This window comes from Pagrus pagrus, assembly GCF_965226575.1.
Source record: "Pagrus pagrus genome assembly, chromosome: 19".
Classification (NCBI taxonomy): domain Eukaryota; kingdom Metazoa; phylum Chordata; class Actinopteri; order Spariformes; family Sparidae; genus Pagrus; species Pagrus pagrus.
In genome coordinates this window covers 20908294-20965223 of record NC_140203.1, presented here as the reverse complement: position 1 = coordinate 20965223, position 56930 = coordinate 20908294, and the positions used below count along the sequence as shown (strand labels likewise).

At 41.0% G+C, this 56930-nt stretch overlaps 2 protein-coding genes across 2 annotated transcripts; one reads left to right on the top strand and one right to left on the bottom strand.

Moving 5' to 3' along the window:
- Nucleotides 1-12112: 12112 nt before the first annotated feature.
- adra1ab (adrenoceptor alpha 1Ab) lies at nucleotides 12113-27572 on the bottom strand. Its single transcript, XM_084383334.1, has 4 exons — nucleotides 27480-27572; nucleotides 23476-23570; nucleotides 20242-21518; nucleotides 12113-13367 (listed from the first exon to the last, which is right to left on the bottom strand). The coding sequence occupies exons 3-4, from the start codon at nucleotides 21158-21160 to the stop codon at nucleotides 12913-12915; spliced, it is 1374 nt and encodes a 457-aa protein (XP_084239460.1). The 5' UTR covers nucleotides 21161-21518; nucleotides 23476-23570; nucleotides 27480-27572; the 3' UTR covers nucleotides 12113-12912.
- A 17348-nt stretch (nucleotides 27573-44920) lies between these two features.
- tmem230a (transmembrane protein 230a) lies at nucleotides 44921-54699 on the top strand. Its single transcript, XM_084383134.1, has 4 exons — nucleotides 44921-45049; nucleotides 49201-49315; nucleotides 49620-49742; nucleotides 53821-54699. Exons 2-4 carry the CDS (start codon nucleotides 49214-49216, stop codon nucleotides 53959-53961), a joined length of 366 nt encoding a protein of 121 aa, XP_084239260.1. The 5' UTR covers nucleotides 44921-45049; nucleotides 49201-49213; the 3' UTR covers nucleotides 53962-54699.
- The last annotated feature ends 2231 nt before the right edge of the window (nucleotides 54700-56930 follow it).

Genomic DNA, 56930 nt, shown 5'->3' with positions numbered 1-56930 from the left:
GGTGTGTGGGATTATACCCCCTCTGTCTGACTATTAAACATTGTATTGATAGTTAAAGCTTATTCCAGCTTCCCTCTCTTCTTCACTGCTGCTACACTGAAGGCACCATTACAAACTTGGCTCTCGTGAGAGGAATAGTGTAGTGTTCTTGCTTGTCCTTCCAGTCCGTCTGTATCCGTCTTCCTCACTCCTTTTCATTCCTCCCTCTCGCCCCGGCTCATTTGTTGTTTCTGCCTGTTGCCGTGGCGACAGACCCCTCCACTCTCACAGGGTTCTGCTTTTTTGTTTGTCATGGCAACCCGTCCTGACCTGGTGCTATTAGTACAGCTTTGCGCCTGCCTGCACACACACACACACACACACACACACACACACACACACACACACACACACACGCATGCAGACACACGTTTTTATAATTATTCGGTGACAGTGCTGCACCACTTCAACACGATTCTGTGCTGAGTTGCTGGAATCTGGACTCTGTTGCCGCTTGAAAAGAATCTATTAGAGTTGAGAGCACACTACAGACTATAGTCGACACACACACACACACACAGTCTCGAACATCAAACAGCCGTTGCTGTGATGCAGCACCCATGCCTGAGGAATTGACTTGGATATTAAAAAGCAGCTGTCAGCGCTGGCATCCTCGTCCGTGTCCCATGCCTCCTCGATTGACACACACTGAAACACACACACTTATACTCCTTTAATGCTCTGTCAGCTTGGATGCTTTTCTATGCCATATTATGCTAATGATATATGAGTGACATGTATGTACGCAACGTGCTGCAGACTGAGAGGAGCTTCCCTCCGTTCTGAGGTTGTTGAACACCTTCTTGCTCCCGAACCCTTTCGTCCCCCCACCCCACCCTCCTTTCTCTGTAAGCCTTTCCCCTTTGTGAAAGTGAAACTGTGTGATGGTATTTGTCTTGGTGGCTGTGGGGTTTCTGGGATGCTTGCTCACTATGGAAAAGTGTCAAATCCCATGGATGGTGATGTAAAAAAAAACAAACAAAAAAAACAAAACACAAGGACTTCAAAGAATTAAAAAAATGAGAAAAAAAGGAACAAAATGTCTGTTTTTCTTCTTTTTCCCCGACATGTTTTATGTAAGAAGCCGTCTGTGAGTCATTAAATGAAAGGAGGAAACAAGCACGCAGACAAGACAGAAAAATCTGACAGCTACACTTGCAAAGAGTTTTGTAGTAGTTTGTTCTACTGCCTCAAACACAAACTGCCACTTTTTAGAAATAACTTTTTGTGGGGGTTTGGTTTTTGATGCTCGATGATACCAACAAAGAGACAAACAGGATGATGGAATCACACATCACACACTCAGACTGGACCACTTACATGTTGAAGGACATGCTATACAGTGTAGAGTTTAGAGGTGTGCATCATGTACGTGTACAAAAGGACTCTTTGAACACCGAGCCCTCAATCTGAACTGAGTAGTGAGTCATAATTCCTACTGACTGTGACAGTGTTTGCACTTGATCTCCACTTTCTGCCTGAAAACACCGTAGTAAACACAGCTGTGATGTAGTAGTTTTCTTCGTGGATGAAAGCCGACTGAAAGATGACGAAAGCCACAGAAGCAAACATGACAGGATAAGTCTGTATTAGACGGAGTAAGTCGACTCAAAACTCAACTTATGAACAGTACTTACATGGTCTTAAGGTCTTAGTGTGCTTCAAACCAACTAGGTTGATGTGATATCCTGCCTTATGTAGAGACAAACTCTAGTAAGAGTCGAAGCTGTTTGAAAGTCCAGTAATCTTAACGCTATAAACAATGCTCACTTTGTGTTTGTGATGTTAAGCCCAGTCACTTCACTCTGCCTACATATAACACTGCTTTAGACTTTGCAGCACAGACGCCAAAGTCCAGTTTTCCACGCAGGTGATACTTTAATCGTTCCCATTAAGTCGTGTGCAAAACAGATGTGTCCAAACATCACGCATAAATAATGTCTGGTGATGTGGAAAAGTCTAGGTAGGGTGGAGGCTGGGGTAGAAGAATAGGTCGAACAAACACAGGACACCAAGAGTCAACACTGACTTGTTTTAAAGTTAACGGATGAAACATACACCATCAAATCTGACAAAGTAAAGTCAACTTTTAAAGATTTCTGCCCATTTGACTTGTAACTTATATAACTTTATTTACTTATTTGAACCCAAACCATGATCTTCTAACAAACCTAACCAAACTGTGACTTCTATGTGTTTATTCGTCTCAGCCATCACCTGCACACACACTGTGACATCTGACAACGTGACTTTACCTAAAAAAAACTGTGGAAACCGACCACCTCAAGATTACCAAGTAAAGTAGACTAATCATTTTAATTTGCTAAAACACTTTAGCTTGTGAAACTTAAATGTAATAGTCTATTTTACTTCGGTAATCGGTTTCCTTACTTTTTTAGGGTAAAATCAACTTTTAAAATGTACAGTGTAAAGTTACACTTTGTTGTATGTGCTGCAATTTGAAAGTGTAAATTTGTGTTATTTGTACGCAGACCTGATGCGACCTGGTCGTGATGTTGCACTCACATGAATCTGAACTCTCTCTTCTTTGACACCCACGCACACCTACACTGTGTGAAGCATTCACAGAGTTTTCAAACACTGTCAGACAATGAGCGACTCCGTCTGAAGCTTACCGAGGCCTTGATTTTTGCGCTGAACTGAATTAATTGGTTTGAGCTGGAAAAAGACACTTCAGTGCTGTGAAATGGACCGGAACCACTTAGATTTGGAAAAAAGAATGAAATCAACTGCATCACTAAGTAATTACAAATCTTTATAGCGGCACTTTGTAGTTTTGTAACAATATTACAATTTTGACATTTGAGGTAATAATACAAACTTGGAAATATATTTTTTTCCCATAACTGAATAAACAAGCTCTTCTCAGAGGAAAATAAGGTCCCCAGAACACCGTTTGAAGCTAGAAAGGTGGCAGGGTCCGCCACGTATAAACAAAGTATAACAGTATAAACTGTGTTGTCCTTTAAGGTCACTTTGTTTATTCAGTCATGAAAACAAAGAGAGTTTGTTTATTTAGTTTGTTTAAGCAAAACAAAAAAATCAGTCAGTGAAGATCTTTCTCTTCTGATTCAAACTACACAGTGCTCCTTTAAATTGAACACTGTGATTGGCAGTCAGAGTGCCGACACTGTCAAAGACCGTCCTGTCCTGAACCCAGCGAGGCCGTCTGAGACCTTCTACGTGCAGTTAAGTGTGTTTCCCCTTGACAGTCTCAGACATTAAGGTTAGGTGACCTGGAAAGGTTAAATTGCACGTAGCTGTGAATGTGTTTGCCTTTCCGTCTGTTAGCCCTGTGATAGACAGGCCTTATGCTCAGTGCATGCTGGGACAGTCTGCAGCCGGACTGAATAACCAGGTTATATAAAACTGGTCATTTGAAGCACACAGCAGGGTGGTAACGTCACACACATCATGGACTTCTGTGTTGCTGCATACTGCATGCAGTAAATCCCTACTGGGAGGATCCATTAAATATTAGCCCACTAGGTGGCAGTGCTGTCATCCTGTTTACTCACCGCTCCTCGCTTCCCTGTGGGATTTCCTTATTATCTCAGCAGTTGGACTGCCTGTAGCACATCTTCTGCTGCCTTCATAATAAATCACTCATATTAGTGTCTAAAGAGTAAAATACATCAACTTTAAAATACATTAGTCGCAGTAATATTCATGTTGTGTTGATATAAAATTAGCCACAATTAAAATATGGTAACCATCTACCGACCTGCCGGGCCCGCTCCCAAGAGCTTTCAAGTGAAAACCCACAATTTCCTGAACTGCAGTGAATTAAAACTGTTTCCAACATTAAAGCGGTCTTTGACATCAGAGGCACTTTCATGTTCGTTCCTCAGAGGCACACGGACAAAATGTGAGAAGAGATGACAAAATATACACTGAATGTAACAACAGATTAAAAAGAGAGGTATAATTTGTGTTTTCTCGTTTGGCTTGGGGTTTTAATCATAGCTTGCATTTTACAAAGGCAAATGGTTGAAGGCCAAAGTCAGGCTCACCTGTATTTCCATCAGGAGAGATTAGCTTTATTATTTATTCATGAAATAATAAAATCTGCTGTATTTTATTATGTTCTGAATGTGTGGTGCACAGTATGTCACCGAGGTGGTCCCTCTGGTTTACAGTAATGGCAAACAGAGCCCTCTAGTGGGCGTTCACGTCGTGTGGGATGACACAGTAGGGAGCACAAGTTGTACATGTTAAATCATTTCTCCACACTCACTGTTTCTATCATCTGAATGGCTTCAATCCGTCTATCCACTTTCTGTCTGCACTTATCCTGGTCATGGGTGGCTGAAGCCTATCTCAAGCAGGGATATTGCCTGCTCAGTCAGACAGGACAGGTCCATCATGGGCAGCAGAGCATTCATACTCACATTCACAACTATGGACATTTGAAAGTCTCTGATTCAGCTGAGCTTTATGTCTCAGGACTGCCGGAGGAAGAACTACCCCAGGAAAGAGACAGCACAGACCCCGTGGAGAACAATCTCCACAGCACTCAGGTCCAATAAAGACAAACAGAGGGACTGTGAACTGCTATCATATGCAGGTTAATGTCGTGGAGAGATTGTGGTCACGGTTAGAGGGAGAGGCCCCCGAAGATCTACGGTGTGTGTTAGATGTGAAAGGTGGTTTAGAAACATTTCAGCTGTCAGCTTAGATTTGTGGTTGTTACAATAGATTCCAACGGTGCTTTCACTGAGGGATAAAATGGAAAAAAACATCTTCAGCCACTCAAACAGCATTATCCACTTCTTTTTCTGCTCAGTATGCTCTCAGAACTCATGTTAGTGCCAAAATGTGGCCAGAGGCTCCTGGGTGGTAAGTGCTCCATTGATTTATGCTTTAATAAAATAGTCTCCTTCGCTGTACTAAAGCTACATTTGTCAGGACAATACATGAATAAAACAATAAATAAATAAAAAAGTGAAGTCAATTACTGCTCTTTGACTTTGCAGGCCACGGTGAATAAAACTGTTTTACAGTATTAACTAAATTTATTCGATTTTTTTTATGGCAAATAAATGAAGAACTTCATAGCAAGGTTAAGCTTTCAAAGGAGATATATTGTGCTCATTTTCACGGTCATAATTTTATTTGGGGTTACTACTAGAATAGGTTTACATGCTTTAATGCTCCAAAAACACATCCGTTTTCTCATACTGTCCACTGCTGTGTCACTGTATTCTCCCTCCGTCTCTTTAAGGCCCAACCCACTCCCAAATACCTGCTCTGATTGGTCAGCTCGCACACACCTGAGCCAGCACCGCTCACAACAAACTAGCGGCTTGGCATTTATTAGACAAATAAGTGTCTCTGTGATGTAGTGTGATACTGATGAGGCGTTTGAGGCACTTCAGGAGCTTCTGTTGGTGCAGACTTTGTTCACTTTCAACATCTTTTACAAGCACGAGCCTGTAAGAAACACTGACGGAAAGGGAAAGAAATGAAAAAGGTCTTCTTTAAGCATCTACAGACCTGATAACTGCTGTACCTGAGAGGATTTTTCAATCTGAGCACTCCACATTGTCTTTACACAACCTTTGTGGTCCGTCTACAACGTTTTAACTCATTACGTCAATGTTTTCTTCTTTCTCCTGAGGTATAAATCGTTAACTATTTCCACACAGTCTCAAGGTTGACACGCCGCCGCACTGTTATCTCAGTGTTTCTCTTTGAGTGGAACACTTAAGCTGTCCCGATTCTGCGGCCACTATGAGACTAAACGGGACCGCTGACCAGACAAGTGTGCTGACCTTTGGACAAGTGTGCTGACCTTTTTAAAGCTCAGTCTGGCTTTTAGAAAAACCAGCCACAACACGGCTCACGCTTGAGCTGGAATCGTGGCTGAAACACAGCATCATTTCTACCTCCACAATCTTTTATGATAAGACCATCCCTTCGCTACACCTACGAGTCCATCACTTAGCTCGCTCACTGTGAAATAATGTTACTGAAGATTTGACAGCCACAGAATCTGAGGCAAAGAAAAGGAGACTTCATGCAAATAGCTGCGATGTGAAGGGTGTTTTCATGAAACCAAGAGCAACTTGAATAAACCAGGAGATAGAACTCAGTGTGCCAGATGGCAGCTGACAGTCTTTAAAACAAATGTTCAGTGACATGAGTGTAAAATGCAGAAGATTTAAGTCTTTGCTAATTAATATGTATTCATGGCTGTCAACGTTCAAATCACTCATTTCAAGCCCATGCTCACACAATGGGCATTAATAACTCCAAATGCCAGCAGTGAAAGGTTCTAATTAATTTCATTATTTCTGCAGTCAATGTGTGGAGTTGTTCATTTAATCCTTTTGTGTTGTTTTTATTTATTACACTGTTATTGTTCTTACCATAATCTGCTCCAAAGTAACACAGAAAATGGGGAAAAAGCCGAAGAGAGCTTAATTTTCTTGAGCCTCTGCAAAACCATCATGCCTCGCTGAAACATATTGATCTGAAAAACGTGTTTGTATTCCTGTTCAGTCGCTGTTCTGGCTCCGAGCCTGCAGATTCACCGTCTGCCTCGCTGTCAATGGAACAGCTGCAGGACTCTTTCTTCTCTCACATCTTCAAGGACCTGCACACAAACACAGGGATTGTAGTTATTCTGAGTGATTAGACCTCTGCTCAGGGTGGAGTCTGGAGGAGCTCTGCTAGAAATAACGTAATGTCGTCAAAAGTAAAGGTTCAATCAAGGATAATAAATCACAACACCGGTTCGTAGGCGATACTACGTGCGCAATGCCAGCGTATGATCAGAAATGAGCAAGTCCACGTTGTTCCTATCCCATGATACCCTGCATACATTTTGGGCACGACCACTGCGAGAGTTAGCGGTATGCTACTTTCCTCTTCTATGAGCTTCTTGGGGAATTTAATGACGTGGGAAGACGACCTGTCACAACCTAAACAGGATAACGTGATCATTCCTCAGCCTTCATATTTATACAGTTGCTACTTCAGCATATTTAGCATGTATTTAGCTAAATATGCTAAAGTTGCACCATATCCCCTTGAAAAGCTAGCTAAGGCAGTCCTTTTGGATTTCTCTCATGTTCAACATGTGTGTAAGTATCAGAAACATCTTTATAAGCTTATTTTCTGCACTAGGGAACCAGGGCGATGCTAACGTCCGGGTTAGCCTACATAAACACGTCACCCCTGCTGCACTCTGGGAAGGACTACTTTTGTTGGTCTTCCCTCTTGGTTGTAGAAGACTGAGGGAACAGGAACATTCATTTGCAGGTGGTTTTCTGTCAGTTCACTCTCCTTTTGGCTCTTTTTTGTCTTCTCTAACTCCTGAGAAGAAATATCTAGCTCATTGGCAGCTAAAGGTCACACTTTCTTCACCAGCTATTTGCTACCAACAGCAGATTTATCTGAAATGCTTTGTTCAAAATGGCTGCTGGAAAGATGGTTAACGAAAGCTAAACATAAAGTTTATATAAAGTCTTTGATATAATTCCCAGTTGAGTTGTTACATAATATTGATAAACGCTGATTAAAATTAAAATGTTGGTATTCTGATAACGCCTAAATAAAATTCCCACAGCTGCCCAAGATGAAAGGATGCTACCTGTTAATGGCTCCAAAAAATCAGGAGTTATTTTTATTTATTTATGTCACTTAACAATTATGTATGCAGCTGCCGCCCAAGCCATCAAACTGAGTAAATATTTAAATCTGCTGTAAAGGAAGAAAATTTGAAAACCCCATTTGGCCTTTGTCCAAAACTTCATAAGCGCTGGGACTGAATAATTCAAAGACCATAAAATAAAACAACCTTGTCCAATTTAATTCCCGCTGGCAGACACGAATTCATCACTCTTGTGTTACAACATATCATCTTAACGTTCAATGAGACAAAAAAATAATTAAAGTAAACAACACTGTGGGGAATTTTTTGGCAATTTCAACGGCGACGCTAATGCCAGGCGCTGCATTTACAAGTGGGCTACTCCATTTAGCACATTTGCACAAACATCAGTGCAGACACCTGCGTTATGATGTTACACCTGAACACATTTTGCACATGAGAGAGTTTCATTAAGCACTTATGCAGTGGGTGGCGTGCTTACAAAACTTTTTCTTCACTTTTCCACTCTTACAGGCAGTCAGTCAGCGAGATCTGAGCGCTTCGGAGGGAGTCAATAAAACTTCAGACTGTTGCACAGTCGCTTGGAAGATGCCGAGAAGAGAGAGGACTCAGAAGAAGTTTCAGGGAAGTCTTCCAGCTTGACGCACAACACAAACCACATCTCACACAAATAATGAGGCCTCTTCCACTTCCAGCTGAAGCTACAGCTCTCGTCAGCTGCTGTGCTCGCTGCTCCACATCATTATTAATCACGATTTGTTACAAATCATCACTTTGCAAAGTAAACTGATTAGGTTCAACAGCACACACTTGTCTTCAAGTAATGGGAACCCGGATCCATTTATCACAACATTGTTTGCCTTCATACGACAGCAGCTGCAACCCTGTTTGAATCCTGTGCTGCTTTTTAAAAAGAAGCGTTTGTGAAAATGCGCGCTGCATGTTTAATCGCAATCTGATGCATTTATTTCCATAAATAATATCTGAACTGATGGCAGACACAACGCCGCTTGACTGCACCTCACGCCCCCCCCCACACACACACACAAACTATCCAAACAGGTGTACACACACATGGATGGAGAAAGCAAGCAGTGGTTTGATGATTCTCCCTGTGCGAGTGCCCCTGTAGCGCTGATACTGCGCTATGAATCATTAGTCTTCAAGGTTTCTGTTTTTCTTTTGCTCGCCAGGCGGCATCTGCTGTGCAAAGCTGTGAATTCTAGCAAAACAGGAAAGAGCAGAGATGGACTGTGTGCAGACTTGACATTCAAACATTAGAAAGAGTCGCTGGAGAGGAAAATTAAGTTTCCGTGTTTGTACTTTCAGAGTGAAAATGACATTATAAAGGTTTGACAGAGTATAGGGAAATGTGATGCAAGCCCAAGTGTGAAATGCCATTGTATTTTCCTTTAGTCATGCTGCTCTAATGGACAGCCGACACGTCTTATCCTGCTACTTGTTGCCTAATGCAGTGTAACATTGATTCGTGGCTTAGAAACCGAGAGCTGCATGTTTATTAGCAGTCTGAGACAGTTTAGCAGCCACAATAATGTAAATAGTCGGAGCTTATTGAGTTTCAACACACCATTATCCTCTCGAACGGTCACATAATGCTCCTCCTCCGATGCAGAGTGAAGGCGACTCTTCCCGTCGCCCAACCTTAGGCGACTGTAAAAATGACAAATCAATTGTCTTCGAGAAAATTCTGTCAACACCCTGCACTTCTGTGATAAGCTTCCACAGGTATTCATCACCGTTATGATGTCTGTAGGGTGCCTTTAATCCAAACACAGCAAAGGAAAACAACTCTGAAGGAAGCAGAGGATTAATAGCTAAGAAGAGGAACTTGTTAGAAAAAAGAAGATAAGACGCCTGGAACATGGTCGTCGATGTTCACGACGTGCTTTTTAATGAAACGCTCACGTTATCTCGACACGGGACTACGTGGTGTTTGTTTGGCTAATTAATGAAATGACTTAATTCCAATAAAGACTGAGTGGGTTGACACATCATAGACTTCCATGAAGTATAATGCAATCCAGTGCAATCGGCCTGCAATAAAAACTGGCCTTTGTGAAGCTTTCACTCCAGATTTGACTTCATTGTAAGTCACCGGTGTTAATGAGGGTCTGCGTGCGTGCTGGCATATGTCATGATTAACTCACAGCCTTTTGTTAAAGGTTGCTCGTATACTTTTGTCGCCTCTGTTGCAGCGGTGGTTTAATTGGCTCAAAGTTAATTACCTTTTTTTAAAATGTCATGTTTTTTATTTTGTCCACCTCCTGTACATCACAAAAGTAGTCACACTGGGACTCTGTGAGCTGAACACAATAAGCTTCATTTAACGACATTTATTTAATTGACAATTTCTCAAATGAGATAAACAGAGATGATCTTCTTATGAATGGCTATCCAACTAGCCATGGCGACAGTAGTGTGTACAGATGCAGCTGCCGGTAGCTCCTTCAAGTTTTCCTACATTTTTGTCTCAAATCTGTTTTATTGGTTCGAAATGAATTCAGCAGCACTGGAGAAGAAAGCGCAGGTTAGCACAGATTTAGATGATCACTTCCCGCTGCACTGTTCAATAGTTCAGCCCGACCAGCTGGAGCAACAGAGAGGAGAGGAAAGAGATCCAGGATGGGAGCCATGACAGCTCAACTTGGATTTCAAGGTGTTGTTGATAACATTCAGCCACTGAATGTGGAAGTGGCTGCCAGTTTGATGTAGCTCATGCGCGAGCTAATGGCGCTAAAACTAGCCAACTTTTACATTAGGGTAGTACAGCGTGTTGGGTGCAGACTGCAGAGCTCAGACATTTTTACCTCTTTTTCCACAAACTGGCAGCTACCAAACCTACACTGACCAAGCATGGTTACATGATAACAGTGACCCTTGTTAGGAGCAGGAACCCACTGTAAGAATTCTCACACAGAGGCAGACAAAACAATCATTTTGGACCCGACAAACATTTTAAAATTATTGATGCACAATCACAACAGTTTTCAAGGAAAAGAGATACTTTTATTCTGCACCTTTCTCCAAGCTCTGTAGATTATAAAAAAAAAAAAGTTTCCAATCTGACCTTTAAGGCTGCTCTTGGATAATGTCCAGTCACAGAACGGATCTGAACTCAGGCTAGAACAGAAGATTGGAAACTGTTGTGCCCACATCTTTACAGAGACCTGGCTCAAGCTGTAGCAACTGAAGGGAGGAGCATTGTTCCGAGGTGACAGAGCGCAGGACTTCAGTAAAGAAGAAGCAGTGGACTCAAACACAGTCAAAGTGGATGGACAGTGTATCCCAGATGTTGAGCTTTTAATGTGAGGACTAAAAACACATCATCATCACTATAAGTCCCTTGACACAAACACAGTATGTCTATGTTGTGTGAAGGAACAACAAACTTTCACTTTGTCAAGCAACCCTGTGTTGTATAATGACAAGTAAATCATCCTGAACCTTGAATGTAGAACAGGCAAGGGACGAGATTGCGGTATTGGAAGTGTTCTGGTTTCCATCTGTAGTCCATTTGTAGTCCGAGTCCATCGTGTATGAACAGGCATTAGTTGCATGCAGGGTAAACAGTCCGTGTAGAGAGCAAAAGAGGTGGGGTGCACTGGTGGAAATGCAATATCAGCTATCATCTGGTGAGGATTTAGCTTTTTATCAGCTCTCTTTAATTTGTCTGCATTCATATGCAGATATCTATTTTTGATATTAGCCAAAATGTCGTCAGATCTATAACAAGTTACACGACCCTTACAGTATATCCGCTATTCAGACATCCACACGTCACAAAACATTAGCCATCACCCCCAGAGGATAAACTGTTGTCAGACAATAGCTGATGGTTTTCGAGATCGCCAACTCTTTAGTTTTTGGCTCCTTTAAACTCATTGTTTTGGTTTTACAGCACTCACAAAGTGACTTTACGATCTGCCGAGCACCAAATGGCAGACAGAACGTGAAGAAAGTGAAATATCTGGCAACTAAACAGCAAGATATTTCCTTTACTGATCCACCTAGAGCTACAAAGAGGATAAATGTTGGACTAACATTCATCAGGTGGACACAAACACAGCTCAAATGGGATCATATTGTTGCTCTGTGTCTGCTGAATGTGTGAGCAAACGATCTCTTGTTAGCTGCAACTGCTTCATAAGCTGATAATCTGTCAGGACTGTGTGTCTGTCAGCTTGATTCGGAGTTCTTCTGTCTCCGACAAGCCCCAAAAAATCAAAGCGTGCGGCTTTAAAGACAACATGCAGATGGCGGTTACAGATGAACAAAGATGTCAGACAGGGACAGGCACTGTTTGAATTACTCATGCATCAGTTTCAAGCACCCAGAAAATGATGTAACATCCCATATTTGCATGGGGAAAACAGTTCTGGAGGACTGTACTGGCAAAAAAAACAGTAGTCAGTCCTTCACTAAGACTGAGAGAGGAACATCTGACAGTTTTAATTATTTGAGAAGACCAGAAGTGATCTCAAATGTTAAAAAGCTGATTTAACACATCTTTTGTACAGCAAACAAACACATAAACTACTGGGCTTTTGCTTAAGACCGTACTGTACTGAAAGGTATTCATCCCAAACCATAATACCCACTGATATTCCTTCCTCTTTCTCACTGTGACAGATATTTCACAATCAAAGCCTGTCAGTGTCTATTCCCTTTTGAACAGAGGTCGCAGATACACTCACTCCGACATCAGCTTCCACTTTCTCAGAGCTGTCAGTGAATGCTAATTGCGCCGGGGTGTCTCGCCCCTGAAGGCTTTTGTGCAATCTGCAGAAATACCACTAATGTTTAAAGAAATAATGTTCTTTTTACAATGTCATTCCAATAAGATTGTCTTTTATTCCTCACCAAGTGCTGGTGGTTATCCCTGCTAACCCGGTGTCATTACGCTTTTGCCTCGCAATTCTAACAGAAAAGGTTTACATTTCTTTTTCCCTCCTGCTGCCAGTCAGTCAGAACAGAAGCTGTTGAGTGTAGACAAAACATTATACATTCACTTTCCCAAATTGACATTCAGGGCATTTACACTGGCACATGGCCTCCAGGCAGCAGACTTTTCCTCTTCCTGCCGTGGAGGTAAGTCACTACCGGCTGGCCTTACAGCCTGATGCCTCTGAGGAGCATAAATATACATGTTAAAGTTTTTCCCCGAGGCAAAACAAAGCACAAGATCGGATGCTTAAGATCCCTCCTCATGCCAATCAAACAGCCTCTCCTGTTACGCTGAGGGAAAGTCGTAAGACCTTGGTTGATCTGTGACTGGAGGGGTTCTGTGGTACCGGCGTTCGTCTTGCTGAGAAACACCACGCCTTCAGCAGGCTCTTACTCTGGATTTGTGCACTTTGAGCCTGATCAGGACCCCCGACGGACGAGGAGGAGGTCGAAATGGCCCTGCAGCAATGCCAGGAGGAGGCAGCCACGCAGTTTTGGGCCAAGAGGACAGAGGTATTAGATGCGGGACCGGGACTGGAGGAATGGGCGGTTATGTGTCCCCCAGCTCTCAGGCAGCGACCACGGAGCACATTGTGGAAGGCTTTCTTGAACTCCCGGCTGAAGCACGGGTAGATAATGGGGTTAATGCAGCTGTTGAGGTAACCCAGCCAGAAGGTGATCTTAAAGACGGTTTCAGAAGGCTTACAGGATGGGAAGATGGATCCTGGAAAGACACAAACAGACATAAATCAGAATATGAATGGAAGAAGTCGCTACACTACTCAAGTACAATACTTCAAGTCCCAGAAATAATACAACCCTGATTCCAAAAAAGTTGGTACGCTGCGTTAAACATCACTAAAACAGAATGTGATCATTTTCTAATCAGTTCTGACACACACTTCATTGAAGACAGAACAAAGACAATATATATTTAATATTTTACCTCATCAACTTCAGCCATTTTTCTACATATATGCTTATTCTGAATTTGATGGCAGCAACACCTTTCAAACAAGCTGACACAGGAGCAACAACAGACTGAAAGTTGTGCATCCAAAGACACCTGTTTGGAACATTCCACAGGTGAACAGGTTGATTGGTAACAGGTGATCGTATCATGACTGGGTGTGAAAGGGGCGCTCTGGAAAGGCTCAGTCATTACCAAGCAAGGATGAGGCGAGGTTCAACACTTAGTGAACACATGATTGTATAAAGGATATTACAACATGGGCTCAGGAACAATTTGTTAAACCGTAAGTACATTTAAAATCTGTATCATGTTGATTTCATGTTGGAGAATATCTAAAAATGTGAGTGAGTATTGGAAAAAGGTTATTTTTAAAGGCACAATATGTAAGATTTTTATTTAAAAAACATTCAAAAATTAACTAAATTCAATAGAATGTGAAAAAAATAACAGTTTTATATTTATCGTGTATATAGACACTAAAGTTAGCATGCTAACCAGCTAGCCCCGCCCTGTCCCAGTCCAAAGCTCCTATGCTAGCAATGTAGACACCAACTATTCTCTGGCTCCCTGAGCTCCCAGTCCCAACTACTAGTTTCACAGCTCACTGTGCTAATGGCAGCTAGAGTTAGCAGCAATTAGCGGTTACTCTGGTGATATGCTGCCCCCTAATTGTTTTGAGTACGAATTTGACAGGTGGCCGATTCTTACATGTTGCACCTTTAATCATTTTAATTTAGAGATGCACAATATATTCAATATTAACTGTGATGGTAAATGGTCTGCATTTATATAGCACTTTTCCAGTCTTCTCAGACAGCTCAAAGCGCTTTACAACACATGCCACATTCACCCATTCACACACACATTCATACACTGATGCCGGAGGCTGCCATGCAAGGCGCCAGCTGCTCATCAGGAGCAATTTGGGGTTCAGTATCTTGCTCAAGGACACTTTGACATGTAACTAGGGGGAGCCGGGATTCGAACCAGTGACCTTCCGATTACTAGATGACCCGCTCTACCTCCTGAGCTACAGCCGCATTTACCATTTACCATTTACCATTAACCATTAACTGTGATGAAATTAGCTGACAATACAAAGACAAATTGTTTTCATTGTCTTAACAAGCGCAGCATGAACACAGTCCAATACAATAAGTTGTGGTGTGCAACTTTAAAGTTGATTGTGATTGGCAAATAAACAAGAAGAAGAAGAAGAAGAAGAAGAAGAAGTGCTGCTTCTGTCGTTACGCTCATGTCGTCAAACTGCTTCAGCTCATTAGAGCCACACAGTGTAGACTAGAGAGACAAACATGTCAACGGTGACGACTTTTTAACATTTTCATTAGAGGACAACACAAGTACAATTTGCAGTTTGTGTTCTACAAGGGTTGAGAGAGGAGGAAAACGGTTTACGAGTTTTAACACAACAAAACTTTAAGCTGTGAAATATTAATCATCCATCTTTGCTCACTACATTTGAACCTCTCTTACCCTCAGGTGTGCATAAACTACAAGTTAGGAACTTCTTTTTAAAATATAAAAATGTGAAATCATCAGATATGATTACTGGCTGTTCCAGTGGGAAAAAAGCTTCCTTGAGCAATTACTTTAAATAGATATTATAACCAAAGCTACAAAAGATATAATAGCCTGCAATCATCCTTTATAAGTAAAAACATTAGATGCTTTATAAATTGCCAGTCAAAGGCTATCTACTCCAAAATCTAATCTAATTGGTTGTTTCTTTGGCACATGACTTCATTTTCCACCAGACTTCATTCAGATCTGTGGAGCCGTTTCAGAGATGTTCTGCTAACTAAGAGCAGACGACACCAGACCATCCGTCTCCTCGGCGGAGGAGATAAAAGCTGTCGAATTCCAGTCACAGCCATGGTTTTCATATGCAAACTGATCTGCAGAGAAGCAATGCTTCACAGCAGCTTTATATACGGTGCCATTGATGAGCAGCAGTCACTTCACTTTATGAGGCTGGCAAGCATACTGCTCTGAAGTGAAGAAAACCTGCAAGTGCTTTATAAGAGAACAGGCTTTCCATCTGAAGTGCAAAGGAAAAATGCAAAATCAAACCTCCTGTGTTCTTTCAAGCCCTCAGTCTGAGATTCTAGACTAGCGTCGCCTCTGAGGTTGAATGAGCGCTGCGCTCTGAGCCGTGAAGGTCTGTCTCAATTGAAATGCAGAGCTGTTCTCCGATGACTGGCTGCCTTAGGATGCTACACGGTGGCTGATGCCTTGTAGCATTACAGCCCATTAAGCCTCATGCTTGTTATCTATAATAGCTTTCATAGGAGGGAGCAATAGTTTGGTTCATTCCATTTCATCTCACAGCAGGGCCCATTCTGCTCCAGTGTGGTGTTTATTTGCTCTATTTGGTCGCTTGTAATTGAATTTTTTGATGTCCCTACTGAGAAACTCGAAATATATTGTCGAGACACAACGTAAGGCGAAGGTGCAAGGTCCTTCCTGATGTGTTCATAGACCAAACGCATTATCAAGGAACATTATACAAATGGTTCAGGCCTCAACAGCTTTTGTATCAAAATAGGTATGAAGCTGAGCCACAGGAGGCTGGCTGCTATATCTTCATGTTAAAGGCTCAGTCTATATTTCTAGACATGATAGCAGGACGCCTGTAGAAGTACAAAGCTGCGTAAAATGGAGGTAAAGTGCCTTGAATTTGTACTTCAGTAGAGTACTTGAGTAACGTCTCACCACTGACTTAAAGTGACTACGAGGAACTTTTAGTTTTTGTTGATTCTAGCGCCCCCTTTGGGCAAAAGCGGTACGATCGGTTGTAAAGATCTTTGCTGCAGGATTGATCGCGATTAGGGAATGTATTTATATGTGATCGGACCTGAGCGCAGGCATTAATAATAATAACTGTACAGAAATAGCAGTCTCTTCTCTGATGGACTGTTTGCTGTTACAGGTCATTTATAATCATCAGAGGAATCAGAGACTGTTTCATAAACACTTAAAAGTTCCTTGTAGTCACTTCAAACTCTACTTTGCATTGAGTGTTGATTAGCAAATGTCAATATGCTAATATGCTAAACTAATTAAAGTAAGGAAGTAAATATTACTGGCCAAATATTAGCATGTCAGCATTGTCATTGTTTGAATTTAGCTCAAAGCACTCTGAGGGCGAAGTACAGCCTCACAGAGCTGCTAGTGTCAATGTAGACGCTTTGTGTTGTTTAACCACCAAAATTCGAGGTATTTTTTACACTTAATTTGAATTTGAGTAGAGCTGTTCCTCTCCTGTGTTTAGAGATACTACAATGTAGATTATGCTCCGCACCAGAGAATGCTTTTAAATTGCTTGTTTGGTACCACCAACAAAACAACCCCCCAAAAGTTTCAGCTTGCAATGACATATAACAGTGAGAGAGGCTTGGGAGGCTTTCTGCCAAACAGATAATTAAACCTAATTGTTTCACAGCAGACATTTTGTCTTGCCAAGGTATTAAAAGCACAGGTGTCACTTCATGATGGCTCTGTTCTTTTCAATGTCCCAGTTAGTCATGACAGTGAGACAGCGAGTGAACATGCACCAGCCATCAAATGTTGGCAGCCAGCGTTTCTGCAAACCACTTTGTACGTGTCACAGGCTACGAACTATATTGACATTTCTACAACACGTGCCATATCAGATTTACATAACATGTTTATGACCTGACTTTCATATTGGTGGGGGGAGGTGATGGTGGTGGAGTTTCAGAGCTTAGGACAATTTCCAGCCGTGTTTGTGGCAAAAAAACTGGTGTTTCTGACGAGACCTTGAGGCATCTCAAGCTGTGTTTGTGGTGACCAAAGCAGGTACTTTAAGCCAAAACATGATCTTTCCCTCACCCTAACCAAGTGGTATTGTGCCTAATGCTAACCAGACCATAATCACAGCGTTTGAAATTGAAAACTGAACCTGAAGCGTAAAGTTGCACCATTTGAAAGTGTAAAGTTTAGACACATCCGAGGTGTGCGGAAACAAACGCTGCCAACATTTTGTCTTGCAACAGGGCTGAATGCACAATACCAGGACCCTGAAATCGAAACAGCTAAATGGAATTCAGCCCTCATTCATTTTGTCCTTCACTCCTGTGCAATTCGACCGGTGTCATGTCCGTATAGTATCTTTTAAGAAAATACCCATTCTCTGAATGTTTCAGCAAAACTTTCCCGGCAGCAGAAAAAATAAAATGATCACAGTAACTCGGACAAAACATTTCCCGCGCAAGGTCGGCTTCCTTTTTCTGGAGCTTTCAACACAAAACAAACGGCCCACATTGGGTATCGGTGAAATCATTGCAGGTAAAAAGATCAATCTCCATGACAACTGAGCAATCTCCATCCAACCACTGATGAATGCTGTGTGATACACCTGAGAACCCCGGAAGAAGTAGCAAGCGGACTTTGAGCTGGTATTGTTGCAGATGTAATCCCTGTATCAAAAGAGCCGTCAACCAACTGAAGACAGACAACAGCTCCCGGTTTTTTAGAGCGACCCTGTAGTTGACATTTGGATTACACACCGGGCCTTTAATATGGCTACCTATCAATGTGCACACTTGCAAATAAAAGAGAGAAAGATAACACATATTTGTCAAGATGATGTGTTTCATCTCCCCCATCCTGTACAATAGTGTTCCCTCCTTCAATAATATTACAGTTTATAGCACCAACTACGCGTTTCAGTATCAATCTCACCGTGCAGGGGAGGTAACGACTGGCTGCTCCCCTTAAACACACACTGCCCCCCGCTGACATTCACTTATCTCAGTCGAACCATAAGAGTTATTACAGAAGCAATTAAGATTTTAGATTAGGCTGCAAAAAAAGGTTGGTTTCTGTCCTCTCTAACATCTCTGATAACAGACTCTGACAAAATGCAGGTATAATTTATTGAATATAAAGTCTAGAATATCTTGCTTACACAACATTTACCTTTTGCTGAGCTCCTGGTATCGTTAGCGGCAGCTCATATCTACAGTGACGATTGAAAGTGACAGCATGATCCTTAATTAGTTCATTTATATTCAGCTTTGCTCCGGCGAAAATTTTTAATTAACAGTTTATATATTTTTATATATGATTATTTAAATATTTAGCTGGCCTCTATGAGTATCAGATAAATCATTAATGTTGTCGTTATGACATTGATTCATTTCTGAATAATTTAAACCCCCTTTTAGAATCAGAGAATCATTATTTGCTGAAAAAGAGCAGATCAATCATTCCAAGGCTTATTACTTTCCTTCAACTTTCGTCCCATGTTGTGCCTCTCATTCTCTCAATACACTTGATTTTCTATGGAAGCCTTTCAAAAACTCAGAAGGTTGCTGAACAACACTTACTGCTGTTTTGAATCACTCAGACTTTTCTGTCCATCTGGAGCGAAAAACATTACAGCCGCTGCACAGTAAAAGAGATTTTTTAGCTGTTTTCTAGAAGAAAGAATGACTGATGTGTACGACACATCAATAAAAAGATTATGTTTATCTTATGTTTCTTTTATTGTTGGGTACATTTGTCTATACCAGGCTTGGAAAGCAGATTGTAACTGCGCTCTCTGGTTGAAGTTTCAAGCCTGTCGCACCTACAACCACAGCCACCAGTGATGCAAATGTGTCCTGACACACGGTGGGGGTGCTCTGCAGTCTCATCACTGCAGAAACACTGCTGGAAGTCAGCAAAAACGAGATCTTTGACTAGTTTTAAACTGGCAATAAAGAGCTTTTTTCTTTAACTTGACATTCTGAAGTTAATACTGACTGCACAGTGTAATGGCTGTAGAAAAATGAAAAAAAGACACCATCTGCGCTTCCACTATGCCACCTGGCCTGCCAAAGCATGGAAGCAAGGAAGCGTGTCTTCCTCTTGCACGACCAAAACAGGAAGAGGCATTGTTTTACCCCGCTGGTAACAATGGAACGACAGGAATAACTGCGGAAACCCTACACTGCAAAAAGAAAAAGGACCACGCTGATGGAGGAGGTGGAGAGGGTGAAGAGGGAGAGTGATTGAAACTCCGTTGGAAACAATGTTTTCGTCTTCTCTCAATTAGCTTCGGTAAGAATGTTCAATTACCAAAGGGCTGAGCCGGTAGTGCTATCCTACAGCTGATCTGATTGGTTGATAGACGGTGATCGACAGATGATTAAGCCAATCATCTACCAAGCATTCTCATGAACGTGCCTGCTCTGAGTGAGGGATAATGTTCCTCCGTATCTGCTGGATGCGACTGTTTATCAGCTTATAAAAGTTAATGATATGTTAATATTGGGAGTTCACAACTTGCTCTCCCCGAGTGTCCAAAAAGCATTGGCACTGCAGGATCAAGAATGGAGTCACAATTCAAGTTAAAAACCTGTTTTCACTGTCCTGCAGTCAGAATATTTCGTTTGATCCGGATGCACAGAGGAGCCTTTGAGGATTCTCATTCAAAACATTAAAGAGCGTTAACCTTGCGGGTTTTTGACAGATTTCCAAGGATTTGCTTCCGAGAAACAAACCCTTTGCTTTGTGCTTCAACGTGCTTATAAGACATGAAAAGGTACAATGAGGGGTTATGTCAAGATAGAAACAGAATAAGTTAGCAGGTACCTACCGATGGGTAAAACCAGGAAAAAGGGGAGCCAGCACAGAATAAAGCACCCGACAACAATGCCAAGAGTCTTGGCTGCTTTCTCTTCTCTTGAGAACTTCAGCAGCTTCGGCAGGGAGAAAGCGGTGCGTTTATGCCTCGCGGTAACCTCACCATCCTCCTTCTGCTTCCCTGTTTGAGCAGCATTTCCTCTGTGTATCCTCAGCATCACCCCCTCCATCTCTACCTCATCGCCCTTACTACTCTTTCTGAGGGTTTTCGTCTCTCTCTTTGCCACAGTATAAACACGGCAGTACATGGCCAGGATGATAGCCAGAGGTATGTAGAAAGATCCTAGTGCTGAGAACAAAGCGTAGCCGGGCTCCTCCGTAATTCGGCACACCGTCTCATCCTCTGGTTCGGGCTCCCTCCAGCCGAACAGAGGGCCCACAGATATAGCAGCCGAGAGACCCCAGAGAGCAGCCACCGCAGTCAGGCCTCGCCTCCCCGTAGCCATGGCAGGGTAGCGCAGCGGGTAGCTGACGGCCAGATACCGGTCGATAGAGATCACACACAGGCTGAGGATGGACGCAGTGCAGCAGAGGACGTCCAGCGCGGCCCAGACGCTGCAGAAGGACCGGCCAAACACCCATCTGCCCAGAGCCTCCGAGGTGGCCGAGAATGGCAGGACGGCGGAGCTGAGCAGCAGGTCCGCCGCTGCCAGGTTGGCGATGAAGTAGTGCGTCACCGAGCGCCAGTGGTGGTGGAACAGCACGGAGAGGATGACCAGGATGTTGCCGAGGACGCCGAACACTACAAACAGCAGCAGGACCATTCCCAGAACCACCGCCTTGGTTACGTCCACCTCCGGGTGGGCGGAGGAGCTGCAGTTGGGACAGCGATCTGCCGCAGGGAGAACACTCAAGTTCTCAGCAGGAAACATTGTAATGTGATGGGTGCATTCAGTTCTTTCTTCATCTGTTCCTAAATCACTACAGCTTCAGTTACTCTTCTTTTTTCTACCCTCCAAATGCACAAGATGAAAGCTTTTCCTGCAGCATAAACTCCCCCTAAAGTTAATTTGTCGAGGCTCTTGCCAAAGCTCCACCAATCAAATGGCCTTGGCCGGGATTTCCTTGGCAGTATGTCTTACTTAGGAAGCTAAACACCGCCGCGCGGTTCGTCATATTTAATCCAGAGTATCTTAATCGAAATGACAAATTCTCATGTTTTAAGAGGCAGTCGCTGATGGATTCAGGATGTCATGTTCAGCCGTGCTGAAAGGCTTTAATGCAGGAAACCTGTTAAAACAAGAAAAGAGATAAAGTATATTTAACACCACCTTCATGATCCAGGGCTTTTAGAAACAGGCTCATTACCTCCTCCTGCTCGTTCTATGACGGCCGTGGGAACACATGAAGACATCACACGAACAAAATAGAACACATTTAAGATGACTTGCTAAAAAAACAAAAAAAGAAAAACCCATCACAAAGCACCCAGTCATGATTATAGAGTAAAAATATCCCTCAATAGCCTCTTTTCAGAGGACACAGTCTGTCTTTTTGTTAATTTTTCACCCTTCATTACAGATGCATTAGAGACAACAGAGGTTACGGTTGAGGGAACTGAGTGGCGTTCACAATTACTTTTTCATCCCACAAACATTAAAGCCCACTTGTCTTTTTGCCTCTGCAAACAAGAGGCTGGCAGCCATTAAACATCCTGTTATTAATATGTGATTTTTGTTTAACCTTATTTAATGAGGCAGGTCGATTCAAGGAAAATATCTATTTACAGGGACTGAGAGGAGGCAGCTGTGGAGCAGCGGGGGAGGGGAGGAGGGGTTAGGGTTATAAAAGAAAAGAGAAAAAGACGAAACAAAATATAATCAAAAACAACAGGGTGGGGGGGGGAGACAAGGACGCCGCAGAGGCAATAATACCCCTAGGGGCAAAAAAGAAAATTATCTGTGGCATTATGAGAAAAGCAGCCAGTCATGCAGGGAATACAAAGATAAATGAAAAGCGTGGACAATTTTTATTCCAGAGCAGACAGCTGGAGCCTGTGATGACTTCCTTGAAGGTCTTGTGTCTGTGAGCCGCTGCTCTTACTCAACCGCCGGATGACAGGACAGGAATTGAACCTTGAGGAGGGCACTATATTACCGTGGCGAAGGCTTCGGCCGCTGATAGTCCCACTCAGTACCCCTCTTAGAGTACGTGTTGGAGATCTGGGATGTCACCGAGCGAGATAAACGCTGGCAAGGAAGAAGAGAATGAAAAAGCATCCGAGATAAAGCCTTCGGAGAGCGGTCACGCTTGTCAAATGTTCGTGCTGGATCAAAGGCTCTCGATCATCGCACATCCCACCACGAGGCGGAACGAAATTCACCCAAATAAACACTTGATTCTGGGTTCAGTAGCCCGAGGGCGAATCGAAACGAAATAGGTGTTGAATGGATATGTCGGATTGTTTCAGGAGAGGAGCGAAGCGGGGTGATATTTGGAATGCATTTTCGCTTGTAATGAGATTTCTCGGTGCGGCGCGAAGAAGTGCCTGCGCGAAGAGATTAGCCGCGTTTAAAAAGTTTATTTCCTCGGCCCACCCGTGTTTGAGGACTGCTGCGAGAAGTGTCAGGCAGGAAACAGATTCGAAAAGAGAAACAAGTAGGAACGATCCGACAAAGGTCAAACAATATTAAACAGGGAAGATGTCATTCAGAAGTTCTGCAGCGCGGCGCTGTATGTCCTACGGCGGTGCAATTTGAATTTAAAGACAAATCGTCGTTTGAGGTAAAAATTAGAGCAGCAAGTCTGACACAGGTGACACACTTATGTCCTCAAGCTTCTTGTCTGACATTTCTTATTTGCATGTGCTGTGTTGGCGCCTGGCCTGAGGCTGAATACATACTCTCTGAAGTATAAACTCCTCCACAGTCCTTCATGTTTCATTCATGCATGTATTAGTATGGACGGGGCAGGGCGATAGCAGCCCCGTGCCATGATGATGAACAGCTGTAAGATGTATTAAATGGCCTCTTCCGCCTGCTACATTATGGAGTGCTTTCCCTGCCACTTCCCAGCCCCCACTCTGAGAGTTTTTAGCGCCTCTTACTCATGATTTTCTTCCTCCGGGAGAGGAGGATGATCAGGCAAAATGGAAATGTTGTCAAGCTGCTTGTGTTTTGACAAAAAGGGCGTGGGCAGTCATGAGATACCAAAAACAAATTCAAAAACAGACGTGGCATGCTCTTACGTTTAAACAATGGAGGAGTTGTCGTGCCTGTGCGTCTCTCCAGATCTGAAGTGAGAGCAGAAGCTTCAGCACTTGTTGAGCGAAGAATGTCGAGTCTGTATCGAGAAAAAACACAAAGTCACAAATCCTGTTGGTGGGTTGATTTGTGTCCATATAGACACTAAAGTGTTATGGTGTTTTTATAAGTGTACATTTCTGAAGCATTCGCAATTGATTAAAGGTCATATTAACCTTTATTATGTCAACAAACACCTAAGGGGTTTGTAGAAAGACGTAGAATAAAAGTCTTTTCCTTATTATGATTAAGTTTTGCCAAGTAATTTAGCAACCTAAGCTAGCGCGACAAACTGGCAACCACAGCAGATGATTCGAACAACAGCGGTGTTGTAACATGAATACAATGGAAGATGGAATACTTCTTTTAGTGGCTGAATGTGATCAATTACACCTTCAAAATCATTTATCAAGCAAAAAAGTCTAATATTTGCTCATTCCAACTTCTCAAATGTAAGAATGTGCTGCCTTTCTCTATTTTATATCGTTGTAAAAATAGAGTACCTTGAGGTTTTGGACTGATGGTCAGAAAAAAATAAGCAGGTTTAAAACTTTACCTTGGTGAATTTGTGTTGGGCTTTTAAAAAATTCTACTCATCCTCATGCTGATGGAAAGTCAGGGAAGCTTTTGTAGTCCACAAAACATTTCTGGAGCTTCACAGCAAAACAGCGTGGCAGCATTCTCCCAAACAACTGAGGCAGCGGGGAGTTTTAACAAAAAACATATGTAAAAATGTAAAAAACAACCAAAAAATAAACATAAAATGGTAACATACAGCTAATCTGGTGTAATCCAGGACTCCTGTAGAAATAACAGAATTGACTTTATAACGTGTATGAATCTTGTTGTAGAGATATCTACTGAAGTTAGCATGCTAACCAGTTAGCCCCGGCCTGGTCTAAGGCTCCAGTACTAGTGGTGTACTAGTTCCCAGTCTGAACCACTGGATGCATGGCTTACTGAGCTAACTAGCTAAGCCACAATTAGCAGCAGTTAGGTGGTGATATGCTCCCCCCGTTTGTTCTCGGTATGAACTGGATAGGTTGTCAATTCTTACATACTGCATCTTTAATAAGGGCGTCAATAACGTCTTTTCAACTCAATTTGGGGACTTGGGGCTTCCCGCGACTCGGATTATGCCGAACAAACTGTATGGAGCCAGTTTATGTTTTGTTTTTGTTGTGTTTTTTTACATTTTAGGGAGAACGCTGCAACACTGTTTCGCTGTGAAGCTCCAGAAGTGTCTTGTGGACTACAAAAACTTCTCCCCGCTTTCTATCGCCATGGGGGTGAGACCGAAATGAGTGACTTTTCCTTTTTGAGTGGACTGTTCCTTTAAAATACCACGTTTGCTCATCCCATTTGAAAAGAAAAAAATACAGAGATTAGCTCAAATTGATAATGATTACAAGTGGCATCTCTGAGGACATTGTCTTCCTGACCAGCAGCTCATCCCAACAGCGAGTCTGCATTCATCTCTCATTCTCTGCGAGATATTTGATCAAAGCTATCAGTGAATATCATTACACTCCCATTTACATCTGGAATCCAAAGTTCTTATTGCATTAGTGGATCTTACGCAAAGATGGCGCTTTGCCCTTGAAGAAACTTTCCCGTTAGCCGTCTGTCTGAGTGGCCATTACAGAATTGAAACAAGTCGGCCAATTAAATCTATGATTGGACTCATAATTAGGATTGTGTATTAGGAGAAGAAATATTTAGGGCGCATATTAAGTGGTTTAATGTAGCCTGACTGTGGGCATATTCAATCAGTACAGCAGTTTATAGGCAGAAGACAGGATTATTATCTCAGGGGGGAATGTGCACAACATTAACATAAGGTCTCAGCAGATCAGGAGCTCCTGTTCTTTTTAAAGCATGTGTGTTTTATTTGCTGTCCCTCAGTGACAGAAGCTGAGTTTATGGATGTTCCACTTTGTTGGCACCTTCGACTTGGAAAAGTGTTACAATGTGCCACACGTTCAGCCAAATGGAGACTTAAAAAAAAAAAAATCTTGGTACAGTCACTAGGAGGATTCTTCTGTGCATTGTGTTACACAAAATCACCATTACTATTATTGTAATAAAAAAGATTACACTTCATTTTTACAGTAGGTGCTAATTACCAAGCCAAGCCATTTATTGGAAATTAGTCCCATTCAAGTAATGGCCCGCTGAGAGGTAGTTAGAAGCGAGTTGGAAATAAAAATGCGGAATCAGATCAGCAGAATGATCATTAAAAGAAAAATCATGCAAGTTTAATTTCCAACTAGTTTCTGTCTATCTTTCCCTCTGCAGGTCACTAATTGATAGGGGGTAATTTTCAATACATTTTGAGGTAATCATTGTGGTAATTGGGGTTAATTTCAAAGACATTCCAAAGATGTTGTTTGGTAATTACCTCCTATTTACTATGACATTTCTGGACCTGTAAAATTAAGTATCACCCCAAAAAAGATACAAAGCAACAAAATGAAACTATCTGTATAAAGACAGCTGGTTGTTGAGTCTCATACCCGAAGCATTTTTGTTGATTTAAGCAGATTGTCCCACCTCCTCACCTGAAACACATCTGATTTATTAATGTCTCTTATGCAGAAAGGCTTGTGCTGCAACAATTATTTACAGCCTTGCTTCTCGTCTATTGTGTACTTATGTAATGAATCAATTCACCGTTTGAATAAAGTGTGGATTTATAATGTACACATCTTCAAATTGCTTGTTTTGTCTGATCAACAGTTCAAATCCCCCAGGGAAATAATTAAAAAAAAGAAATAATCCAGAGAAAAGTAGAAAATCCTCATCACATAATGTGGGTGAAACTGCTGAAATCACGATTCATATTCAAATATTCAAAATACTTCTGCACAACAGCACCACTGAGACAAAGGCCTCGACTCTACGTGACTGGAATAAACTTCCTTCAGGTGAACACATTTCAAGAACACACATGAATCTCCTCAACATGCTAATGTGTTCTGCTGCCAGTGTGAGGGCCCCTGTGGAGTTCATTTGTTTCTACAAACACTGTAATATAACAGTTAGTGTCGGGTCTCTGGAGCAGCGCTCCATCATGATGAATTACTGCACATTTAAAGTCCATTTCTGAAAAGCCGCACGCTGCGGGAGGTGGGGGGGAACAGCCACTGACTGAAGCTCATAATTCAGAAACCTTCGTGACATTAATCATTGCGCTTTATCCACCTTGAACACAACACAGAAAAGGACAGTTATGTGTTTTTATCTTGAGCTTTCTTAAAGTCTTCGAGGGTCTTAGGATAGAGGATGCTGCTCTGCAGATTGCAAAGCCCCTTGAGGGAAATTTGTAATGAGTGATATTGAGATATTAAATAAAATAAACCTGATTTTCATCCATCTGAAGAGGTTTTGGTGTAAGTGTGTATTCCCAAGTGGAAGATGAATCCCTGAGGATGATGATGTTCAATTTCCTGAGCTTAAAAACATGAGCCTCTGCAGCCTTTTGAAACTACAATCATTCACCACTGTCTTTATATTCATTAAATATTTAATATTTCCATTCCCAATCTGTGTTTCGCACTGAGCTGGCCTACCTGATGCAGGGAAATGTCCTGAATATAAATCAAAACGAGGCTGCGAAGGGAAACAGCCTATGATTTTCTTCACTACTCTTTACTTTTATCCTGCCTGAATACTTTTGAAATACACAAGGATAAAACACTTGATGTTAGACTGCATGAACTGGCTTTTATCAACCGACGGTGAAAATAAAACACTTCTCACAATGTGCTCATCAGGAGCCTATTAAGAAACAATCAGCACATTCTCCACCTGATTAAAAAAAATAATCAGAAATAATCAGAACGATCCATTATGGAAATCTGAAGTCAGTCAGCCTGTGAAGTGTGAGATGATGAGAAGAAAGAAAGAAAGAAAGAAAGAAAGAAAGAAAAGAAAGAAAAAGTCTTACCCTGTTCAGAGCGCACACATCTGACCGCAGCGAGTTTTGGAAAAAAAGGGAAACAATTCAGATCATTTTCTCTGAAGGCGGCCATGCGGCGGTGTGTCCGTCACAGGCAGCTCGGAGAGCAGCTTCCCTCCCTCCTCCACCACCTCCTCCATCACCTCCTCCTCCTGCCTCCTCCTCCTCCTCCTCCGGTGAGGAAGACAAGTCACAGAGTGGACTACCCGACCTGATCCTCGCAGGCCACGCCCCCTGGCCGAGCCGCTGGCACAGCTTCACACTTAATAAACACTCATCAGTGACCACATCACACCTTTATGTTACATGCATAATCCAAACAACATGGGCGGGTTTGACACACGTGTAGGCCTACATGAAGAATAATGGAGTAATGTAACATTTTAAAAAATGCACTGGCTAAAACTTCTACACACACCATTTCTTTCTTTATTTCTTTTTTTAAGGTAACTTAAAGGATGAGTTTTTTTTTCTTTTTGTCAAGAAATGCCATGAAAAGACCCAACATATGGGGTTAGAGAAGTGACTTTGTTTTTGGCAACACAAATATATGGTGTAAATAAATAAATAAATAAATAAATAAATGTGAATTGAAAAAGGGAACATTCACACTGTTGAAACAAATATTGAAAAATAAAACTTATTTGAAAAAGAGTTCATTTTATTTAGTTTTTAATGACTTTTTTAAAGGATTTTTTTTTTCCTCGTGTATTTATTTCAATGCAAGTATGCCAAGGGCAGGTTCTAAGTTAGTTTCTAACCGATATTTTGCAGAGGTCCACCACTGAACGCTGACAAAAAAATGAAAAAAAAAAAATGAATGAAAATGAAACATAATTGAAAAAGGACAAACATGAAGAAGAAATCTGAAAAAAACAATCACAAAATTAAAAGAAATTAATTAAATGTCCGTGTTTTATTTTTCAGTGCCAATACAACCTTTTCTAATACAAATGTCAGACATTAAAATGATTTCTTTTTATTTTGTGATTGCTTTTTCAGATTTTTTCCTCATGTTTGTCTTTTTTAATGATTTTTTTGTACGTGTGTTTTGTTAGTCATTTGTTATTCATTTATTTGGCAATAGCAATATTTTCTTTTTTGGTTCAAGTTTTGTTTTCACAGCCACATTTTAACCTCATTGTTCTAGCGCCATACGAAATTAGACTTAAGCTGGACATTGTATTCAGTGTAACTATAGGCTGTTATCTCTGATTCCTCGTGTCATAGAGCTCCAGTGTTAAACAACTCCCTAAAAACATGAGATTTTACTGAGTGTGTTTTTACTCAATCATGCAAACACCGTCCTGCTGCTCAGTACACAATACAGCACCAATTTTACATTCATATATTTCTGACTTAGTTCCACATACAAGACAGTGAAGTCGGACTAACACTGTTAGCTCATAATATTTATCATTTTTATCATCAATTTTCTTCTTGGTGTCTCCCTGACCTGTTGCACAGCTTGATAAATCCCCCATGAGCAAGATGAGATGTCCTCACCAGAAAAACAGCAGCACTCATGGTTAGTTTAAACACTTAAAAAGACTTTTGGTTCCATTTTCCTGACAAGTGCCTCTTTAGGCTGCGAGGATAATGACTGTTGTCTGTCTGGAGCACAGACAGGGGTAACCTGACATTTTACTGTGCTGCAAACCTTGTGATGTGTGAGGCCAGGTCACGGTTGGTCAACCAAATGTCTGACTGTGACACAGGGGACTGCAGTTCTTGGTTTTCTGTTAGCCACGATGACAACCTTTCTGTACACCGACTCACCTCAACAGAGTAGTTTTAGTTGCCTGGGGGTACTTTAACTTTGATCCCAGAGGAGACAGAGCAGAAATGATTCATATGGGTTGTTTTAAAGGGCAGTGATGAACATTTTTTTCTTGTTTAGTTTTGTCTCCTGAGGATGACTTTTAATGTTTTCGGTGGCCTCTGACTTCTTTTAGCAGTGCCATCTGGTCAAAATTCAATCGTTGCAGCAGAAATATCTAAATCTAAAGGGCAGATGGCCATTCATTTTCTGACTGATTCACGCTCCCCAGAGGGTAAACCCTTTTCTAATTCAGACACTCTGAGCTTTTTCCTCTAACACCAACGTTAGGCCAAATCTCTGTACACAGGATATAACTGTATGAATCCATTAGAAACTGAAAGGCCACGTTCATGCTCCTGTAGGGATAAATCATTATAAATACCAACTGTGCTTTAACCTGACGTATGAAGTAAGACGTCAGTTGTAAACCATGGGCATTAATCTGCTGCTGTAACAGCATCCACCCCTCGTTTAATGCCTTCCAACAGATTTCAGGCCCTGGCTTCAGGTCTTAGTAAGGTCCATCACTGATGCTGGATGATAAGACCTGGCTTACAGTCAAGTTCCTTCACACCAAACTGGGGGATCCATTTCTTTACGAGCCTGATTTTGCACACTGGGACGCTGTCATGTTGACACGGGAAGGGGTCAAGACACAAACTGTTGCCACAAAGTTGGAAGCACACTTTTGGGAAGACTTTTAATCAATCAGAAGATGATGGTATGAGCTGCTCCGGGGGCTGAAGGGAACGTCTCTGTCCTGGTGGTGCCGCGCTTTAATATGCAGAGGGATAGCAGGTGCACCGAGGCCGACCCTGAACAGGGCTGGGAGTTGTCTAGTACATCACTTGTAGCTGTAGGATGACAAATAGGCTGTATCTTCTCTCAGGTTATTATTTCAGGTTGGGTTATTTATGGTCTCTGTGACGGCACCGTGACCTGACCACAGGTGTCTCAGATGTCGCTAAGGGCCCTGGCAGCAGTGTTCACTCTATGTTTTTCTTTCACATCTTTTCTCACATCTCGTCTTGAATGTCAGGATGATGCATTTCTCTTCAAACCTCAGCGTCGTCTCATACGTCTGTTGCCGCCGGGTGTATTGATCTAGTGTATGGATCTTGCCATTCCAGGAGTTTATATTGCAACTTTCAGAGATCATTTGGGGCCTGTCCTTAAAACGTCCTCTGAGGGGCCTGCTTTGTGTCCCCATCTGAGTGTAAAAAGACTGCATTAATGTGCACATAGCTGCACATAGCTGCACATAGCATGCAGTCCAAATGATGAAATGACAAATCAAATGAGACCCTACACTTTAAATCTCTGGAATGATAAGTAAGATATGAGCAGAAACAGCACATGGTGGTGAGTAAGACAGCCGATGATAATGATAATAATCTCTGAATCACTAAATGATTGATATTATATGTTGCAATAAGTGCGTAGTTTACACAATGAGACAATATTAACAACAATTCCCCAGTTTATTACATGACAGCCTTTTCTAATTGAATCATTTCATAAATCAGAAGCTCTTCTTCATCCACAGTGAACAGCAGCAGCTCAGGTGGTGGAGAAAGTACGAGAGGTGTTGTGCAAAGTATGTAGCTAGTTTAAATGATGACAAACATTAATTTCCCCCCTTTATTTATATGACAGCCTATTCTGAGTCACTAATTTCACACATGAAAAGCTCACACTCACCGTTACTCTTCACAGTGAACCGCAGCAGCTCAGGTGAAAGGTGTAGAATACAATATGTAGCTATAGCTAACACAATAACATACCTCACCTCCTGGTTTTTCAATGTTATAGTCTGTTGTAAGTTGTTACAAGTCAGAACCTCATATTCACCTTTTTGTTCTGAATAAGATTAAATAAGATAGACAAAGGTTAGTAAGACAAGTCATAATTGAATTATTGAGTAGGTAAAATTAAATGGACAAACACAATTACAACCCTTAATTTGTAGCTAGTTGTTGATGGAGGTTCTCAGTAATCCAGGTCATGGAAATTCTAAACTACTGTAGCTACGTATTAGCTACACAACTAGCTACAATCGAAGTGCTGTATCTGCTGTAAACAACGGTCCTCTTTCAGCAGCTCAGGTTGTGGAAGAAGATAAGAGCAGGAACAACACGTGGTTAATAAGACAGCCAAAATAATCTTTGAGTCACTACTAAATGATTGATATCATGTTTTAACAGGTGCCACACAAAGTATGTATCTAGTTTACACAATAACATAAACAACTGCCCTCTTGTTTATACATCAGTCATTTCTATTCATGTATTTCACACATCTCACACTCCTACTATAAACAGGTGCAGTATATATTATGCAGAAAGTCAGAACCTCAAACTCAATTTTTGTTCAAGGTTGAGTAAGATAGACAAAGGTCAGTGAGACGAGGCGTCTTTGAATTATTGAGTAAGTCACATTAAATGGACAAACAGGTTAACGCAATTACAAACATTAATTTCCCTTTTTTCAATGACAGTCAGTAAATTCTAGGTCACTTATCTTACAAGACAGAAGCTCACACTCACCTGCTGTATCCACAGTGAGCAGCAGCAGCAGCTCAGGTGGTGGAGGAAGATAAGAGCAGAATCAACACATACTGTAAGGGTGAGTGAGAGAGCTAAAATAATCTGTGAATTACTAAATAAGTGATTTTATATGATTAAACAGGTTTTGCACAAAGTATGTAGCTGGTTTAAACAATGACAAACTTTCCCTCATTTTTATATGACAGCCTATCACTTCTTTTACAAACCAGAAGCTCATACTCACCTTTATTTCCCACGGTTAACACAATGACTTTATAGTCTGATCTAGGTCTCTATCTTTACAAGTCAGAACCTCATTCTCACTTCTTATCCACACAAGGCTGAGTAAGATAAAGTAATGTAGACAAAGGTCATTAATACAAGTCATCTTTTGAATTATTGAGTAAATTATCTCTTTTATCAATGACAGTTAATTCTAGGGCACTTATTTTACATACTCGACTCCTTCCTCCACAGTGAACAGCAGCAGCTCAGATGGTGGAAGAGGGTGAGAGAAGAAACAACACATGATAAGACAGCCAAAATAATCTCTGAATCACTAGTGTAGTGTGACTGAATCAAGTCATACTACACAACCAAACAGGTTAACACAACAATAATACACATTAATACTGTCTTTATTAAAGTCTGTTCTTAATCAGTAGGTACAATTCAAAAGCTCCTACTCACCTTCTCCCTCCACAGTGAACAGCTGCAGCTCAGCTGGCGGAAGAAGATAAGAGCAGGAACAACACATAATGGGTCGTAAGAAGACAATAACTGTGTTCTGAGTCAGAATTCTAGGAGTAAAGTCGGAAAAGCTTGTTTGGATATAATGTCACATCACTCTGTTGCTATGGGGCAGACTGCAGATGGGCGGCAAGGAACCTGGACTGCTGTGCGTAGACTGTTGTGCGAACTCTCATCGCCTCTATAGGCTGTCAGAAACTATTTGAACGTGTTTATAGAACGACGCACACACTTTTCCATCTTGCTCATTAATTCTTGATCAATACCATCTCCATATTCAGACTAGAAAAATAATCAGCATGTTAATGATTCTGCCCAACACTGTCAATCACAGCTGTTTTTAGGGAGTATGAAGTACATTTTTAGTAAATACTTGTAGCATCAGCAGCAATATGTGTGTTGCATCCCCAGTCTCTGATTTTATAAATGTAAATCATATGAAGCCATCCATCCATTTTAAATCTGTAAATGTATTTAAAAGGGATGGTGGATGGTTCTACAGCCATTACTATGTGCAATCAGTATTTACTTGAGAATGACACATAAAAGATTTTCTATTGTCAGTTTAAGTAGCGAATATCTTCTTCCTTATCTGTTGAAGGAGTTTTGACTGATGACAAAACAAGTCTAAATATTAAAACGACACATTAAGGTGTGTGTCAAGTTGCTCTGTGGAAAGATCTAAGAGATGGAAATGCTCAGAGGCCTGAGGCAGTTGTGTTCTGGAGGAAGCGTTCGTCTCAAATCCTCTTTCTGAGCCCATCAGCTCATTTGCATAGGTCATGCGAAGTTCTATCAGTTACAGACTTTGAGGAGTTGCCCTGAAATGACAGCTTGACAGTTTTGTTCAAAGTTTAGAGAATCACTCCAGCACTCAAAATGCACTTTAGACTTCAATATGTGTAGCGTTTTCTTTCATGCCATTTCCTACCCCCCTTGATCTGCGTGATTATCAAATCTAAGCCGAGTTTGCTAACCTGTGATCTGCCGCTTTCAGAAGCAAACTCACTCTGGTACTTCTGTAATAACAGAGCGATTTGACTTTGTTGCTCTGAATATTCATTCCTTCAACCTTTATTTAAATCTCTTCACAGATCAGACTCGGTGGTCAGTCGTAACCCAGTGGGCAGGACTGTTTCTGTACTAAGTATTCTGCAGCTTTGTTTGTTTAACCTGCGTTAAACTCCTCAAAAAATGAATAAATACATACAAATAACCTTTTTCACTTTAAAGGTCAGATTCCTCGCCCTGAGCAGACGGGCGTTTCAGACCGCCGCTGATACCTCGCTGTAGCGCTCAGGACACCCTCTCATAACTGATGTTCTCTCCCTTTTGCCGACTTCAGACATTAAACTGATTACATTTTGGGAAAATCCTCCTCTCTCCTTTCACTGCCTGGGGAGCGCAAATATTCACGGCTCCTGCCTCCACTTGGCAGAGGGAAATACATTTCGTTGTTATCAGCCTCAGTTGGTTAAACGCTAAATTATTCATAGGGAGGTAAAGGCTTGCCCACATGAGATTAGTGCGCCTAATTGTTCATCCAGTTTGCTGCTCGAATGCAGGAGCGGGGCTGGCTTAACACCAGCCTCCTGGAAGATTTCTTAAATGAGAAAAGGAGACCTGACACTCAAAAAACTATTTACAGAACTCCTTCAACTTTTAAAATACTTAGCTAAGCAATAATGGCTGCCTCCAACTTTGCCGGTTGGGAAAATTAAAGGGAAATTAGGCATCAAATTGGAAGAAGGCAGCTAATGTTTACTCCTTAGTTTCACCATAAACCACGGGAGCCCGAGCGTGTTCACCCTCTTTAAATTTTATCGACATTTAAGAAAATAGCTATTATCTTATTTTCAATGTAAAACAAACCTCAAAGCCCAAAAGCCCTTAAAGTCTTAAAGTTGATTTTATAGCGAGTCTATCTCTTTAATCCTAATGAAGGTCTCCTGCATGTATAATCAGTAGCTGGTGCACCATTGTCCTGTGTTTTCAATCTACAGCAAAAAAGGTACACAGGATCCTCATTGCATTTTATACATTAGTAAAGATATCATGTAGTACTGTCTAATATGGTGTTTTATATTAATAGAGGTCCTCGTACTACTACTGTCAACAACATTACACAATTTCTAATCTTCTGTAATGTATGAAATCCTGCAATAAATATGTCAGCTTTGTTCATTTTGTTTACAAATAAACTATCATTTAACTTAACTTTTGGCTTAAAGGTTCAGCTTGTTTGTGTAAACATGAAGCTGGTATCCTGGCACACAGGGAGCTCTTGGCTAACTGCTCCGAGGCTTTCTGATTTTGTTTTTCCTCTGAGTCACTCTGAAAAGCTCGAGGCATAAGGTTGTGGGAAAGGTGTGTGTGTTTGTGTGTGTGGTGAGGGGATATTGCAGTAGCACTGCAGTGGATGGATATTTGTTTGCCACGCTCAACTAGAGAAAAAACCCAAAAAGTTTGCTGAGAAGACATACCAGCATCTGGTGTTTTTTTTTCTTTATCTGAAATAATCAATAGATGCATATTAACACTTGATGCCTCGTTTGAGTTATATGATAGGAGTCATGGATGCCAAACCCACAGAGAATCATGACACAACTCTGCTTTTTGGCCTCTTTAAGGTCGCTGTTTTGGTTTTGAAGCAAAAAGGCAATTGAAAAATGAACTAAAAGAGGCTAAAAAGGAGAGTTGGGTGATGGTTCTCTGTAGGTTTGGCATGAGTCACGAAGAATCATCATCCAACTTGGCTCTTTAGGCCCTTTTAACTCATTGTTTTGTTTGTCAACAGCTAGTTGTTTTGGTTTTGCAGCAAAAAGGCAAACAGCTATCTTGGTTAGCTACAGTATGTACGTCAACATCACTAAGACGTACCACATGCAGCACTGACATTTAGATAAGTTAATTTAACTTAATTGTTGGTGAGTGGCTACGTAGCAAAGCATAGGCTAGTTGTCAATGCTTATATTGCTGTAATTTTGTACTGTTTGGACAAATTGTACTTCTATGCTTTGGCAATATTGGTCTCATAATTTCCATGTCAAAAAGCCGGTCGTTAGTTTATGTTAGCGGACTATATTTCTGAGCTAACGTTAGCTACTGTTGCTCTATTTTAGCAGGGCGGAGAGAGGCACTGAGACGGGGCAGTGAAGGATGTGCATAAAGGCACATACATTCAGACTGTCTTGGAAAGTCCAACCCAAGTCCCTTATGAAGAAATCCACAGTCCAGCAGCATCCACCTGATACCAATCGTCCACAGGCTTGAATGGGCAACCGAGAGAGACGGGGAAAGTCTCATTTTTCATGTCACATTACAATCCGCTCACGTCTGGCCAATAAAAAGGTGACGTGCAACGTTAATGTCTCAGGTACTGGGTAGCAGAAAGGTTTCATGTGATGTTGTGCAGTTTTGAAAATGCTTTCACTGAATCACCCTTCACCTGTTACTCTGGGACCAACAGGCACGCATTATCATTTTCCCAGTATGCCCAGAAACCTGCTCAATATCCTAATTTGCTGTCACACAGGCAGCAGAAGCTTAAGCAAGGAAACAGACACATCTCTGTGCAGCCTTCTCATACCACAGCTCTTTTTTAATAAGACACTGCTGGTGCACTTACATCCATCAAATGTACAACACACTGTTTTCACTCCCTGTGTAGACATAGCAAGGTAGTGGTTTCAGAGAAGCGATGTCAATCCTAATTTGATTTCCTGTGCGGATATGCTGGTGGATGCCGGAGACACCAGGGGACTTGTTTGGGAATAAAAGATATAGGGGGGGTCCAGTTAATCGTGGGATGCACTTAGAGACGGCCAAATGGAATTTGAAATGAGCACTTTTTGTTTGATTACTTAAAAAGCCCCTGGGGGTTGACAGACAACCAGGATGGATACATCAACAGTCGAGACAAGAGGAGGGACATCCAGGAATGGAAATGAAATGAAAGACAGCCCGTTGCGTGCAATTAATGGCAGGGACCTGGCTAAGTCAACTTTCAATTGCTGCCAATATTGCAGTTCCTACATTTATTTGATTAAGTAAACAGGTAACTGGTTCTTTGAGTCCAAACATGTTTGGGTCTGTTTGCTCAGGTTGGATATTATGTTGTCACTGTCAAGGATTCATTAGAAGCATATCTCTGAGATTAGATAACGATTAGATAATGGTTATTATATATATATATATATTTTTTCAGTAAACAGTGGATTCTCCCTTTACTTGCAATTATGAATCATTCATTATTACGTGAACGTATTCACATGAGTCTCACGAACATGCACAACAGGTTACTTGATGCATATTGAAGAACTGCTGATCAAAGTTTAATCCACCGCCGTTCAAAGGGGAACTAAATAAACTAGTAGACATAATAAATAAATGAAAATAAATACATGTATATCTTCCAAACATATAGTGTACAGTACTTGCACATGTTAGTAAAACAAACCACCTGAGACATGCATGCATGAACGTACAAACCAGATTCTACAGATGCATTCATACTGTACACTTACACTGTCTGCAGAAATGTGGCCAAAAATAACCCTTTTGCATGAGAAACACACAAATATGCGTACATGTCCTGTGCACACTGTGAACACACGACACTCTGTAGATGCTTAAATCTGCTGCATGAGCAGACACACTCACTGACAGCTGTGGAGAGAAGTTTGACTATGTGATACTGGTTAAAGGTTAAGTTCACACAAAACTTTTAATTCAGTCATTAATCACCCCCGTGCCGATGGAAAGTCAGGTGAGGTTTTCTTGAAACTCTTTCAGAGAGATGTTGTTTATGGTCATTTTGGTGGCTTTAAATATTTTTGTGTTTGCACTATGAAGGGTTTCTAATATTTAGTCTACCTGGTTGATGTAAATGGGTGAACACCTGAAAGACTTGGAAAAAGAGGGAAAGTTTCAAATGTAAAAACAGTGATAATATTAAAGGTGCAATATGTAAGAGTCAGACACCTTCTGAATTCAAACTCAAAGCAAACACGTGGCAGCATATCGCCAGAGACACTGCTAACTGTAGCTACCATTAGCTAGTTAGCTCAGTTAGCTGTGCAGCTAGTGATCTGGATTGAGAGCTCGGAGCACCAGGGGAGTGCTGGTGTTTACACCTCACAGTGGAGATTTGGATCAGGACGGGCTGGGGCTAGCTGGTTAGCATGCTAAGTTCAGTAGATATCTCTGCGACACAATACAAAGACGTCAGAACATCAAAACTTTTATGTCTTCACATTCTGTTGAAATCTTTGTTTTTATTGTTTTCTCTTACATATCGCACCTTTTGAGGCATAAAATGGAGGAAATGTTGACCATATGACATCATGAAAAATGTAAATCCTAAGATAATATATTTACTTTATGATTCCTATTTTATTCATTTCCATCATTTTAAGGGTAACAAGATGAAACCCTGTTGAGAGATACTGAGCAGAACGAAGCTATATAACACAGCAGACACGATACGGGCCGGTCGAGGTGAACAGCATGTCCTGCCAGCTCTGCCACAGTCAGCGAGGCACCGTGTTCATCTCAGGAGTTCTTCTTTATGACTGCTGGAGCAGAGAGTGAACATGTCGTGAATATAAAGAACAGGCTGGTGCAGGCCGTGTAATGTTTTCCATGGCAGCAGACATACCTTGGCACGAGTCTGGTATTCATTTTCAGCCCTTTCTGATGACCAGTGACTGAAACAGGTTTTTGTGTTATTAAAGTGCCTCGGGGCATTTGACAGATGGTTCACTGCATGTACTCTGTGTACCTCAAGACTTTCTTGACTTGATCCTATCTTTTTTATTAAATGTATCCAACTGGCTATTAAACAATAAAGAAAGTCTGGGACTGTCTGAGTTTTTTAAATACCGGCAATATCGCTGACCGGACGTTTGTAAAACCTCTTAGAAAAGTGTTTTTCTGGTGTTCCTTGGATTTTAGTTTGCTCCCTGAGTTTAATACTGTTCATGACTGTCTGAGTGGTGGAGGGGCTGGTGATTTACTTTTTGATTTAATGTACAAACAAAGAAATGTTGCTGATCTGTTACTTGGGGTGTACTTGGTATTTCATCCTTTTCCCCTCGACTTGCCCAGTTCTGTCTGGATTTCTCACAAGGTAGCACATAGTCTGAACTGTGTTGTCTTATTTATGATAGTATAGAGTTCATATTTGAGCACAGCAGGTTCTCAGCGAAGGTCCCTGGTTTCCTGCCATCAATAAAGACAGACAGACAACTCCAGGCTCAAACTGTTCCCTCTAGTTATATGCTTTTTACTCTTATTAATGCCGGCGGCTTCCCAAAATGGTGTGGGTGTGGATGTGAAGGAGTTATTGTGATTTGTTCTTGTGAATAAAGGATCCTCACAAGTCAATCTCAGAACCCCCAGGCTGTTGTCTGATGACGATTTAGACTCTTGGGTCGACAGCCAATGTTTCTGGGCCTCTGATGTAGCCTGCACAAATCTGGATGGCAGATAACAGATATCCAGGCCGGGACTTCCTACTCATCATTTTGACTAATCTCTTTAAACAGATCCCAACAATTGAATGCAAATAAAGTAAAAAATAAAGCTTATAGAAAAGCTTAATCATCGTCAGATGATTTATTGATTTAGATATTGACTATATTAGTGAGGTAATAATGCAAACTCAGATTTTTTCCATAACTGAAAAAACAAGCTGTTCTCGGAGGAAAATAAGGTCCCAGAACACTGTTTGAAGCTAGAAAGGTGGCAGGGTCCGCCACATATAAACAAAGTAAAACAGTATGAAGTTGTGTTGTCCTTTAAGGTCAGTTTGTTTCATGCCAGTTTTAACTTGCATAACTGCCATTACCAAGCAACTGCATCTGTTAGCTGTAGGTTTACATGTATGAAAGGTACTAAAATAAAGGTTATTTTGTTTCAGTATACAGCTATTAAAGGTGCAATATGTAATCATTTTAGTCAAAAACATCCAAAGATTAACTAAGCTTATCAACAGAATGTGACAAAGCATGCTAACTAGCTAGCTCATGCCTGTCACAGTCCAAAGCCCCTGAGCTAACTGCTCCGGGCTCCCAGTATAGCTGCATGGTTAACTGAGCTAACTAGCTGATGGCAGCTACAGTTAGCAGCAGTTAGTGGTTACTCTGGTGAAATGCTGCCCTGGGTTGGTTTGGAATATGGATTCAACGGGTGGCCAATTCCCACATATTGCACCTTTAATCTCACACAAATAGATACTGCACATTACTGCCTAGCTGAGCATCCTGCAAGCAGCTTTGTTTAAAAAAGAAAATTTGTATTAAACACACCTTGCATCTTAGATCAAGATCTTTATTTTCAGCAGGTGGTGGGTCTCATCCAGCTTTGGTCCACAGGGGGCACCAGAACCAACACAAAATGAAAGTTCCTTGTGGCTGCTTTCACTTTTCATGTAACACCATCATCATGTCAACATTTTATTTGCCTTTCACTTTGGTTTATGGCTGAACTAAACATTCCCATCAGCCTTAATGTACTTTGTGTTTTGTGCTAATTGGTTTATTAGTGTATGTTAGCATGCTAAGGATAAACCATGAACATTACGTCATATTAGCACTGTCACTACGAGTATGCTGGCATGCTGATGTTAGTATTGTTCACAGACTACAGACTCCAACATGTGTGTAGAGTCTTAGTCTTCTCATTAAAACCCTGTTAATTATACACACTGTAAATAAAAGCACACAGCAATCTGCTTGAGCTGTACCTGGAGCTCTTACGTCTGTGAGTTGTGCAGCGTCGTGGCTTGTGTTGGAAAGATAAAGATAACTTATTTATAATTGTATCAGTATTTCCCCAACTGTGTGAACTCTCTTCCTCTTCCTATCCAATTCTGACTCCCGCTGATAGACGTAATGCTGCCTGGAGGAGGGTGGCTAACGCTGTGGATAGTCTGCAAAAGCTGTTGAGATTAATTTAGCACTGAAGCAGTCATTAGTAATATTTTAGATATGATCTGATTGGAACACACTGCATTCCTCCAAATCAGACTGATAAATGTTTATAGCGGCTTCAAATCTAAATGTCTGTATCTGGCAAAGCTGATTGACTCAGTTAGTATAAGTGGTTGACACATGATCACGAAACCAATTTCAGCTGGAGATCGCTGCTTTGTGGAAATGTGTTGCTGACAGTGGGGCCTTTTGAAGCACATACAAGATAATGGGGTAAAAGTCAGCTAAAGTAATGAACTGCCGGTATGCAGATGCACAGGGACGGGAGGCGGGTGGGTGAAGTAATACATCTTTAATGAGGAAAATATTAATTACATTACCTGCAGCGATCCCCCAGCAGGAATCATAAGCGCATCCCCTGTGTGCATTTACGCATGAGGCACGGCAGCTTAACTTCATTGATTATTTACATATCTCGACAGGCCGACGGGATCGCTCAGAATCTCGTTTTAAATGATGTTCTTCTCCACATCCTAAAAGTCTCGCACACAATCCGTGTTCAAAAAAGAGCCGTCCTCGTGATAAATCCGGGGCTCCATCAGAGCTGTCTGAATGCATTTATTTCAGCCGCTAGAAGTTTCACTCTGTTTGCTCTGGAGAGTTTCCTCTGTCCTGTCAGGTTTATAACTACAGCTTTTAGTTTTGCTGCTTAAATGTGCCACTATTTTTGCTGCAGTGACATATTGCATGCATGGAAACATTTAAAATACTGAAAGCAGCCGTTCCTCATCATTAAAGTATGTTGTTAGAGACAGCATTCTGTATAAAAGGGTTTAATTCGTGCCGGATCCTGCCTTCTATTGAAGTTAGGCTTTTCTTAAGTCGCTTGTTGGCCTATTTTGGATGGATGGAAAAATGATTTTTAAAAAGAGGGAGAGGGAGAGGGAAACAAAAAAAGAGGAAGCCATCGGATCACTCAGTGATGCCTGAAGCGCCGCTGTCCGTCGTACTGAAACGGAGTGGGGGAGATTGATCGATAAACAGAACTGACTTGGTTTTGTTTCTTAGCCCGCTGGCTTTGGTTGTTGTTCAAAATAAAACTTTGGGTGTGGAAGCAATCCACAGACAGAAGGGAGACAGCAGGAAAGTGCAGGGATGGTGAGAGGGAGAGAGAGGTTAGTTCAGCTATGAACATAAAAACATTGCTCTCTGAGGTCATTAAAACAGGTAATAATTGCTGGTCAAATATTAGCCTTCCCCATCCTCAGCCTCACCCACTGGCTATGATCTCAGCTCCACACGTAAGAAGTCTTGCATCTACCTCAGACTGGTGCTCATCAGTATACAGGGTGGACTGGTTTTTCAAACTACAACACCTTCTAATACTCAAAGGGGCCCTGTGAACATACTTACTTCTTATTCTCAATAAACCCTCTCAAATGTCTGGTTACCAGGGCTGAAACTTACTGTCGAGTAAAAGTGAAGACAGATTTAGCAACTACATGGCTTATTTCTCGCCTAAAATGTCTTCAGAAACAAGTTTCAGTGAACTATGTTCGTGACAGATTGTTTCCAAACTAGCCGCCATGTTGGTCCGGTTTGGAATCCTGGAGCAGACGGCCCACGAGTGGCGCTCGTCCAATCAGGTGCAGCCATTAAGTGTTTGCAAGGGTGTAGCCTGTGGTGGTCAATCATCCAATGCTAGGAAGGGGCGCATCCAAAAGCGCACGTTTGACACAGCAGGTACCACCTCTAGCATCACTTCTTGAGAGTGCAGCGGTATAAAGAGCAAGAACAGTCTGAGTCAGGGGGTGGATGGGGTGATTGGACAGGTCATACACTGAGCTTTCCTCCTGAAGGCCTGGGTTCTGTTTGTGACCATGAATCAGGAGTCATTTGTTTTTCACTTATGTTACATAACTGCGTTAAAAGTGCAATGTGTAAGAGTGTGATTAAATCAATTGTCAATAGAATTTGAAAAAACGGTTTTGACTTTAGGTATTGTGTTGCAGAGATATCTACTAAAGTTACCATGTTAGCTGGCTAGCCCTGTCCAAAACTCGCATGCTAGCGATGTAAACACTAACTCTCCTCTGGTGCTCTGAGCTCCCAGTCCGGACTGCTAGCTGCACAGCTAACTGAGCTAACTAGCTAATTGCGACGACAGTTAGCAGTCACTCTGGTGATGCTGCTGCTGCCTGTTTGTTTTGAGTATGAATTAGACAGGTGGCCAATTCTTACATATTGCACCTTTAACGTACATAAATGACACCGCCACTCCACTTACATGAGTTCAGTAACTCATATAACTTCTGTGTCAGGTCATGACACCAATAATCTGTTGATCTTTACAAATTAAGACTGATGTCACAGTGCTGAAGGGAAGATCCTGTATCCTTTATCACTGTACGGTACACAGCACTTGACTTGGCGTCATCTTTAATTTGAACAGTGCTTTTATTCTTATGTAATTCACTTTACTAGCTGACCTTTCATGTATTAATCAGCCTGTCAGTCGTCATCTGTGGCTTCTGTAACCTGTGGTAAAAACAAGTGTGGACTTTCTTTTTCAACTTTAATTAAGATCCACACCCGAAAGAATCATTGACAGTTTAGTGATGTACTTAATATTGTTGTTGGTCATTAAAATAATCCTTGGTCAATATTAGCCTTCCCTACCCTCGCCTCACCCGCCGCCTGCGCCACAGTGAATCTCTTTTCTATGACAGAGCTTAAAAATACAAAGGAGTTTCTGTGGGTTTTGAAGAGCGAGTCATCCTTTCATTGCACAAATTGAAGTGTCACCATACAAAGAATAAAAATCTGATGGAAATACTGAATAAATGTATTTATTTATTTGGAGAATCACAGCTCTTAGCGACAGCGATAGCACCAGCCATCAGAACTCCACATCAGTTTACCACTAATTATCTGACTGACTGTCACGACAGGCGATTCCTCTTTGTAGAAAGCTCAGACTGAGGGATCTTTTTGTCTGAAATTACTCTGCCATTTACTTTCCACTTAACCAAAAAGCTGCAGGGGCAATCAACAAAATAGACTGGAATGTGATTACAGTAGAGTATGAGGGGGAAAAAACAGAGTTTACAGTAAAGGGTAGGAAGCTACAAAAAAGAAGAGAGAAATGGAAATTTAACTAAAGAAAAATAGCTTAGGGTGTAGTGTTTTTTGAGGACTGTATGTCTGGGGTTTTGATTGGACATATTTGTGGAGAAATCCTCAAGACAGAAACTTAAAGCAGGCTATTAGACCATGCAACACTCAATAGTTTATATGATGATGAAGTTCATTTTGTTATTTGATGAAACAACATGTGAAGAAGACAGAGATGCTTTTTCAATCACAATCAGGGAAAGCAGTGATCGACCGAGGAGAGGAGTGTTGCTGGTGTGAAGACAGGGAAGGAAACTCTTTTGGACAAGGCTCAATATTTCAGGATGAAAAGATGTAGCTCACTATGTATTTAAATTCTGTTATTGTATCAATGTAAAAGTGTCGCATTGACTTGAATATTGCAACAGGTTTATGCCTTTCTGTGTTGTTCTTGAGGTTTTGGCATAAAAAAAACTAATCAGAATTTGTTGGTAGAATGTAACATGCATATTTACCAATTGACTATGCTTAAATACAGGTTTGTGTATTTGTATTTTATTCTACAGTAATTGTTACAAACTCCACTACTGCTCAGAGGGAAATGTTTTTATAGGCCTACAGTACATTTTAATCTTTTATGCCATTATGGCCTTTTTTCACAGCTTTAGTTATTATAAACTTTGCAGATTAAGAGTTGTAATACTAAATACTATAATTTTAATTTTAAGTGTATAATATGTGAAAAATATTTAGATGACATTTAAATGAAGGGAGGAGTGAAACCGCCAGATTATAAAATAGATAAATAAATGGCTGAATAAGTAAATACATACAGTAAGTAAATTAATACATTCAAATATAGATAAATAAAATGGAAAATTCAATGGGAATGTAAAAAATAGTTGAATTAATACAAAAGTAAATACATATAGAGGCAAATAAAAGCAGAAATATCAATTGATGTATTTATATACACATTTTCTAAATTAAGTCATACTTACATTTATTTTAAATGTAAGTATAAGTTAGTTTGCTCATTTAATTCCTGCCTTCAGAGTAATGCATCATTAATAACAATAATAATCAAATTATAATAATCCAATAACAATAACAACATCAGTGAAAGAGCTGGATTCTTCTTCCATCACACCACTGATCATTATCTGACAGCAGTCAGTCAGGATGTGGCACACACCTGCACCTGCAGCCTGTGAATCATCTCACTCTGACTTCCACAGGACAAGAAACAGGACGCGACTTTACTGCGCATGCGCAATCCTAGTAAATAAGGAAGTTGACGTAGATTTTCCAAGTTATGAGTTATGTGGCAGCGCAGAGGAGCAGTGTGCGCAACATAGAGACATTTATGGTGTTTTTATAACTCATTTGAAGGTAAGAGCGGAGAGAGGGGAAGAAACGACTTTTAACTGCTGTGTTGGCTGCATGTCGGGTCATGTTAGCTAGCTTTTGAGAGCCTAGCGTTAAGCTAATTCCGCTGCAGCTAATTAGGCTAGGTGGGAGTGTTTATCTGACATGTCGTTGTACAAAGAAAGAAATGTGCAGGTGACTGAGCAGCGAGCATGAGTTATAGTTGTTGGCTGGACAAAAACCTCAGCTACATGTTGTCAACACACAGAAGCTACTAATGTGTTTTCTGTCAGTAATTAGCCCTGTGTAACACTGTTTTAATTAACAACATGGAGGACCTTTGCTCTGGTTTCTTCATCAGTGTTTTACCGTATACACCTTCATGGGACATCATGCTAACACATGGTACAGCTGCAGGAAAGTTTAAAAGAAGTGTCATATAGTATACTATACCTTAGATTTATGTAACTGCATTCAATAATACCTGTGCACTATGCTAATTAATTACACAGATCAGTCAGAAAACTAATGTTTGAGCATGTGAGGATACGCAGATGTCAAATATGCATGAAGTCAGATTTAAGAGAACCAGAGTAGACATGGTTTTAGTACATTAATCCATGTTCAGCCAGTAGTTTCCCTGCAAGAAGTTTTAAAAACTAATTCTGATTGGTTTCCTCTTGTTCTCTTTGTTTAATTAAGTTTTTAATTATTTATTTAAAATTAATTTTTATCTCCCTTTCCTTATGGTCCACAAATTATTTTCTAATCCTACCCCACACTGCCACAGTATTGCCTAGTTCTGGTGTAGAAACACTAGACACGGTATTGTTCATTAATTATTTAAAAACTATGAAATTTAAAGGCACAAGTCTATCAGCATTAGTCTTTCGAGCACAATATATATTTTGTACACAAGTTCAGAATGTGAACTCGTCCGAACCCTCAAAATCACAGAAATGAGCCTATACTAAGACATGACCTCATTTTCCTCAGTGGTAGCTGCAGCTCCTAGGGGAACCATACTACATATATAATACATGTTTATATGTGTAGTAAAATCTTACTAGATTATTTTCATCATTCATTAATCTGTCAATTACTTTCTCGATTTGATGAGTTTTTTGGTGTGTAAAATGAGTTTCCCAAAGCCCAGGATGATTTCTCCACAACGCAAAGAAATTTAGTTTAGTCATAGAGGAGTAAAGAATCCAGAAAGGAAAAAATAATCACATTTAAGAAGCTGGAATCAGAAAACTTAGATTTTTTTTCTTGCACACTGTCTAACTTGCAAAATGTCATTTATTTGCAACATTTCAGTAGTAGACCTTTATCAGACAAAATGATTTTGCCTGGTAAAGGTCTTATTTTTCAAACCGATAAATCAATTATCAAAATAGTTTGAGATTAATTTGATAGCTTATAACTGATTGATTCATCGAGTAACTGTTTTATTAACAGCTTTACGCTTTACAAAGCACAATTAAACACAAGTAAAATGTAAAAAACGGAATAAATAAGGAGAGAAACGAGTCAAATGCAGATAATTCCATGCGGGGCACAAGGACTCGCTGAATGGTATGAAAATAATGTCACCAGATCTCAAGCCAATTGAACACCAATTGGAGATTTTGGAGCAACATGTTAGACACTTTTCCCCCCCAGCATAATCAAACATTAGGGAATAAGTGGCAGTGAAGCTCTTCTGGAGGCTCTTAGTGGACCAACTACTCACTATGACACCTAATAATGGTTTATCACCCATCTCCTTTATCAGCAGCTTTATCTAAATATATTAATAACAGAAGGCAAAGGACAAGATGCAACAAAATCAACATGATCCAAACATCTTGTAGGGAAGTATTTCCACAGAAGGTGGTGTCTCTCCCTCTGTAACCAATCCAGATGACTATTGATAAATACTCCCATTTGTTTGTTGTCTTTCTCACATAATATAGGGACATCCAGAAGTCGTCTCGTAAACACTTCCCTCCATTTTATGTAAAATCCACAGTATTCCCTCGCTGCACAAAGTGCTGCAACTTCGCACCAACTATAACCTGGAGCCTTCCTCATCGTCACAGAGGCTCTGTGGCGAGTTGATGTGACAGATGCTAGCAACATAACAGAATGTTTCTGAAAGCTCCTCCATACTCTGTTCAAGCAGGAACAACAGTTTTTATTCATGGATTTACTCTCCCTTGGGGCGGGGAGGCTCAATTGCACAGATGCATAGAGCCAAAATCTCCCAACGTAAACAAAACTTTAGCCTTGAGGAAGATCGGATCTCATGCCCAGTCACACACACTTCTCTCTGTGTGGAGTGATAATCTGGTAAAATTATGAGTCATTTGTTTTTATTGATGCTCACTGGCTTGTCTGGAATAAGTACATGAAATATTATTATGAACAGCAGTATCCCTCGTGGCTGAAAAGGAGCATTAGATTAATACTGATTTTTCTCCACGAAAAATAATTGACATGTGATTTCTCTCCACCCGTGTGATTATCGGTGTCTTGAAGGTCAAGGAAAAAGTCCCCAGACCACTCAGACAGACAGTGTGCTGCTCCTTTCACAAGCAAATACGTTAAAAATAGACACTCTGCCATCTTGAACTCGGTTAAATAGTGAGAATGAATGTTGCATCAGACGATGACTAAAAATGTCTTGCGTTCTCAAGAAAAGTGACATTGATGAGAGCTCACTTACCTACAGTCACCTTTTAGATGTTGTCTTGTTATTTTTTAAAAACTTACATTTGCCCAAAGCAAAGTTGAGTGGCAAAACATGTCAGACTAGGGCTGATCAGTATATCAATATTATATCAATAAATTGTGGTATGACATAACTGTTGTCTTTTGTTTTTAAGGCTTCATAGCTGTAAAGTGATGTACTTTTCAGAACTATTTTCGAAACTTGCCTCAACCCAATTAACCTCAAATTCCACCAGGCATGTCTGCGTTGTGTTCGGGCTGTGACATGGGCGCCAGGAGCCGACTGTGGATATTCTAGACAATGCTCGCTAATTCAGAAACATCCCATAAGTGGCTCTCTGCTCTGCTCTATGGAAATAAACGTCTCCTCTTTTTGCCAAAGCAGAACGAAGCTGTGTCGAGCTGCAAAGAGCTGATCTAGCCAGGCAGGAAGCCGGACACAGGAACAGCATAGTGCATCCAGTCATTTAAAAAAATTAAATCGCCTGTGCAGACACAGGATCTACAGCGCGACAAAGTTGGAAATATTAACAATAAACATAATAAAAACAAAGAAACCATTTAACTACATAACCTGCTCACCTGTGGTAGAAGCACAAACATTTTTTATCAACCATCTAATTGCGTTTATGTTTTGTCAAAGTACCAGTAGTCCATCCAGTATTGTCACAATATCAATGTTGAGGTATCTGGTCAAAAATATTGTGATATTTGATTCTGTCGCCCAGTCCTAGCATTTATGAAGTGCTTCTGGAGAGAGTTCATAGTATCAAGACATATTGTGTATCACGATATCCTAAAAATATTGCAATATTATTTCAAGGTCATATCGCCAAGCCCTATGTCAGACTGTGTCTATCATAAGACTTTTGACTAGCTGTTTATATTGTAGTGAGGCGTTATGGCTAGTGTTGGGTATTGTTACTTTTAAAAGTAACCCATAACGTTACAAGATTACTGCCATTGTGTAGCCTTTTTTACAGCCCAGCATGGAGGACAGAAACTGCAAATGTTTCAGGGATTTTCTTTTATTTTTGTGGCAACAAAAGGAAAGAACAAGACTGCAATTTTTTTCCAGTAACAGACTAAAAACTTACAAAATAATGTCTTACTTGTATTGCAGAACTTACGCCTTTAAGTTACTCGTTACAACAAAAAAGTAATCCGAGTACTCTAACGGATTACACTGTAACAAGTTACCCCCAACACTGTTTGTGGTTGAGGCTCCTCATTGAGCCATTGAGTTAGTTTTGATGCTCCCCACATTGATTTATGTCATTAGGCTTACATGGTGCCCACACAGCCTGGGTGCTGTGCTTAAGCCTTATAATTGTAGGGAAAACCTTGAATATATTCCTTCAGAACACAGCTGAGAAACAAGATCAGGGTCAGAAATCAGAGATTGCCGTGGAGATATTATGGATGATTGATTACCCCTGCATGTCTCTCTGTCCAAACAGCTCCTGTGCCATAATGAAGGCAGCTAGAAGCAATATGTTGGGTGCTGGAACATCCAATAACAAGGTCAAGTATTCACGACTGGCTGCTGATGACGAGGGTTACATAGACCTACAGGTGAGACACCTGTTCTTTTGCTCTGGTTACCGACAGTGTCTCTGATGTGTCATGCTGCTCTATGGATCGTGCAGGAGCCTGATAATCAGTAAATCATTCACTTGCACACAGGCAATTAATTTGAGTTAAATCCCAATAAATGAATTCCTGGATATGTGGCAAATCCTTTTGTGATTAACCAGAGGAGATATTGAGGAGCTGCAAATGAACAAGTCTGATCAGCGTCTTGTCTTGTCTTGTCTTGTCTTGTCTTGTCTCTGTCTCTGTCTCTGTTCATTGTCTCGAACAATTGAACACTTTACAGTTCAAGAAAAGCCCCCCAAAGGTCCCATACAAGGCGATTGCACTGGCAATATTCCTGTTTCTGATCGGCTCCTTACTGATAATCTTCGGAGCTCTTCTTCTGTCAGGAACCATAAAAGTCGAGGTGAGTTTGGTCAGTTGTCATAAAATCTGTTCAAATGGCAAAATTGCACTGCTGAGTCTCAGGTCCAGATTTTGTCTGAAGTCTGTACAGCCGGACTGTAGCTAAAATGTGTCCAGAGTGTATACATTAAAAAACTATTTCTTGTTATTTGCCAAAAAGCTTATTGTCATGCGTGGTACATTTTCCCATAATGCTTGGGTGCCTTAAAGCTGACAGTAAATACCCTGACAGGCTTGTTCTTACAAAGAATTCTCCTGAAAATCCATTTGTGACTGAAATGTTTGTGTCTGAGCTGCCTCCCTCCCTCCTGTCTGTTCTGAGTTAATTCCTGTAGGAGGGTAAATCTCTGTTTATGTTCCTCCTGTGTGTGAGCAGCTTTACATTTTTGGTACATTTATGAGTCCAGAATGTGTCTTCATACACCACTGAGGGCAGTTTGATTAATCAACTCTTTCTTTAGGTTGTCTTGGATGCAGCTTGGTGTTAAAAGAGTAGTTTGACATGTTGGGATTGTGCTTGTTTGCTTTCTTGTTGAAAGTTACATAAGAAATATGATACCACTCTTATATTTGTTCACTTTAATGGGACAGTTCACCCCGAAATCAAAAATACATATTTTTCCTCTTACCTATAGTGTTTTTTTATCTATCTAGATTGTTTTGGTGTGAGTGGCCGAGTGGAGCTGTCATGGTGATGTCATGGTGATGTCTGCCTGCTCTGCAATATAATGGAATTAGTTGGCACTCGACTTGTGGTGCTCAGGGAGCCAAAAACTAAACTGCAGTGTCTCTTTCAGGACCCAGTTATTCAAGATAATCCACAGACCTTAGCTCATGTAGGAACTGCTTTATTTCTAACAAACTACACCTGCCAACAGTATCACTGCAAAGAAGGAAACGTGCATCTACTCATGGACAAGGGGCTCAAGCTCATGACTAAGCCAAGACCAAGACTTTGAGTGCTTAAGACCAAGTAAGATCCAAGATCAAGGCAAGCCGAGACCAAGACAAGACCAAGACTTTGAAGGCTTAGGCCCAGTTAAGACCAAGACTGAGGAATGGCTAGACCGAGACGAGACCAAGACTTTGAGGGCTTAGGCCCAGTCAAGACCCAGACCAAGACAGGGCGAGACTGAGTCAAGACTAAGACAAGCGTGAGTCCCACAATGCATGATATACAATAAAATGTGGATCACGCAAACCGTAGGCACTCACAAAATTGATCTGATCCACAATGGCATTAAAAATCCACAGAAGACAGTTGAAAATGTCATCTTCATGCACTTATTTTATTGCCATTAAATGTCATGATAATATAATCAAAAAGCATTGCACAGGGGAATTTTACTTTGTCTTCTATGAGCAAAAAAAAGACAATCATGAAGGAGCTGAACTCAAAGAGCCGTTGTATTTTGTTTATACCTCAGAATGAGCCTTTTATATATTCAGAGGGATCAGGTCCACCGTGTTTCTACAGTAGCCCACAATGGACAAACCAAATACTGGCTCTGGAGACGACATTTCACGTTCTCCATGAGTTGTGTTCAGGTGGTCACAATCTGCAGATACACAGCTAGATGCCACTAAATCCCACACACTGAACTTTAGCTCTACAGACCTTCTATTACAGCTTTTGGTACTTGACAGTTTTCAACACTTGTTGAAGTAATGCGGTGTGATGACCAGCCCTACTTTTGAAAACCCATCAAGAAAGCTTACACAGCCTGTAAAATGTCAGCTCGAGCAGTAATTAAAACACTCACGATGCCGTTAATCTTGCCTTTAAATAGCTGTAATTGAACAGTTGTCTTGACATTTTCCTGCCTTGCTGCCAGTTTTTGTTTGTGCTGTGCTCTTGATTTTCCTGGCCATAATTTTTTTTTTTTGCGTGTTTGAATATAACTAATGATTTTGATATTTTGAACCGTGGAGTGCCAAATTTTGGTGGATCCCCTGCTGGGGTTTCTGTTTCCCTTAATTCATTCCTACATGTGGGAGATAAAAGAGTCTGCACACATTATATTTGTAATGATCAGTAGGAGGTTAATGTTAATGTTTTTTTCCAGTCTGCACTTTGTGTTTGCAGAAAATTTGAACTGACATGAAGGCAGCATCAGAGTATTTGAACTGCTACTTGCCAATTAGCCCACACGAGGTGGGCACAAGCAATTGAAAACCAAATAATGAGTTTTGGTTTAAAGTATTTGCCGTTTAATAGTTTTTGTTTCCAGCTTTATAGAGTGTAATTGTGTTTTTGTGCCTCTTTGTGTATTGAACTGGAGTGTTTCTGATGAACTGGACCAATGTCAAGGTCTTCAAATAGCATTCTGAAAAACTTTTGAGCCCAGTCAACCATTACAGTTGGAAGAGAAAGGAAATGAAGCCCACATTAAAACAAGTTAACCCTTCACTCAAACTACTTATTAGATGTGTAAGAATTGGCCATTATTCATACTGAAAACAAATAGGGTCAGCATATCACCACAGTAACCACAAAGTGTTGCGAACTGTAGCTGCTGTTAGCTAGTTAGTTCCAGAGGAGTGTTAGTGTTTACACCACTAGAAGGATTTTTGGACATGCAGAGGCTAGCTGGTTAGCATGCTAACTTCAGTAGATATCTGTAATTCTTACACATTGAGGAGTTTGCTCATGCTCTCATGTAAATGGCTCAATAGACCATATTCAAACAGTGGTCATTTTCTGCTGACATCATGCTCAGGGTGGTAAGCTCAAATGCTTGGAAGATGTTATGCTGCTGTGCATCAGGTTACAAGTCATATAAACATGGGGAATTGTTGTTATTTTACTGCTTCCTGATTGATCAACAACTGATACCACAAAGGATGCTATCCGGAGGTACAGTGGGCCATATTTCAAGGCAAAACAAAATTGATAACTCATTAGCTAACGTTAGCATTCAACCACTTGTTAGCTAATGTTACTGTTTGATACTGTCACACAAAACGATAGGAAAGTTATAAATTAATTCTAAAACGCGCATCTTGGACACATGCATTTAATCCTAGAAGAAAAACACACTGGATGTAATCAAATTGTATGTTAGCTAGTAAGTGGTCGAAAGCTAACGTTAGCTAATGGGTGTTAAAACATGTTGTTTTACCTTGAAATACGGCCGGATGTCCCTCCAAATTTCACTATCCATCATCTTTTCAGTTGCTGACCAATCTAGAAGTGGTGAAATGATAACAATTTGTCAGATTCCCTACGTTACTATGTTACCAGTACTTGCAGCCTGGAACACAGCAGCATAACCTTATCCCAGCATACACGACGTCAGAGGAAAATGGCTGCTGTGAAACCTCAGTAAAGTGACTGATGACAGCTGAACCAACCTCCTAGATGCAGGTGAAAGCTTGTAAAGAAACACAGGAAGTGAACTTGTGTTATGATTTATTTATGTCAAACTACAAAAACACACATTTCAGTGTATTTAAATGTTGTTTTGTAACTTCTTTGTCATTTTGGTGAACTGTCCCTTTTAAACCCACCTCACATACAACTCAACACACACTGTATGAGGGGTGAGACTAATGTAATGTTTAAATGCTCAACCATAAAATGATAGACGCATTGCCATGGCCAATGCAGCAGTCCACCCTTTAAAACCCCACAGGGAGAGGGCTGCAGTAACTCAGTGCACAAGACTGCCATCTGGTGGTGAAATGAAACACTTGACTTGGCGTTGATAGAGACTGCCTGTGCCTCCTGGTGGTTAGTTGCTATGTATATGAAATTACTCATGATAGAATGATTTACATGAAACCAGACCTCAGACAGACGAAGCCATCGAGCCTGTGTGCCTCCTGCACAACCTTTTCATTCAGAGGGTGTTTACATCGAGCTGGCAGGCGATGTGTAGATAAATATGTTAAAGCCTGCTGAGCACATTAAGCACTCTGTGATGCTTCTCCCAACATCTCATTTCCATCTAGAGTATTCCAGTATGTGGTGTTTGTCAGTAAATAGATATGAGGTTCCCAAGGTTCTTGGATTGTTGTTGCAGAGAAATATCCACCTGTGACTCCTCATCACAGCTTGTTGTTGTTGTTGTTTTCAGCATCCAGACCGCACCATTCCTGTCATCATCATCGGGCTACTGGTTTTCCTTCCTGGATTTTATCATTTGAGAATCGCATACTACGCCGCCAAGGGTTACCGGGGTTACTCCTACGACGACATCCCAGATTTTGGCGACTGAGCCAAACGACAGCTGCTGATGCCATACTGTTCAATCAGAGACTGTTGCCTGACGTTTACTTTGAGTTTCTGAATGTTCGTAGCAAATAAAGCAAAACTTTTATCGCCGTTCAGCATTTTAGCGGTTTTGCTTATCGATTTTACAATTTTGTGTTGTTTACTCACTGCTGTGTTGTATCATCCTCAACACAAAAGCTCGACAAACCTTAGAGTCTTTATTTATCCAGCAACAGCAACCAAACACTTGTAGTGATTGCATCGAGTAGAAGATGCCACATCTGCTGCTTATCTGTGACAGTACAGCAACATGTTGCTCATGATGATTACTCACCACACTGTCAAGACATGATAACCAACCTCAGAAGAGTGGTGACACATTTTATAGAGACTGCACAGATGCCTTTACCTTACTACTGCTTGAAGTCTGTGACCCGGGTTACTGAGAATCTTTCTTTGCACAGTTTCATAGTCTATCTTTAACATATATTTAATGTAGTCAGTATGATATGTGAATCTCTGGGGGCTATATTTCTCCTGAAGGATTATATTTGCAGTACTATCCAAAGAGTGATTACTTTGTTGAAGAACAGTATATTTTTTGAATTGAATGTATTACTTTCTGTATTAAGTATTGCTGTTTGTGCATATTCATTTGGTTTTGAATATCAGAAATATGTATTTTTACATACATTGCTTGATTAAAAAAAAAGAGAAATAAAAGTAGAGTTCTGATGTAGAATCTGAAGTTTTGTTTCTGTCATTCTTGTCTCGGTTGTCTAAGGATGTGATTGTGACGGCACACTATGGAGGTGAATTGTGCATTTAACCACTTACAAAACAAACTTTATACATGATACTTACACATTACTGTAGATGGAATTGAACTAAGGACATTTACTAAAGTTCTTTAGTTTATTTAAGAAGAGACTAGTAATAAAAAAAAACATACGCACGGTAATACCTTAGTAAAAATCCCAGAATTAGCCAAAAAGATATTTTTTAACTAATCCCCTGTCCAAGGCCTTAAAAAGACTTGACCTGAAATATGACAAGAAAAGAGAACATTTGTACATTGTCTCATATTTTGGTACATTTATTGCCAGAAAATTACTTTTTGACACTGAAGGTCATTTAATATCAGATACTTTAAGACTTGTACTCAAGTGCTATTGGTATAGGTGACTTATACTTCTACCAAGGTGATATTTTAACATGATATCCTCACCTTTACTGAAGTATGACTTTATGGTAACACTTTATTGTAACCATCATTAATAAATGGTACACTTAGAGTTAATGGTTGTTATACAGTGTCACCACCCATAGTATACAGTTTATACATGTGTTAGGGCCACAACAGAAACAGTTGGCTCTATCTTGTGGGCCAGGACCCAGAACTTCCCTCCCTAAAGTAAGAAAAGACCGCATCAACTAAACTAACAAACAAAGCCATCAGACCTCCATCCTCAAAAACAAAACACAAACTGAGGACAGAGACTATCTGAAAAGGTCAGGACTGCTTGGTCTGTAGAAAAACAGAGCTCCTTCACCTCCACCTCCCTTAAATATGAGGCAGAGCTACTTGACTGGTAGGCAGAACCTCAATACATGTTCATTTTTACTTTAAATGGTTCTTTTGATACTTAAATACATTTAATATCAGATACTATAAGACTTTTACTCCAGTCAAATAAAAAAAGCAAGTCTCTAAAAAGGTTTTTATCTATAGCACAGTCTATTTAAACAGCCCCCCCCCCCTGTGTGCAGTCAAAGGTCCAACAAGTGTGCCTCTCCCTCCGGGTGCTGGCCACCAACATCAGGTAAAGGACACCCTCTTGTGGCTGCCACCTCACTGGGTGCCATCAGGGGGATTAAGGGGCTGAAACAAAGTCGCCTTTTCATCTGCTGCCTGCACAATCACACACTCTTTTATTAAAGCTTCAGCATTAAAGGCTTGTTCAGAGAGCGTGGACTCGTTTTTTAATGTGGTCCGAGCCTTTTGAACACAAAGAGGAGGAGGAGTGGGAGGAGAGGGGAGGAGAGGAGGGAGGGTGCGCCGCGGGGAGCCGAGCGAGGGCGAAGCACAGTGCGTCGATGCCTCACCGTCACCTGTACGTGAAATGAACACCTGTTGCCTGCGGGTTTGTTTCCTTTAAAGAGAAAAAAAACGCTCAAGTTTCAGCTCCAGCAGCAGCACAGAGGAGCCCGGCCTGCTGCGGGCCAGTCAGACAGCCCGTCAGCGTCCACACGGAGCAGAACCAGCACCAGTTGGACCGAGAGGACTAAAAGAGGAGTGATGTGCTTTTTTTAAAAAAACGGAAGTACCTGCCAGTATCCGAGCCACAGGTAGGATGGGTGTACAAAGACAGACGCTCAATGATTTCTCAAAGTGTTTCTGACTTCCAGCAGCTTTGGAAGGATGAGTCGTTAATGCTGCAGCCCGTGCCCCAGTCCTCCGAGCCGCGGCATGCATTTAAACGCCAGTAATGAAGTTTCTACCCGGGCCTGTTCCTTATAATGGGAACAAATGTGAGAGGGAACAGAAAGTTTGTGGAGCCTGAACCTAGCAGCAGTCACACACACACACACACACACACACACACACACACACACACACACACACACACACACACACACACACACACACACACACACACACACACACAGAGAGAGATAGGCTGTGTTAATCATTCATTGCCTACAAGGTCTGTGTGTTGTTCTCCTCTGGCGTTTATCGTTTTAATTGTGCTCTCATGGCGTGATAACCTCTGTAACACAGCTCTGACCCCTTTACAGCTGTGGTAAAAGGCAGCTGGTGTCTGAAAAACTGGAATATTTGCCACAGAGCTGTTAAAAACATGCTGTCGTGTCATATTCAGGGCTCTAAAAATGCGAAATTATTGACTAGAGTATGTAATTTCGTTATAATCAAGGAAGTAAGTGTTTTTTCACGGCTCAGTCTTTAGTTCT

Bases quoted from the DNA above. Each gene is read 5' to 3' on its own strand.
- adra1ab (XM_084383334.1), bottom strand. From the start codon at position 21,160: ATGTTTCCTGCTGAGAACTTGAGTGTTCTCCCTGCGGCAGATCGCTGT. The intron at 13,368-20,241 runs GTAGGTACCTGC...GTGTCTTTCCAG, and splicing joins TTTCCTGGTTTTACCCATCG to GATCCATCTTCCCATCCTGT.
- tmem230a (XM_084383134.1), top strand. From the start codon at position 49,214: ATGAAGGCAGCTAGAAGCAATATGTTGGGTGCTGGAACATCCAATAAC. The intron at 49,316-49,619 runs GTGAGACACCTG...AACACTTTACAG, and splicing joins AGGGTTACATAGACCTACAG to TTCAAGAAAAGCCCCCCAAA. The intron at 49,743-53,820 runs GTGAGTTTGGTC...TGTTGTTTTCAG, and splicing joins CAGGAACCATAAAAGTCGAG to CATCCAGACCGCACCATTCC.